The following is a 72,089-nucleotide window of genomic DNA, read 5'->3' as shown; positions in this document are numbered from 1 at the left end:
CTTATGTTTCTTTGTTTCTCTCATATGATATGCCTTTGTTTTGTTCATTTCTTATGCTTTTGAGTCCATGTTCCTTTGTTTATTTGTTTGTTTTTCCTTAACTTGATTAGATTAGGGTTTTCTCTTATGTTTTCTCGCTTAATGCCATGAACATGCATTCACATGTCCATTCATTCATGGCATGGATTCTAAGATGTAGTAAAGTGAGTAAGATAAGTCATGCATTCATATGAACATGCATTTGTTTGTTGAGTGCTTTATCTCCCTTTGTTGAACATGTATATGCAAGTCTATATGCCATGCATTGAATAATAATATGATTTGTTTAATGTCTATGTTTTTGCCTTAGTTTGATATATACATGCTTCTACGTTGGATGTAATGGATGCCATGTATGATAGATGCATGCTAGGGTTGATGTGATTACCATAATAGATGTATGCTAGGGTTGGTTGATGAGTATGATAGATGAATGTTAGGTCTTGGCATAAAGTGTCATGTTGTATGCTTAGATGTATGCTAGCGTGTGTATGTGTTAAGATGCAATGTTGAATGTGCCTTTAATAGGATTAAGATGTAGGACACAATGAGTGGAAGTCGACCCATAGGTTGGGCGGTTTTGGATGCTTAACACCTTCCCAAGACCATACCTAAACTCTGAACCCATACTTTGGTAGTAAGATTAGTCCTTCCTTGTAAAAGCACTATATTCATGGTTCCTAGACCATAAAACTAGGTGGTGACTCCTTGTGTTTTCTCCAACCCGGTCCACTCGGCTGAGACGTACTCTCTAAACCACGCATTGCGCCCACAGTATGTAGTTTAATAAAGATGGATAACTTGCTGAGAAGTTTAGTGGTGATTTTGGCCCATGAGGAAGTCTTTGGTAATGTGTGGTCCACTGAGGAAAATTCTTCTTCATCTTTATGGCTCACTAGGGAACTTGTGTTGATTGTACCCATAATGGGGTATTATCAACTCCATGGGGAAGTTTTCTTCACAACTCACAAGAAGGTTGCCTTTGTGCCTTGGACCCATGAGGAAGTACTTCCATGATACTGTACTTTACTGGGGATTTGGTTGATAATCTGAACTCATGGGGGAATTTCCTTGGCGACTTCTGATCCACTAAAGGATGTTTTTGATGCTTTCAATCCACTAGGATGCTTTGAGGGTCTTTATGTCTTTTACCCAACTGAGGGTATTTCTATCATTTTTTATGTATTCTTGAATTTTCTTTTGCACTTCCTACCATCGAGGAACCAACTAGGGATATTTGAAAAAAAAAAAATTACTAAACTATATGTTGTTTAGTGAGGGCCTAAACTACATGTAGTTTAGCCATCAGATGCATTCCCGCCTCTTCATTTTTCTCCAATGGTTACTAACCGTTTCTTTTTTCTTTTCATTCTCTTCATCTTCCTTATCTCTTCACATTCCCTTTAACTCTACTCACTCATCTGAAATGATCTCCCTTTCCTAAATTCTCTCATTCTCTCCAATGGTACCCAAGTCTAAAACCAAGAAAACCTCCTACGTGCTTTCCAGTGACACATTCAATCTCACCCATTGGAACGAAGCGGTAAGGCTGACTAAGTCTCCTCCACTGACCTACAGGCCACAAGATCATCTCTCAGAGGTTGCAAGGGCTAGATTGTTAAGTTTTTTAAACTTTTCTCATTTTCTCATTTTCCTTTGATTTTCCATTGTAATTTGTTTTTGGACATGTAAATGCTTGGGTTTTGCTGTGGGATGGGTTTAGATGAAAACTTGACACTTTAAGAGGGGCAGGAACATGTTTATGATAAGTTTTGATTGAAATATACTTGAAAATGTCAAAGAACAACTTTCTATCTGTGTTTATGCGTATACAGATTCAAGCCTGCGTACGCAGCTTGTGTTCATTCATACGCAACTAGGCTTCATGTGTACACAAGCATGTTCATATATACGCATATCTGTTCTTGAGTTCATACACATAAGGGTTCCATCCTGCGTGCACATACATAGTGCCTGCATATGCAGACACGAGCCTGCGTGCGCATGTCACCAAACAGAAACCCTATTTTGAATATTTTGAACTCCTTTTTCATCTGTTTCTCACCTAATTGCAAATCTAACATCTTTCTTTATCATTTTTGCATCCAATTGTAAGCCCAACATCATTTTTCATTTAATTGTGAATCTAACATCATCTTTTTCTCTTCTCTTTGCAAATCTCGGCCCCGTTTTTTGGTAAGGAAATACCAACTGAGTGGGTGCATGGTATCAAATTCTTACTAAGGAGACTAGGGGTCACATTCGTGCTACAGGCTTTGAGCCAATCATCCACTTGCTGCCCAAGAGATCTATTAGCACCATTCTGGTGCAAACCTTGGTTGAAAGGTGGTGGGACATTACCTACACCATCCATATTACTAATAAGGAAATGACGGTGACTCCCTATGACTTCCACCGCATGACCGATCTTAGGTACAATGAGGCACTTAAAAATTTAGAGGGTGAGTGGAGCATCCAATTGGGCATAGATTTGCTCAGGAGGAGGTATATTACTGACTTGATCAGCTATCTTGACGTTAAGGTGGATTACACACTTCTCCCACAAGTGAAGGCCAACGACTGCGCCAAGATGTCTAGGACCTTTTCTGTTGTACCTTCTAGGGGCTTATCTCTTTTCCAACGGATAGCAAAGATGTCTTTGAGGTGGCTAGCTCCCTTTCGTGACTTTAGGGGGGCTCGGGAGACCAACTAGAGGTAAGTGTGTCTTGCCTATTTGTACTCTCCTTTAGACACACTCATTTGGGGGATGTTGTGCCAGCTTGTGGGGCCTTGAAAGCTCCTTTGAGGTTAGTCTTTCTTCCTTTTATCTTTTCTAGCTCATGTATTGCAATCATATCCATCCAGTGTCATTTAGGCTAAAATTGTACATCATGCACTTGCAAACTGTATCTATGTCTTTATCTTGCAAATTGTTCACCTATGTATCTTGCAACTACATTTCTTACAAACTAACATCTTGCAAAATGCTATCTTACTTTTTCCTTTTCAGCGTTGAACTGTGCAATACGGTTTCATTGCTCGAGTTGTAGAGGTAAACCTAAAGAGTTTCTCTTCGGTTAGGGCTCATTTCAATGGGCTATCTTCCGATGAGGTGAGTTAGGAATTCAATGTCTTTTATTTTTTCCCTTGCATGTTTCTTAGGGTCTTTCTTCTAACCCTATATGTTGTCACAAGTCATATGGAACCTAAGGGCTGGCCTTCCGCTCGTTGCATACTCGAACTTGGAGACAGTTGCTTTTGTTACCTTTGGGATCACCCAGCCTTTCGAAGGTACTGGCTTGAGGGCAGTCTACTTGGCGAAGAGGGTACGCTGCCAATTGATGGGTGCGGATGCGCCACAAGTCTCAATGATCCTTTGGAGTTCATGCTTGCCCCATTTTCCATGACGGATGTTGAGTATGACTTATGAAGGCAAGGCATCCCCTTTGCTGGGCAGGTCATGGACGAGCTGGACTGCAAGGAGTTCAGTGATACTCGTCTTATGCCCTCCCTTACTGCTGTGGTATGTGTTCTTCCTTTCCTCATTTTTTCCATTCATTTTTGCATTGCTTGATATTCAAATGAAACTCTTACAGATGGTGCTCCTATTGACCTTCCTCGTTTAGCCTTATTGATGGTGCTCCTATTGACCCTCCTCGTTTACCTTGGTCGATCTACACTTACGGTCCTAATGGTTCTGCTCAAGAGCGTGCGGTGGGCCGCAACACAAAAGTCATGGGTTACCCTTTTCCTAAGGGTATACAAGCGGTGAGTTCTCTTCCACTCCTTGCATAGTCCTTCCTTTTCTTTTCTTACATCTCTCAATCACTTGTTTTAACATTATCTTCTTTTCTCAATTTAACCCACTGTACAGGAGCATAAGGAGCTTGTTTAGCTAGCCGAGAACCTCAAGCTGGAGGTGATTAAGTATTCCATGCAAATCTATGGTCCTAAAGGGTTAGCCCCCCAAGTGATGATGATAACGACGACGATGATAATGGTGATGGTGATGGCAATTCAGAGACTACTCCCAGTTATCAGCCAAGGAAGAGGTGTTTCTAGTGATCCTGTAGACAGACAGACATAAACACATCACTTTCTTTTTACTATTTTTTATTTTTTTATTTTAGTATGTATTCCTGCACTTTGGATTTGATTTGAGACATTGGGTTGTATTTAAGAACATCTTTTACATTTCTGCTTGTATTTAGAACATGCACTTAATTTACAACTTGTGGAGATAATTACACAATTTTATGCAATTTTTGCTTTTCTTGGTTTTTGGTACATGAAAATCTAAGCTTGAGTGTGCCTTAAGTAGTCCCTTAGGCTGTGGGAATCATAGGAAAGGTCTTGGGGAAGGAATCATACTTCAAATAGGAAAAGGAACTCGCCTCTGTCTTACTTCAAGCACGCATACGAGTGCCTGCATGCCCATACGCACACCTACGTGCACAAGTTTTGACCCTGTGTATGCATGACGTGGGCCAGCATAATCCTAACCACCTTATTTAAGTATAAAATAGCCGTTGGGGGCCTCCAAATCCTTACCTAACGTATTCTAAGCACTAGTGTGTGTTCAGCAAGTTAAACACCTGCTCAATTTTTTGCGTACTTCTCTTAATTGATTGTTCCCATGGCTAGTAGGTCACGTTCTTATCATCTCAATGCTTTCTGTTTGTGCCTTCTTGTGAGATACTTCTTGGTGCATGAGACAGTTTGCATAGATTAAAGGATGTGCTAGGTGGTTAGCAATCTAAGGAGGGGAAGCCCTGTAGGCATGATCTTGGTTGAAACTCTCAATGGCTTGGATGTAGTCCATAGAAAGGAAGCAAACTTCTTTACAGGGTGCCTTCTCCTTCTTCAAGTATAATTCCTAATTCTTGCCTAGATTCTCAACCTAGTGGGACTTCTCTAATTTTTGCATGGATTGCTTTTCGGTTCAACCCATCAAGGCTTCTTATATTGTCTTTAAATTCTTTTTTTTTCTTTTTTTTTTCTTTACTCATGATTTCTTTTTCTCTTCTTCTCTCTTTTCTTTTTTAGATATGGCTATATAAGAGGCTTCAATTGCTTCATCCTCCCACCGTTCCTTCTAGTCAATACCTCCCCAAGCATTATCGTGACCGCGGGCCTAACCTCACGGAGATGAACCTTGATGAGTTCACCGAATTCATGAAGTGTATTGAAGTTTCAAATATTCAATGATAGTGGACTGGTGGCGTATTTCAGGCATGGTCAACTATAACTTTAAGGATAACTATGTTCCTTTAGTGAGCTCTGTCGTTGCTATTACTACTCTACATGTCGTATTGTAAGGCAATTTGGTGACCGTCAAGGAGCTCCTAGTGATGATGGTTCCTTCCATACTTTGGCATTTACTGAGAGGATCTTAGGCAGAATCCATGAGACTTGGTCGCGAAGGATGGTAACCAAAGGCATCTGCTTTCCTTAATTCCTTCATCCAACTTCAGGGTACAAGAAATGGCTAAAGGCTGACATAAAGTGGGTTTATATAGATGAGAAAGCCTACAAGAAGTCCAACAAAAGAAAGAAGGTTGACTGACCACCTTGATATACCCTAAATTTTACTTTTCTGCACTTTATAATTCTCATGTTTTTTCTTTTTGAATTTAATAAAGGATTAGAATGTTCCAAATCCCCCATGGAAACAGTTTATTATCTTTTAATTTAAGCAATAAGAGAATCATCAATTTCTTATCTTTGTTTATTGTCATTATTTTTTCTTTTTTTTTTTCCATGCCATGTAATATTTTCTCATGACGTGCTTATAGGAATTTTCGCCATGCCCATGGTATTTTCCCTTATGTTTTGCCTAGACCGCCTTTTCGAGTTTTCAATCTAGTGGGATTTTTTTGCCTTAATTTTTGCCTAGGTCGCCCTTTCGGGTTTTCAATCTAGTAGGCTTTTTTTTTTTTTTTCAAATGTTATATCTTCGAAGCCTATCCACGTTGATTGGACGAAGAATCTCTTCTCCATCCAAATCTGAATTTCTTGTAGCACCTTTTGACATGATCTTCTTGATAATAAAAGGTCTAGACCATCTTGGCTGCATCTTCCCTCTTGGATCAAAAGTTTCATCTCTAAGCATTTTTAGGACCATGTCCCCTTCTTTAAGGTTTCTAGGTTTCACTTTTTTGTTAAATACTTTAGCAATCCTTTTTTGGTACCCTTGTGCATGGTATTGTGCCATAACTCTATTCTTATCTATTAAAGTCAATTGCTCATATCTTTCTTTCATCCAATCTTCCTCTAGGACCTTGGTTTCTACTAGCAATCTCAAAGATTGTATCTCCACCTCAACAAGAAGTACTGCTTCGCTTCCGTATACTAAAAAGTAAGGGGTTGCCCCAGTCGATGCACAGATAAAAATTCTATAACCCCATAAGGTAAACGGAAGCTTCCCGGCCCAATCCTTGTATGTCACTGCCATTTTGGCTAGTATATTCTTGATATTCTTATTGGCAGCTTCTACAACTCCAATAGTCTACAGTCAATATAGTGAAGACTTGTGATGCTCAATGTTTTATAACTCCACGATCTTTCGAACCTCCCTCTTAAAATGGGAGCCATTATCAGAGATGATCTTTTACGGTACTTTAAATCGACAAATGATGTTATTCTCTATGAATCGTGCCACATGCTTGGCTTTTAGTATGGAGTAAGAGGTTGCCTTTACCTACTTGGTGAGTAGTTGATTGCCACTAAAATGTACTCGTGTCCATTTAAGGCCTTAGGGGCTATTCTTCCTATCACATCTATGCCCTAGACTAAGAAAGACCATAGAGAGGTCATGCTGTATAGTTCACTAGGTGGCACGTGATTTAGATTCGCATGTATTTGGCAGTTATGGCAACTTTTCACGAAATCCATACAATCAGTCTCCATAGTATTCTAATAGTATCCTATCCTTAGAATCTTCTTGGCTAACATTCTCTCATTCATGTAAGGACCATAAATCCCTTGATGAACTTCTCCCATGACCTTTTCAGGCTCTTCCTTCTTCAAGCAACGGAAGTGTATACCATCATAAGATCTCCTATAAAGTTGTCCTCTACATAGGATATATTTGCATAGCCATCATCCTAATTGAACGACGTTCTCTCTTATCAACACCATCAAGATACACTCCCAATTCCCAGAATTTCATGATGTCATAATGCCAAGGAGTCCCTTTCTTCTTCTATAGTCAAGATTGGAAAATTACCCTTCCCCTTATGTACCAACTCATAACTCTATTCAATCTCTAAGGGCCGTGTCCATACTCCCTCGGGTATTTCAACCATGGAGGCCAAAGTAGCCAAGGCATCTACAAACTAATTTTGTGCTCTAGGGATGATTGTGTACTCAATCTTATCAAAAATTTTGTTCAAATCCCCTAAATATTGTTGATAAGGCTTTAAGTGTTCTTCTTTCACCTTCCATAATCTTTGGGCTTGAGCTATAACCAAGGTTGAATCTCCAAGCATCTCTGCCTCTTTTACCCCCAATTCTCGGAGAGCTTCCATTTTGGCGATACAAGCTTCATATTTAGCCATGTTATTAGTTGCCTTGAAGTTTAACTTGACTACCAAAGGTATGTGAGATCCACCGAGCGTGATCAAGAGTACTTTTATTCCATTCTCATATTGGTTCACAGCTTCATTAAATCACATTTTCCATGCCTCTAATTCAATGTCCAAAATATCCTCGTCTGGAAAATCCTCTCTACCATCTTCTCCCTCTATGGGGTTTTGGGCACAAAAATCTGACACGATGCTTCCTTTGATAGTCTTCCTTGCCACATACTTTAAATCAAATTCTACTAATAGGATTAATCATCTTGATAGTCTTCCACTCCAAGCGGGTTTCTCGAATAAATAATTCAAAGGGTCCAATCTAGCTACAGTCTATATCTAGAAAGGTAAGATGATGTGTCTCAGTTTTTGCACGGCCCATACGTGAGTAAAGCATGATTTTTCTATGGCCGTGTATCTAGTCTCATAATTATGGAATCTTTTTCTTTAGTACACGGCTCTCTCATTCTTATCATTGTCTTCTTATACAAGAATACTCCTGACCACATCTCCTATGATAGAGAGGTATAGGAGTAGTGGCTTTCCATGCTTCAGAGGTATCAAGATAGGTGGATGGAGAACACATTTCTTAATGAGCTCAAAAGTAATCTGACATCCATCATTCCATACATGGGATTCATTCTTCTTTAAGAGCTTAAAGATGGGCTTACAAGTGGAAGTGAGTTTGACAATGAATCGACTAATGCATTATAATTGTCCCAAGAAGCCTTTTATTCCTTTCTCACTCTTGGGTGGAGGCATATCCAATATAGTTTTAATCTTTGACGGGTCAATTTCTATCCCTCTATCACTTACCAAAAAGCCTAGCAATTTTCCCATAGTTACCCCAAAGGTACACTTTTGAGAGTTTAACCTCAATCTATACCCCTTGATTCTTTCAAAAAACTTCCTTAAGTTAATAATGTGACCTTCTCTATCCTTGGACTTCATGATCATGTCATCAACATATACCTCAACCTCATTGTACATCACATAATGTAACAAAGTTATGGCCATTCATTGATAGGTTGCACCATCATTCTTGAGCCAAAATGACATCATGGTGTAGGAATAGATTCCCCATTCTATGGTAAAGGTGGCCTTCATCATCTCTTTAGAAGCCATCTTGATTTGGTTATATCCTGAGAAACCATCCATGAAAGACATCAAGGCACATCGTGATATCCACTAGGACATCTATGTGAGGGAAAGGGAAATCATCTTTAGGGCAAGCTTTGTTCAAATCCCTACTTTCAATTGCTTGGTGACCTCTTCTTTGATATTAAGAAGCCATTTGGTTCTCATATGTCTCAACTTTTGCTTAACAAGTACCATATGAGTATGGGTATCAATGTGGTGTTGAGCTATCTCAAGATCAATACCAGACATATCTTCATAGGACCCTACAAACACTTCTTGAAATTCTATGAAAAGCTCTTTGAGATCTTTTCTTTCTTTTTCATTTAGGGTTGAGCCAATTTTAATTAAACATGAATTCTCATTATTGACTAAATTAAAAGTTTCAAAAGTTAGTTCCATAGGTTCAATTTTCTTTTCCAATTGTTTATTAATTTCATTTTCAAATTCTTTAGAATCATTTAAGTGTAGTATTTCAATATTATGGGACACATCAAAGTAAGTCAAATCAGAAATTATCTTATTGAAAATGTTAAAAAGTACATCGGAGCTTGCATTACAAAATTTCTTTCCCATATTGTTAGAAAACCTAAACCAAGTCCAATTATTGAGCTGCCTCATGATGAATTATGTCCTTCATCTCCTTTAGGATGCATTGCTTTCCTTCATCTCCTTTAGGATGCATTGCTTTCCTTCTCATCCTTCTCTTTGAACAAAGTCTTCAACTCAGCGGACTAGCCCTCATCTTTTAGAGGCCCTACACGCATATAACTTCGGTTATGTCACATAGAAGTTCACCTTCGTTGGGGAAATCTGAACTTGCCTCGTCAAAAAACCAGTCGCCATGATCTTCACTCCAATAGCTAATCACTTCATCATCCTCCTCTTTTTCTCTTTCTTCATCTTGGGCCAAAACAAGGTATTGATTATCATCGGAATGAGGGTCTATGTCACATTCAAGCATGAAACGGGCTGAGGTAACTTGAGTTGCCCTTGCCATTGAGCCCATTTTGGCTTGTCACAATCTTTCCATGATCCTGCATTTCCTGATTCAGAGAAATCATTGATGTGAACCCTCTTAAAGGTCCATGGTTTGGGAGTGCTCCTCAATTGTGGTAAGAATTCAAGTAGAAAAAGGCGAACTTTTCCTTTAGTCATCATTCAATTGATATCTTCTTGAGTCAAGTTTTCAAACATTGTGACACATGGAAAACTGGGAAGTTTTAATGAATTTGGTGAGTACATGTCCCAATTAAAAGGTTCTCTTTATTAGATGTTTTTAGAAAAGTCTTTAAGTCCATTTTAATGAAGGCCTAATTACAAAATCACTCCCTTTCCTCCCATGAACTTAGCCCCTTATTTCAACGGGCTTTAGTGCATTTACAATAAAGCTCTCATCTTCCTCTCGTGAGCTTTCATTAGAATGTACTTAGAGATTTTCAACCCCGTCTAAAATATGGGCTTACAATATATTCATCACTTTTGGGCTCTTCTCCTTTTTTATTCCATTATCATTATTTTTTTTAAGCAGCCCTCTAACTAGAATACATTGTAGCCTTCTCCTTAAAATCCATGAAATTCTCATCATTTTAGACCTAGATATACAACAAAGAGGCCTAAGATTAGGGAATTTCATGTTGATTTATAGGATATTAGATAGTCCAAGCATACTTGTTACCCTAAACCTAAGGTTCTCTTTTTCAAAAGGCCTTTTGATTTGGTCTTATAATAGTAATTAGGCTATGGTCTTATAACTGTTCAAGTTAAGATATACTTTTGGACTTTGGGATAAGCTTTTTATATATGAGAAATTTTCTTTTATCCCAAAAAAGGGTATGCCATAACTTTTGCTAGATTTCTTGTTTTATTTTTGTCTGTTTTGTGCTCTTGGGTTTGTGTTTCTAGGTGTGTATGCATGCACGTGGTTCATGCATGCATACGCATACACATGGGATATGCACGCATTCCTTATGTATGTGTACACACATTCATACCTAGAAACCCAGATTCAGGTTTCTTCACGTTCTTTTGCTTTCGTTCATATGTTTAGGTCCTGTTTGGTTCAGTTTCACATGCTTTAAGTCCTAGTGTCAATAAAATAACATGCTTGTTTCCTTTATTAGATGAACAATTAGGGTCTCATGCTTTATTGAATAACATAAACATGCATTTATACATAGGTACTATGATGCAATAGGGTTTGGGCATGATACGCCATGTTATTTGCTTTAGATGCATGTTAGAATGTGTGTGAATCTATAATAACATATTAGAAGACCCTTTGATGGGACCATGATTTGGAACATAAAGAGTAGAGGTTGACCTACGAGTTGGGTGGGGTTAGGTGCCTAACACCTTCTCATCCCCATACCTAAACTCTGGATACATGCTCTAGTAAAGATTTGTCATTTCACAAGGGCACCATATACTTGGTTCCTAGATCTAATCTAGGTGGGGACTTTATTTACACCCTCCGCCTAGTCCACAGTAGGTCAAGGCATACTTCCCATGAGGAAACCATTCGTCGCGGGTGCTTGTGCCCATAATAAGGTGTTCTTTATCGGATCCAATTCAGTTTATGTACTTGTTTCATCACATCCACTTGTCTGCTTAAAGTCATTACCTTAATGATAGTAAATCATCCTATCGTATAGTAGCACAACAAGTGTAGGTTCTAGTGGTGATATTTAATTAATATCTACAACCTAGAACAATTTAATAATCTATGGAAAAATTATTTCCTATCTTTGGTTCCTTAACCATGAACATGATTTTTCTACAGAAGTGACATTACATACCACATTTAAGCAATAAAAGATACTCATAAGCTATATATAGTATAAAACCGAAGCGTTTGAATATTTGTTGACCTTTTGAGAGTGTGCCACCTCAGCTTTGCAGCCTCCATAATTTTACACCTTATTTTAATTTTTAAAATTATTTAATTTGTTGAATAAAAATAGCAAAGTTCACCTATGAAAACCTGACTACATGTTTTGATATTTTATTTCATAAAAGCCCCACACTGAAAACCCGAGACCTACATGGCCACATGCATTACTTGACCGCCCTTGCAAATTGGACATTACTCACAAGCCATAGTTCCCACCATTCAATCTTCCATGTTTATCAATGGTCTTGGTTCTATTTTTTGAGGTACTCTTGCTTTTCCTCTATCTTTTCTCTAAATTTAAGTTTTTGTTTTTGTCTTTCTTCAACCTTTTCAGTTTGTCTGCTAATTTTCAAGAGGTTTCAATCTTTCTATAGTTTTTTTTTTTTTTTTTCAAAATAAATATTTTTGCAAATTGGGATTGGACTCTCTTCAAAAGCATGCTCTTTTTATTGCTATTACGTTGTCATTTGGGATTCCAACAAACATATGCACCAAGTGTTTGATAAAATGTGCGTAAGTACCATTTCTTGTTGTTAGTCTATGTGGGAAACTTTTTTTCTCTTTTTATTTTATGTTTTTATGTTATAGTTGAATTGCTGATATAGGAGACGCAAGAAGATTTTTATTTAGTATTATTTATATTTACAAGTCAATTGTATTTTTATGTTTTCGATCCTATTAGTTTATTGGGCTATTAGTATTTTAATTTAGAAGCAAGATTATTTTTGTAATAAGGCAATTAGGGTTTCCTAACCAATTAGAACTAAGGTTTAGTAATCCTTTATAAGCAACCTATTGTACTCCTTGAGGAGATAGTTGATATTTTGATGAATAAAAACAATGGCCGTTTGGTCTTTCTTTGGTCTAGTGCTGACTCCAGGTCTACTCTAGGTGCTGACTCCTAGTGGTTTCCTTACTTGGTACTGGCTCCAAGTAAGGCCTAGGTGCTGACTTCTATGTCATATTCTTTATTTTATTGTTGTTTCAATTTTGTTCTAGTTGTCATGCGTCATATTTGGTATCAGATCCAGCACAACCAAAGATATGACAAAACTAAAACAATGGAAAAATAAAAGATATGATCTAAGAGTCAGCACCTAGACCTTACTTGGAGTCAACACCAAGCGGGGAAACTACTAGAAGTCAGCACCTAGGGTAGATCTGGAGTCAGCACCAGACCAAAGAAAGACCAAACGGCCATTTGTTCATTCATCAAAATATCAACTATCTCCTCAAGGAGTATAATAGGTTGCTTATAAAGGAATACTAAACCCTAGTTCTAATTGGCTTGGAAATCCTAATTGCCTTATTACAAAAATAATCTTGCTTCTAAATTAAAATACTAATAGCCCAATAAACTAATAGGACCGAAAACATAAAAATACAATTGACTTGCAAACGTAAATAATACTAAATAAAAATTTTCTTGCGTCTCCTACATCATTCTCCTCTGATTGGAGAAAACTTGACTTCGAGTTTTAAAGCATTGAAGGATTAGGATGCTGACAAATTACACTTGCTTCAAGTCTGAAATCACCTTAGAGAGCACAGGGAAAAGAAAAACCTTAAATTCCACCACATCAAACTCATTTGGAATAACAAAATCAATGTGTGGAATCAGTATAATCTTTTCTTGAACCTTATGAACCATAGGAAGCACTGTGGTTTTAACCTCTTCAACTTCACCAAGATGTAGATCTTCAAGGACTGCGGAGTGTTGATCAGAAGCACATTCAACAACTTCAACTTTTACATCATGTGCACCCTCTAATATAATACTCTCTTTAGGAACCATTTCTTCACCTTGCTGCTCTTCAACAAATTCATTTCCTTGCACGCATGTTAAAGCAACACTTGTTGAAGCATGTACGTCTGTGTCAACATTGGGTTTTGGTGTTGCTGGAGGATTCTCCATGAGCAAGATATCATCATCAATGTTGTCTTCTATTGTGGCAGCAATAAGTTCATTGTGATCAAGTATCCTTGGTTTCCCAATTGAATCGGATTGAGTCTTCTTTTGCTACATTTGAGCAATCATGTCTTGAACATCTTTCATGAGCTTTACTGATAATTCCTTTAATTTCTTGATAGATTGTTCAAAAGTGCACTGAGGACATGAAATGGGATGAGGATGAGGATTCATTGTATTTGCTTCAACTTGAAAAGTACCACACTGAGATTGGGGTAGACACTTAGCTTGATAGTATGGTGACAAATACTCATCACAAAACTTTTCTTTCATATCTTCCCACACACTAATGGTAGGTTCATAATCCATATAGTGGAAATATTCAAGCTTCTCCCAAAACCTTTGTGCTTTACCTCTTAACTTTAACTTGACATACCTAACTTTTTTGTTATTTGCAAAATTTGATTGCTCAAAGAATTGCTCCATCCCATTCATCCAGTTGACAAAATCTCGTGGATAAGTATTATCACCATCAAAATAAGGTGCTTCTAATATTAACATAGCTCACTAGGCAAAAAGATTTTGTTCAACTTGACGAGCTAAGTATGGCCCATTAAAGAAGAAATTGTCATGGCATTAACCAAATAAAGCTTCATCATTTGAAGTTTGAACACCAATAAAAATTTTTTTTTTTTTTTTTTGGTGCATAGAAAGAAACTAAAGAAGAATCTTAAATGAAAGGTTGATTCCACTAAAGGTAGTAAGAGAACCTAACCCTTGTGATGGCGGCTAAGTGTACTGGGCCTTATGCGTTGGTTGTTCATGGACTTGGAACTTCTCTAGTGCACGGGCTAGAGGACTTGAACCCCCCCCCCCCTTTTTTGGTTTTTTCTTTTAGTGACCAAAAAGCCAAATACACCGTGGTGTGGATGGGTAACAACAAAACGAAGCTTCAATCCCAGTAAATGTAGTGGTTTAACAGTGGCGCCAGGCAAGATGGAGAGCTTCTGTACCAGCGGAGCCAGCAGTGGCGCACGAGATGAAGGGCGACTATCTCCTCAAGGAGTATAATAGGTTGTTTATAAAGTATTACCAAACCCTAGTTCTAATTGGCTAGGAAACCCTAGTTGCCTTATTACAAAAATAACCTTACTTCTAAATTAAAATACTAATAGCCCAATAAACTAATAGAACCTAAAACATAAAAATACAATTGACTTGCAAACATAAATAATACTAAATAAAAAATCTTCTTGCATCTCTTGCATCAATTGCAATGGTAAATATGAATTTTGATAGTTTATTTATATAAATAATAATAATAAAAAAATCCACCTTTTGAAAGGAAAGAAAAGAGTGTGGGCAATTTTTTATTTTTATTATTATTATTTTATTTTATGGGTTTTCCAACTCTTTCATATTAGAGTCTATTGCATTGATTTTAGCAATGTTCAAGAATTTTATTGGAGGAGGTTTGTCTATAAGTTTATAACATGACTTAAAAAATTCCTCAATGAAGAAGTGGTACTGGTATACATATATAGATTAAAAATAAATTTTTCCCTTTCTTTTTGGTGGCTAACAAAATGAGAGAATGAAGGAAAGAAAATCTTTTGAATTTATTTTTTTAGTTTATTTGTATTTGAAGATTTCAAATCCTGTTGATAGTCACATTTGCTATGAAATACCAAACATCACCACTAATTTGTTATGAACATATTTGTGGTTTAATGTTTATACTTTATATATTTGGTCAGTTTTCAAAATCGAGATATTAGAGCTATTAATGTTCCACTTAGGGCTTGTGCTGCTATGCAGAGTATTGCCTTCGGATTTCATGGAGCATAGTTATGTGCCATTTCATATGCAGATTCACTTTGGTTTCCTTTATGTCTCTAAAACCAATAAAAACCCTAGAACAATTCCAAAACCAAATTCAACATTTTTTTAAAAACTTTTTCCAATTTGTTTATCGTGTTTTCTTTATTTCTTTATGAAAGGGGAAAATACACGCTAGGATGCCTATTGTGATTGTACGGGCTGGCTACAGTCTGCGGACGTAAGAGGTACGCATTATTTACCCTCTCTAGCACTCTAGAGTTGTGAGAATACTTTCTGACTTGACCTTCGGAGGGTATTTGGCCGGCACCACACCGGTGCCCTTTAATAGGTTTTCTCCTTTGTTTTGTGTAGGTTAACATACGAGCGTGAAGGCATTGTGTGACTTACTGGTAAATTTCTCAGCTTCATCAGTTGGCGCCGTCTGTGGGAACGTGAGAAGAAAGTAGACGAACGTTGCTTCATCCCTGAGACAGAAGGGTTGCATGGTGCTCACTCGTTCGATGGCAACCACCAACGACATCCAAGGAGAGGAACTACCCACGACCGCACTCGAAAGACAGGTTCGGACCCTCACTGCGGCCGTGGAGCGCCTCACCAAGCAAAATCATGACCTAGAAGAACAGCTGCGTCAAAGAAACACAGCACCCCACAACTGGAGGGAGGATCAAGAAGGTACCAGCGCCATGCAAAGAGACCGAGAAGGGCCTGAAGGGAGCAACGCCCCAAGCAGGCCAGAACGACAGAACACAAGCCTCCCATCCCTTATGGATGCGACTCTTCCGCCTATGTTCGCGGAGATGCAGGCGATGAAAGAATAGATGGAGGTCATGATGAACGCCCTAAAGGGACGAGTGTCCAGCGACCTAGACGACCTAGTGAACCGGACTGACTCTCCATTCACCGGCCCCGTCAATTCCTTTCCCCTACCACACAAGTTCCGGATGCCACAAATAGAGAGTTATGATGGGGTCAAGGATCCCCTAGACCACCTGGAGACATTCAAGACCTTGATGCATCTACAAGGGGTATCGGACGAAATCATGTGTAGGGCCTTCCCAACCACACTGAAGGGTCCCGCGAGAATTTGGTTCAGTCGGCTGACGTCGAACTCCATCAGCACTTTCAAAGAATTAAGCGCTCAGTTCACCTCGCACTTTATAGGGGGACACAGGTACAAGAAATCCACGGCATGCTTAATGAGCATCAGGCAGAGAAAGGACGAGACATTAAGATCCTACATAACTCGCTTCAATAAGGAAGCGCTCTCGATCGATGAGGCTGACGACAAAATACTGGTGGCGGCTTTCACGAACGGGTTGCGGAAGGGTAAGTTTTTGTTTTCACTATACAAAAATGACCCCAAAACCATGTCAGAGGTACTCTACAGGGCCACCAAGTACATGAACGCGGAAGACGCGCTACTTGCACGGGAGGAAAAGCCCAGGAAAAGGGAATGCTAGGCGGACGTGCGTCAGGATCAAGGGCCAAAAAGACCAAGGACAGGAGACAGAAGGGACGAAAGGCGCCCTAAGCCCCCGGGAGGAAGGTTCACAAGTTTCACCCTTCTGAACGCCCCGATTGACCAAGTTTTGATGCAAATCAAAGACGAGGAAACATTGACATTCCCGGGAAAACTAAAAAACGACCCAAGCAAACGGCCGCGAGACAAATATTGTTGTTTCCACCGAGATCACGGCCACGACACAGCTGATTGCTACGACCTGAAGCAGCAGATTGAAGCCCTCAGTAGACAAGGGAAGTTGCAGAAGTTCGTTAACAAAGAGAGAGCGGATCCCAATCGCCAAGAGCCGACCCCCCGACGGGATAACGAGCGTCCGAGATCCCCCATCAGAGACATAAGGATGATAGTGGGAGGGACCGCAGCTACTGGTTCTTCCAAAAAAGCTCGAAAAACGTACCTCAGATCGGTCTTGAACGTCCATCTAACAGGCTCTACGCCTAATACCACACGGGTGGAGAGCCCTATCATTGGATTCACTGAAGAAGACGCAAGGAGACTCCATCATCCACATGATGACGCGCTAGTCGTCAACATACGTGTGAGGGACTACAACGTCCACCGAGTACCGATCGACAACGGCAGCTCAGCAGACATTCTATACTATCCAGCATTCCAGCAAATGGGGATAGATAGAGCACGATTGATGCCGGCGAGTGCTCCACTTGTCGGTTTTGGAGGGACGAGGGTATTCCCAATAGGCTCTATCACACTCCCGGTAACGGTGGGCGATTACCCGCAAGAACTTACTAGGAATGTAATGTACCTCGTGGTGGACTGCTCCTCCGCGTACAATGGTATTCTTGGACGACCCACACTTAACTCATGAAAAGCAGCAACATCAACATACCACCTAATGATCAAGTTCCCAACGAACTATGGGATTGGGGAATTGCGAAGGAATCAAGCAACCGCCCGAGAATGCTACATTGCCATGCTAGAAATGGAAGATCATCATCAGACAATGTTCATAGAAGAGCAGCGGACGGTCGCAGAACCGGTCGAAGAGTTGGAGGAGATAACGCTCAACGAATCAAAACCAGAGCGGACGACCAGAATAGGAATATTGGCCTGCCAGCCTGTGCGCCAGGCCCTCACAACATTCCTCAAGAGGAACCAAGACATTTTCGCATGGAACCACGAAGACATACCCGAGATCGATCCCTTTGTCATAGTGCACAAGCTGAACGTGAACCCTTCAACCCCACCCGTCCAGCAGAAAAAGCGAGTGTTCACCCCCCCCTTTTTTGGTTTTTTCTTTTAGTGACCAAAAAGCCAAATACACCGTGGTGTGGATGGGTAACAACAAAACGAAGCTTCAATCCCAGTAAATGTAGTGGTTTAACAGTGGCGCCAGGCAAGATGGAGAGCTTCTGTACCAGCGGAGCCAGCAGTGGCGCACGAGATGAAGGGCGACTATCTCCTCAAGGAGTATAATAGGTTGTTTATAAAGTATTACCAAACCCTAGTTCTAATTGGCTAGGAAACCCTAGTTGCCTTATTACAAAAATAACCTTACTTCTAAATTAAAATACTAATAGCCCAATAAACTAATAGAACCTAAAACATAAAAATACAATTGACTTGCAAACATAAATAATACTAAATAAAAAATCTTCTTGCATCTCTTGCATCAATTGCAATGGTAAATATGAATTTTGATAGTTTATTTATATAAATAATAATAATAAAAAAATCCACCTTTTGAAAGGAAAGAAAAGAGTGTGGGCAATTTTTTATTTTTATTATTATTATTTTATTTTATGGGTTTTCCAACTCTTTCATATTAGAGTCTATTGCATTGATTTTAGCAATGTTCAAGAATTTTATTGGAGGAGGTTTGTCTATAAGTTTATAACATGACTTAAAAAATTCCTCAATGAAGAAGTGGTACTGGTATACATATATAGATTAAAAATAAATTTTTCCCTTTCTTTTTGGTGGCTAACAAAATGAGAGAATGAAGGAAAGAAAATCTTTTGAATTTATTTTTTTAGTTTATTTGTATTTGAAGATTTCAAATCCTGTTGATAGTCACATTTGCTATGAAATACCAAACATCACCACTAATTTGTTATGAACATATTTGTGGTTTAATGTTTATACTTTATATATTTGGTCAGTTTTCAAAATCGAGATATTAGAGCTATTAATGTTCCACTTAGGGCTTGTGCTGCTATGCAGAGTATTGCCTTCGGATTTCATGGAGCATAGTTATGTGCCATTTCATATGCAGATTCACTTTGGTTTCCTTTATGTCTCTAAAACCAATAAAAACCCTAGAACAATTCCAAAACCAAATTCAACATTTTTTTAAAAACTTTTTCCAATTTGTTTATCGTGTTTTCTTTATTTCTTTATGAAAGGGGAAAATACACGCTAGGATGCCTATTGTGATTGTACGGGCTGGCTACAGTCTGCGGACGTAAGAGGTACGCATTATTTACCCTCTCTAGCACTCTAGAGTTGTGAGAATACTTTCTGACTTGACCTTCGGAGGGTATTTGGCCGGCACCACACCGGTGCCCTTTAATAGGTTTTCTCCTTTGTTTTGTGTAGGTTAACATACGAGCGTGAAGGCATTGTGTGACTTACTGGTAAATTTCTCAGCTTCATCAGTTGGCGCCGTCTGTGGGAACGTGAGAAGAAAGTAGACGAACGTTGCTTCATCCCTGAGACAGAAGGGTTGCATGGTGCTCACTCGTTCGATGGCAACCACCAACGACATCCAAGGAGAGGAACTACCCACGACCGCACTCGAAAGACAGGTTCGGACCCTCACTGCGGCCGTGGAGCGCCTCACCAAGCAAAATCATGACCTAGAAGAACAGCTGCGTCAAAGAAACACAGCACCCCACAACTGGAGGGAGGATCAAGAAGGTACCAGCGCCATGCAAAGAGACCGAGAAGGGCCTGAAGGGAGCAACGCCCCAAGCAGGCCAGAACGACAGAACACAAGCCTCCCATCCCTTATGGATGCGACTCTTCCGCCTATGTTCGCGGAGATGCAGGCGATGAAAGAATAGATGGAGGTCATGATGAACGCCCTAAAGGGACGAGTGTCCAGCGACCTAGACGACCTAGTGAACCGGACTGACTCTCCATTCACCGGCCCCGTCAATTCCTTTCCCCTACCACACAAGTTCCGGATGCCACAAATAGAGAGTTATGATGGGGTCAAGGATCCCCTAGACCACCTGGAGACATTCAAGACCTTGATGCATCTACAAGGGGTATCGGACGAAATCATGTGTAGGGCCTTCCCAACCACACTGAAGGGTCCCGCGAGAATTTGGTTCAGTCGGCTGACGTCGAACTCCATCAGCACTTTCAAAGAATTAAGCGCTCAGTTCACCTCGCACTTTATAGGGGGACACAGGTACAAGAAATCCACGGCATGCTTAATGAGCATCAGGCAGAGAAAGGACGAGACATTAAGATCCTACATAACTCGCTTCAATAAGGAAGCGCTCTCGATCGATGAGGCTGACGACAAAATACTGGTGGCGGCTTTCACGAACGGGTTGCGGAAGGGTAAGTTTTTGTTTTCACTATACAAAAATGACCCCAAAACCATGTCAGAGGTACTCTACAGGGCCACCAAGTACATGAACGCGGAAGACGCGCTACTTGCACGGGAGGAAAAGCCCAGGAAAAGGGAATGCTAGGCGGACGTGCGTCAGGATCAAGGGCCAAAAAGACCAAGGACAGGAGACAGAAGGGACGAAAGGCGCCCTAAGCCCCCGGGAGGAAGGTTCACAAGTTTCACCCTTCTGAACGCCCCGATTGACCAAGTTTTGATGCAAATCAAAGACGAGGAAACATTGACATTCCCGGGAAAACTAAAAAACGACCCAAGCAAACGGCCGCGAGACAAATATTGTTGTTTCCACCGAGATCACGGCCACGACACAGCTGATTGCTACGACCTGAAGCAGCAGATTGAAGCCCTCAGTAGACAAGGGAAGTTGCAGAAGTTCGTTAACAAAGAGAGAGCGGATCCCAATCGCCAAGAGCCGACCCCCCGACGGGATAACGAGCGTCCGAGATCCCCCATCAGAGACATAAGGATGATAGTGGGAGGGACCGCAGCTACTGGTTCTTCCAAAAAAGCTCGAAAAACGTACCTCAGATCGGTCTTGAACGTCCATCTAACAGGCTCTACGCCTAATACCACACGGGTGGAGAGCCCTATCATTGGATTCACTGAAGAAGACGCAAGGAGACTCCATCATCCACATGATGACGCGCTAGTCGTCAACATACGTGTGAGGGACTACAACGTCCACCGAGTACCGATCGACAACGGCAGCTCAGCAGACATTCTATACTATCCAGCATTCCAGCAAATGGGGATAGATAGAGCACGATTGATGCCGGCGAGTGCTCCACTTGTCGGTTTTGGAGGGACGAGGGTATTCCCAATAGGCTCTATCACACTCCCGGTAACGGTGGGCGATTACCCGCAAGAACTTACTAGGAATGTAATGTACCTCGTGGTGGACTGCTCCTCCGCGTACAATGGTATTCTTGGACGACCCACACTTAACTCATGAAAAGCAGCAACATCAACATACCACCTAATGATCAAGTTCCCAACGAACTATGGGATTGGGGAATTGCGAGGGAATCAAGCAACCGCCCGAGAATGCTACATTGCCATGCTAGAAATGGAAGATCATCATCAGACAATGTTCATAGAAGAGCAGCGGACGGTCGCAGAACCGGTCGAAGAGTTGGAGGAGATAACGCTCAACGAATCAAAACCAGAGCGGACGACCAGAATAGGAATATTGGCCTGCCAGCCTGTGCGCCAGGCCCTCACAACATTCCTCAAGAGGAACCAAGACATTTTCGCATGGAACCACGAAGACATACCCGAGATCGATCCCTTTGTCATAGTGCACAAGCTGAACGTGAACCCTTCAACCCCACCCGTCCAGCAGAAAAAGCGAGTGTTCGCTTTCAAACGGGACAGAGCAATAGTGCAAGAGGTTAGAAAACTACTCGAGGTAGGTTTCATTAGGGAAGTATATTACCCGGAGTGGTTGGCGAACGTGGTCATGGTCAAGAAGGCTAGTGGAAAGTGGCGAATGTGTGTCGACTTCACGGACCTTAACAAAGCGTGCCTAAAGGACAGCTACCCTCTCCCACGGATAGATACGTTGGTCGACTTCACGGCCAGACACCAACCCCTAAGTTTTATGGATGCCTTCTCAGGCTATAATCAGATCAAGATGGAGGAATCTGATTAGGAGAAAACGTCCTTCGTCACCAGTCAAGGCCTCTTTTGCTATAAGGTGATGCCATTCGGACTCAAGAACACTGGGGCAACGTACCAAAGGTTAATGGACAAAATGTTCGCACACCAGATATGGAGGAACGTACAGGTCTACGTCGACGACATGCTGGTCAAGAGCCCACTCGAAAAAGATCAACTGAGCGACCTCTAGGAGACATTCGATACCCTACAGTCATACAACATGAAACTGAATCCGGGCAAGTGCGTATTCGGAGTAACAGCGGGAAAATTCTTGGGCTTTATGGTGTCCCAAAGAGGAATAGAGGTCAACCCAGAGAAGATACGGGCCATCATGGAGCTGGAACCGCCAAGGACAGTAAAGGACGTACAGAGCTTGAATGGCAAAATTGCTGCTTTCAACAGGTTCGTTTCAAAAGCAATGGACAGGTGTCTACCATTCTTCCGCGTCCTAAGGAAATCATTCGAGTGGACAGATGAGTGCCAGAAAGCATTTGAAGATCTGAAGAAATACCTCGCCTCGCCACCCTTACTCAGCCCGTCCAAGCCAGGAGAAGACCTCTACTTATACCTAGCAGCTTCGCAGGTGGCAGTAAGCGCGGCCCTAGTAAGAGAAGAGGAAGGAACTCAGCGACCCGTCTATTTTATAAGCAGGGAGTTTCGGGGGGCTGAAGAAAGGTACCTTAACATGGAAAAGCTCGCCTTTACACTGGTAATCGCAGCCTGAAAACTGAAACTGTACTTCCAAGCCCACAGCATCATCGTCCTGACAAATCAACCCCTAAAAAGAGCAATGAGCAGCTTTGAAGCAGCCGGACGAATGGCCCTATGGGCGATAGAGCTGAGTGAATTTGACATATATTACCGACCGCGAACCGCAATAAAGGGCCAAGCAGTGGCGGACTTCATCACCGAATACACGCAAACAGAGCAGCAGGAGCCACAAGCCCTCAGACAATGGAGCATCCACATGGATGGATCATCAAACAGGCAAGCTGGAGGCGCCGGGGTAGTAATTTGAACCCCTGATGGAGATAAAATCGAGTGTATGATTCGGCTGGACTTCCCAACAACCAATAATGAGGCCGAATATGAGGCATTGGTGGCAGGATTAGACCTGGCGAAAGCAGCAGGCGCCGAGGCCATGGTTGTACATTGCGATTCGCAGGTAATAGTCAGTCAGATTAGCGGCGCCTATGAGTGTAGGGGGGAAAAGATGAAGAAATACTTGGAAGAGGTCAGGAGACGGATCGACACCCTCCAGGTCACATTCGTCCAAATCCCAAGAGAGGAGAACGAATGTGTAGACCGGCTCGCGAAAGCCGCCTCCGCAGAGGTCATGATGGCCCCCGATCAGGTATTGTCGTTCATCCAGAATTCCCCAATCATTAACAGTAGGGCAGAAGTGCAAGAAGTAAACCCAGAATACAATTGGACTACGCCACTAACGGCCTACCTGAAGGAAGGCATGCTCTCAGACAACAAAGACGCAGCAAGAAAACTGAAAGTCCGAGTTTCGCGATTCCTAATAATCAATGACGTCTTATATAAGAGGGGATTCTCACGACCATACCTAAAGTGTTTGGGCCACGAGGAAGCAGACTACGTAATGAGAGAGGTCCATGAGGGTATCTGCGGAAACCATTCGGGGGCGCGGTCTTTAGTACACAAACTGATCCGGGCAGGATATTATTGGCCTACAATGCAGAAGGATGCACAAGCCTACGTCAAGACTTGTGACAAATGTCAAAGGTTTGGTAACCTAATTAGGCAACCAATCGAAGAACTGACACCCATGACGGCCCCTTGGCCGTTCGCCCAATGGGGGCTAGACATCATGGGCCCTCTCTTGACGGCTCCGCGACAGCTGAAATTTCTGGTGGTAAGGATCGACTACTTCACTAAGTGGGTGGAGGCGGAAGCTTTGGCGACTATCACGGAGAAAAACATCAGGAGTTTCGTATGGAGAAATCTCATATGCAGATTCGGGATACCAAGGGTACTTATCTCTGATAACGGAAAACAGTTTGACAACAAGGCATTCTAAGATTTCTGCTTGGAATAAGGCATTAGAAATCACTACTTATCACACGCACTTCCGCAGGCGAATGGGCAAGTTGAAGTCACGAACCGGTCCCTGCTCAAAATCATTAAGACCCGGCTCGAGGGGGCAAAAGGCATCTGACCCGATGAGTTACCAAGTATCTTGTGGGCATATCGCACAATGGCAAGAACACCCACGGGAGAAACACCATTTAGGCTAGCATACGGGAGCGAGGCTGTCATTCCAGCAGAGATAGGACTTACAAGTTATCGAGTGGAGAGCTACAATGAAGACAAGAACGAAGGGGCTTTGCGGCTACAGCTAGACCTAGTCGGCGAAGTCCGGGCTACAGCAGAACAAAGGTTAGCCCGATACCAGAACCTCATGGCAAAATACTACAACTCCAAAGTTAGACACAGAGACTTTCAGATCGGGGACCTTGTGCTACGGAAGGTAATGGGAGCAGCTAAAGATCCTTCACAAGGAAAACTTGGCCCCAACTGGGAAGGACCTTACAAGATCTCGTCTTGGCAGAGGAAGGGGACCTACCACCTCGAAACCATGGACGGACGGAAGTTGCAACACCTGTGGAACACAGAGCACCTACGGAGATACTACCAATAGAAAGGACATAAAGGGCATCAACCCCCCCCAACTTTTCAGTTTATTTCTAAAAGTTTTCAGTAGTTTTACTTCGAACAGCTATTTCCATTATTTTTCTTTACTTCAAACAAATCTCTCTACCAGTGCTTTTTTAAGCCCAATGGGGCAAGCACCCTTTTTCCTATAAAGATTTCTTTCAAACTTTACTGAATTTTTCCTGCTTTACTTAATTATGTAAACGGACGAATAGAATATTGTCCACACGAGGGACGGATCATCCCAAGAGGATGAAAAACTTAAGTCCTATGACGGACTGTTAATAATATTGTCCACACGAGGGACGGATCATCCCAAGAGGATGAAGATCTTGAGTCCTATGACGAACTATTAAGAATATTGTCCATATAAGGGACATATCATCCCAAGAGGATGAAAACCTTATGTCCTATGACGGACTATTAAAAATATTGTCCACATGATGGACGGATCATCCCTAGAGGATGAAAACCTCATGTCCTATGACGGACTGATAAAAATATTATCCACATGATGGACGGATCATCCCTAGAGGATGAAAACCTTATGTCCTATGACAGATTGTTAAAAATATTGTCCACATGATGGACGGATTATTCCAAGAGGATGAAAACCTTGTCCAGATAATGGACGGCCAGTAATAACATCCACAAGCTGGACGGATCGTCCTGTGGAGATGGTAAGAACTAAGTCCACATAATGAACGGGCCTAAGATAACGTCCACAAGCTGGACGGACCATCAAAAAAAAAAATTGTAATTCTTTTAAGATCTATATAATGGACGAGCCAAAAATAAAGGCCACAAGACGGGCCGATCATTCCCCCAAAGGGTGATAGCACTTAGAATCCAAAGGGAAAACGATCATTCCTCCACGAACTAAACAGACCATTCTAAGACGAATGACCCCCACGGACGAACAAATCATCCTAAGGGTGACGACCCCTGGTTAAACGGTTAATGAACGGGGGAATCGTATAAACAGAACGGAGTTCATTTTAAACGTGAAATATACTTAAAATAAAACACATGCATTCCACAAAGATAAAACAAAGGTCAATAGACCTTGCAGAATGTAAACATACTGAACGGTCAATGTTCATATGAACCCCATAAACATGACGGGTATTAAAAATTGTTCCACACTTGATACAAAAAAAAAAAAGATTAATTAGTAAAACTAAATTATTACAAATCTGCTCTCTCTCTCTCTCTCTTCAGCTGGACGGTCCCCAATGTCCTTAGCCTGGCTGTCCGCAACGTTTTGATCTATAGGAGCTTCGCGGATAGGGACGTTCTCGTCGAAGAGTACATCAGTGTCTTCAGACTGAAAGGGCTGGACAATTGAAGGCTCGGAGGCAGCGACGGTGACGGTGGATAAGTCTATATCCGGGTATAACGCCCTCACCTGACGGAGTGCATCGTCGAACCCGTCGTTATAAACAAGACTTAGCTCCGAAATGAGGGCGTCAGAGTCGCGGTACTCGCGTATCGCATCCTCCTTAACTTGACGGACCTCATCGTCTTTCTCTACCAGGGCTTTCTTTAGACGGTCTGTCAGCTGGATACACTCGTCCCGAGCCGTCTCGGCCATCTTCAGCTTCTTCTCTTGGACGACCTTCCAGGCCTTGAGATCGAGCAGCTCCTCCTCCATCACCTTGGCTTTCTCACGAATCCGGCCAATGGTTGTTTCATGATTGAGACACCGTCCCATCATGCCTTTCATCATGATCATAGCCTGAGGGACAACAAAAATGCATAAGTAAAATATTTAAGGGCAGAAAATGGTGAACGGGTGGACCAAAGACGACGGAGTAATTACCTGAGCAATATTGAAGAGGCCCGTCTCCCTCATCGCCTCCGTTGAGTGATTCCCCAAGTCCTCGTAGTCGTCGGTTGTGGTAATCGACAACAGCCTCTCAAGGGCATACTTGGAGTCCTCACGAAGCAGGATGGGTGGCTTCTTCTGGCTGCCAGACGGACTCGTCATTAGACCCTTGCCCGCACCATGTTTAGCCGGAGTGACCGACTTATTCCCCCCAGCCATCAAGCCGACGACCGGCTCCAAGGGAACCTTGGGCTATTTTGGTGGACGGTCACCCTTCACGGGCAATTTCCTCTTCAGACTCTGTTTGCAAGAGCCCGTCCCTATGGGGTTCGTCCCAGCTTCTTTGTTCTTCGCAGCCTGGAGTCTTATAGCTGCTCGCCTCTTTGCATCCTCCATCTCTGAAAAAGGTAGACGGATTAGGAAATAATAATGATAATGACGGTAAAAACAGGTTATAAGGGTCGACGGACTCACGTAGACGGGTCTGCTTCTCGTACTTTAGTGCCACCGGAGTTGGCTCGGGCTCGTCACAATACCAGTGGATGGTGTTGAGGTTGACGAGCTTTGCCCACGTCGTCTCCTCGGGCTTTGACTTTGAAAAAATTCTTTCAAGGAAACTGAATTCCTCAAGTGTAATTTGGGGACGCCGTCGAACTGCATCAAAGAGGACGGATGTTAGAAACATTATAAAAATTATTAAACTGCACGGAGTCATTTACAACGGGCCATACCGGATGGGTTTAAAATGCCCCAAACTGTGTCGACGGGCATGAAGTCCGTCTCCCCTGGATAACACATCCAATTATCTCCTTCTATGAAAAAGTAGCGGCTCTTCCAGTCTCTATTTGAGTCCGAGGTTTCAAAAATAACTTTCAGGACGGGGCTCCTAGGGACGAAGCTATACATGCCCCTCGACTTGTCTATCTTATCCGGACGGTAGCAGTGGAGGAACTCTTTTATCGTAAGCCTTCTCCCACCATCCGACATGGCTCCGTACAGAACCTCCATCGCGATGAAAACTCTCCAGGCATTAGGAGACACCTGGCTGACGGATATACCTAGGTAGTTTAAGAGTTCGCGGTGTAACGAACTTAACGGAAATCTCAGGCCAGCCTTAAGCACCTGTTCATACACACTTACTCCGTCAACTCCTTCGTAATAAAATTTTTCTGACATGTAGGGTAGACGGAGTGGGATGTGGTCTGGGATTTGGTAACGGGCCCTAAGGGTGTTAAAATGGCCTTCCTTGATAGTAGATGTGAAGGCGTGTACCGTCTACTCTAGGAGCATGATGAACTCCCTAAGTCCATCAGCTCTCACGACGGACCTAACTATTGGCTCTTCGTCGTCAGCTGAACCCTCTTGTATTTCGATCATCTCCAAGCCCTCATTTGTTGAGGACGAGGAGGATGATGACGGACTACTCTCCTCGCCCGGGGCGTCGTGGTCTTTGGGACCTGACGGGTATACCTCTTCATAATCCGCCCCGTCACGGACGACCGACTGATTACTCGACGCACTAGACATGGCCTACAGGTAATGACAAAACCTAAGACTCTGACGGGTTTGGAAAGAACGACGGGCGCATAAAGTGTAAAAAGAGATAAATAAGAGCTAAAATTAAAAGAGGACGAATAGGAAACAACTCACCAGAAGATCGAAGTAAGCAAGATGTGGCAGGCGACGGGTATGTGAGTGAACGGACTGTTCTCTGACAGGTGTGACGGACTTGCTCTGACAATTTCTTCCAGCAACAAGTGGAAAAATGAGGGGCGGAGGGGTCGATATTTATAAAGGATGTGCACGGAAGACGAAGCGACACCTTGTTTCAAAACAATGGCCATTGACAGGATGACACTTGGCACAGCTCATTAATGTGTTAACTCCTGATCCAGCAATGTACGGAGGGAAGTTCACGGATCTAGGTGTCATGAAAACATGATTGAGATTTTAAATCCGTCACCCCATGGGTCCGTTCTCTTATGCATGACGGACCCATTGGGTGAGGGGGCAACTGAAAGGGGAAAATACGCGCTAGGATGCCTATTGTGATTGTACGGGCTGGCTACAGTCTGCGAACGTAAGAATAGACGAGCCCGTCATTTGCACGGAGCCTTATGTGGACGGATACGGACGGAGTGAAGAAAGATGGGCTGGTTGGCCATGGGCCTGTTGGACCCCTTAGTGGGAATATTTTGGCCCATTCTCGTAAGGCCCTAAACAGAGTCCTTGCGCTACTTGGACTCTAGAAATCTCATGTATTTGGTAAAGATCTTCCCTATAAGGAGAAGATCTGTCCACCACGTTTCGGACTCTAAAAAGGAGGACTCCTACAAGGAAAAGACTTAGATGCCAAGTCTAAGAGGAAAAACTTTCGACTACTATAAAAGCCCCAATACTCTCATCAATAGAGGTACGCATTATTTACCCTCTCTAGCACTCTAGAGTTATGAGAATACTTTCTGACTTGACCTTCAGAGGGTATTTGGCCGGCACCACACCGGTGCCTTTTGATAAGTTTTCTCCTTTGTCTTGTATAGGTTAACATACGAGCGTGAAGGCATTGTGTGACTCACTGGTGAATTCCTCAGCTTCATCACTTTACTTATTTCTTTTTTGGTTTTCAAGAAACATAGCTCCCTTCTCATGAAAGTAACTGAGAGTCCTTGCACAGATTTTGATATATATGTACCTCTCTTTTCTTTTTAAAATTTTCATTTTGTATTTTGTTTTCTTAAGTAATCCAATTTATTACTGGTTATTATTCTCAACTGTATTCCCATCATTTACAGTGGTTTTTGGTTTTAAATATTCCGTGTGTTGTGTGACCAGTAACTATTATAAATTATTATGAATGTGAAAATGTAACTTAATATTGTTTTCGAGGGCCTAGTAGATAAATAAAGAGGTGGAAATGGAACAAAAAATTAAAAAAATTATATAAGTAAGTTTTGGGTTTCACGAAAGCCAACGGCAGCAACCCCATTCCCTATTAAAACCGGTTTTCCTCTCTCTCTCTCTCTCTCTCTCTTCCCTTCTTTTTACAGCGAAACCTCCATAACCACACGCTCCAAGTTCCATTTCGGCCTTGGAGGGAGACCCGAGCCTCCGTTTGCCCAACAGAGACCCGATTCGGGTCCCTTGAGGTGAAGGTTTTATTAGCTTACAGAATCAACGGTCCGACCTTAGCTCAGTTGGTAGAGCGGAGGGCTGTAGTCGGGTCAGCCCCCAGCCAATCCATAGGTTGTTCCTATTTCCATTTCCTCTTCAAGATCACAGCTCAAAACCCATAGCCAAGCCAGAAATAGCTTCTAAACGGTATTAGAAGCATTTTACAAAATGGTAAAAGCCCAAATATTTTTGTTGTTAAAAATTTAACATTCCTTTCCGAAAATTTCAATATTATTCCTCTGTTATCTGAGCTTGAATTAAGCTAATTGTTGATAATGTAGGCGAACACGCTGCGGTTGTACTTGACGTGCATAAGGAATACTCTCGAGGCTGCCATGTGTCTCCAGGTTACAGCTAATAATCTTCTAGCGTATCGTTTCAAATTCTGAACTTTGGTCTGTCTTGTGTTATCTACGTATTACATAAATTGTGCGGATTTAATTTGATTGATTATTTTTTAGTGTGTCGAGTCCCACATTGTGTGTTTATTAGGTGGATCTTGGGTTTATAAGTGATTATGAGGAATCTCAATTGCAACTTAACTAGTCCTTTTGGAGAATAAGCGTAGTAGATGTGGTTAGCGTGTTCCTCAGGTTGTTATAGTTGCTTTATTTTATAAGCTTATCGCTAGAAAACATACATTTGTGTTCATTTCCTTCACTTATGTTGAATGCGTGATAGAAAAACATTTCTGCTCTCTTTTATTTTATATTATCCTAGTTTGTTCCTTCCATTTGTGCAGACAAGGTTCTTCAAAAAGTTAGGCTTTCTATAAGTTCCACCAACATTAGAAGAAACCTTTGGTGTTATGGAGTCACAAGGATAAGTGTCTGTGGGGTGTGAGCGGCAAAGTCTAGGGTTCAAGTCTTAAATTAGGCTAGTGATATTATTGTTTTGGAGGTGAAGAAGACTTGTCGACTTACATCTTATGCAACCTGCAATACTTATCATGGAGTGAAACAAGATTTCCCTTGTGACTTGTTTGTAAGTTCTGTGTGTCTATGACACCTCCTTTTCCCCACCCCACATTCCCGCCCTCACCTGCCACCACCTCTTTTTCCCTTCTTACCATCGTCAAATCCTTCTTCTCCTCTTCCTTTTTGTTTTCCACCACAGTTTGGTTTTTTTCCCATATCCTCACTTTTATCCCCCTCCTTCAATTTTGCCTACCCCATCCCCACCACCTCCACCACCTCAGGTGTCTAGGCTTTCTTTGCCTAAAATGCCTAACCATGTACCTGTCCCACACACCACACCAAATATACCCACCATAGAAACCTCACAAAAGATCTCTCCTACATCTCGATCTTCAGGTCAAGGGGGCAGTAATAGGTCTTTTCACATTCATGCAAAATTATTTTCTTTTTCTTTTGATGGGGGGCGGTTTGATTCATATGCCTTGCATGAGACACACTAGAATGTTAAAAGCTCTATTTGAGTTGGTCATAGAGGCATGGAATGGATTCTTAATTGTTTTGCCGATATTCGTGATTGGGAGCCAGGACTTGATGTCCATTGTAAGAGACTCAGGGAGGATGGGAAATTGATAGAGTTTTGTGGTAGATCAAATAAGGCTGGCCTCTTCGTTGCTATATCGGTTTTTTATGGTGGGGTGCGGAGAGGTTGTGTTATGATACCAGCAAGTCTCAATCGCGTTGGCTGGTCTTTGATCCATAAAGAACTAAGGAATTTTTTTATTTGGTGCAAAACTTGCAACTATGTTTGGGGCACTTTCCAAGAATTTTGGTGGTGATGGTTAGGTAGCTGGTGGTTGCCGGAGTGGGAAAAATTTACCTGTTTATGGTAACCAGTAGAAGTCAAGGATTTTTGAAATATGGGAGCCATGTTTGGAAGTAACGTGATTCATGGAGATACTACAGTAAATGTTTCAATTATAAATGGCAGACCCACACGGGTATTTAATTTTAAGTTGAACCTTGCAAATTTGGCTTTAAGAATCTGCAAGCCTGAGGGTGGGAGACGTGTGGTGTCTTGTTTGGATAATAAGGCTCTTAGTTGACCCAATGTTTTAAGTGGTGGGCTTGAATTCTTTAAACCAATAGTTGGGCATGCAAAAGCTCAACCTGTGGCTTCAGCTAGCCCAAAAGGCAAGGGCTAATTAGACCAGCCCAACCCAATACTTCTAAGTGTTGAGAATAGACTTTCTGCGTATACGAAGGTGTTAGGCAAGTGTTTGAGAGGTAGTGGACTACTAGTAGGTGGTGATTTTGAGTCACCGGTGAGCAAGGTAGCGCCGGATCGAGGTAAAAGCTCCTCTACCTTCACCGATGCACTATCTTTCAAGGTGGGCAGGTCTCCTTGACGGAGCGGTGAAAGTGTCGGAGGTTAGCTATTATGGGTTCACCGGTGAGGCAGTGGGTTGTATGGGTATGGGGGCCGATATATCAGATCCGATGATTATGGGCTTGGGTCCAGTGGCGGCGAAGGAGATGTCAATTGAGTCTAAGGCTGTCGATTCTCTTCGTCTGAGTCAGTGGGTTGATTAGAATCAGTTTTTTCCTCTTTCGGATTTGGGTAATGAGATGATCTTTTGTTTTGGAGAAAGGGATGCTTTAACGGAAGTATCAAGTGAAGGCGGAGATCAACAGTCCAATCCCCAAGCTGATTTTGTGTTGCTGAGGTCCTTGAATGAGGCTGAGTTGCTACAAGATGGTTTGAAGCCTCTGCTACTTCAGTGGAAACACAATGGCATCAATTCTACTGGCCTTTTTCATGGGGAGGAAGAGAGCTGTTCCCTAGATTGTCCACCATTAGCTAGGTGGGATCCTAACGAGCAGAGGGAGTTAGTGGCGACCCAAGAAGTTGAAGAGGGTGAGCTTTTGGGGTCAGAGGTGATAAATTCCAAATGGGTGGTGAGCCTGATGAAAAGTTTCTGTAAAATTGTGGGTTTTCCTATTGTAAAACATGAAGCTCAATGTTTGGCTTTGTTTCGTCTTCTGGAACAAGACTGTGTTGATGTGGTTAATTCTAGGTCTTCCAAGGGACCAATAAACTCAAGGCAGAAAGGGCTTAGAGAATTGAGAGGTCTGATTTCTACAGTTAACTATGATGGGATCCCTGCTAAAGGGAGGAACCGAGGTTCTTTAGCTGGTTTAGGGGCAATTGCTAGTTTTAAATGAGTTTACGACTTTTATCCTGGAATGTTAGGGGATTAAATAATCCTCAAAAGTGAGAGGTATGTAAGAATCTTCTTAAGGAGTGGAAGTGTGATGTTGTTTGCTTCTAAGAAACCAAACCATCTTCTTTAAACTCTTTTGTAGTTCGGAGTCTTTGGGGTAGTCAATTCCTTGACTAGGCTGTTTTGGATGCAGTGTTGTAACGGGCCCCCCACCCCCGGGGGGGGGTTCTACTCGTATGGGACAAGAGGGTTTATGAAAAAATTGATGTTTCTAGAGGTCAGTTTTCTGTTAATGTTTTACTAAAGGGGGTTGTGGATGATCTTGTATGGGCATGTACAGGAGTTTATGGTCCAAATGATGATAACCAATGGGGTGCTTTATGGGAGGAGCTTGCAAAGGTGCACTCTAGGTGGAATATGGCATGGTGTTTAATTGGGGATTTTAATATTATTCGATACCTGAGTGAGAGATTTGGTTGCGAGTCTTTTAGCTCGGCTATGTTTGTATTCTCGGATTTCATTGAGGCTAACAATCTTGTTGACTCTTTTACTTGGTTTAGGGATTCTGGGACAGGTTGTATGTTAAGAATTGACAGGACATTGGCTTCGGTGGATTGGGGGGTCATTTTGGGAATGTATCTCAAAGGGTACTTCCTCGGGTAGTTTCGGATCACTGTCCACTCCTTGTGGAAGTTGGTGGAGTCAGTAAAGGTCGTAGTGCCTTTAAGTTTGAGAACACGTGGTTGAAAGATGAGGGATTTGTGGAGAAAGTTTGGCAATGGTGGAATGGGGATTGTTTTTTGGGTTCTCCTAGCTTTATTCTAGCTAGAAAATTGAAAGCTCTCAAGGATGATTAGAAGAAGTGGAATAAGGAGGAGTTTGGTGATTTGGCATCTAGGAAGAAAAGCCTTTTGTCTGAGCTTTTGGGTCTGGATGCTAGAAAAGACTTGTGAGGTCTTTCACATGAGGAACAAACTCATTGTACTCAAATTAAAGGTGATATTGCTCATTTAGCTTCTTTAGAGGAGATTTCTTGGAAACAAAAGTCTCGAGTTTTGTTTGTTAAGGAGGGTGACAATAATACTCGTTTCTTTCACCGGATAGCGAACTCCTATAGAAGAACTAATCACATTAGAGGTATAGAGGTGGATGGTGTCCTTTATGAGAATGAGGTGGATGTGCGTTCTTAAATGGTTCAATTTTATCAGGGTTTGTACATGGAGTTTGATACATGGCGCCCTACTATGGATGGTTTGGAGTTTGCTAGCATTGAAGAAGATGAGCAAATCTCTCTTGAAAGGGATTTTTCTAAGGAGGAGGTGATACAGGTCCTCCAAGAGATGGAGGGTGACAAAGCTCCTGGTCCTGACGGCTTCACTATGGCTTTTTTTCCAAAATGCTGGAGTGTTGTGGAAAATGATGTTATGGCCTTTTTTGATCACTTTCATAGGAGTTAAGAGTTTGAACGGTCTTTGAATGCTTCTTTCCTATCTTTAATTCGTAAGAAAAATAATGCACTGAGTATTAAAGATTTTTGTCCTATCAGTTTAGTGGGTAGTGTCTATAAGCTTTTATCTAAGGTGTTAGCAAATAGATTGAGGAGGGTGTTGGATAAACTCATCTCTGAATTGTAAAATTCTTTTGTTGGTGGAAGAGAGATGTTAGATTCAATGATTATTGCTAACGAATGCTTTGATAGCAGACTGAAGTTTCGTATTCCAGGAGTGGTTTGTAAGTTAGATATTGAAAAAGCTTATGATCATGTGAATTGGGATGTTTTATTCAATCTGTTGGAGAGGATGGGTTTTGGGGTTCAATGGAGGAAAAGGATAAAGGCCTGTGTCTCTATTGCTTGTTTTTTAGTTTTGGTTAATGGATTTCCTACTGGTTTCTTTGGAAGTTTTCAAGGTTTAAGACAAGGTGATCCGTTGTCTCTTCTTCTTTTTCTTTTGATCATGGAGGTTCTTAGTAGGATTTTGAAGAAAACTAAGGAAGGTGGTTTTCTTCGGGGTTTTCATGTGGGACTTGTTAATTCTACTAGTATTGTATTTCACATTTGTTTTTTGCTGATGATACCATTCTATTCTGTGATGCTTCTAGGGAGCAATTGCTTTCAATTAGGTTGGCTTTGACTTGTTTTCAATCCTTTACTGGTTTGAAGTTGAATGTGGGGAAAAGTGAGATTGTCTCTATTGGGGAGGTAAGTAACATTCAATCTTTGGCTAACATTCTTCAATGCAAGGTGGGCAGTTTACCTATGACATATTTGGGTATGCTCCTGGGTACTTCGTATAAGACAGCCTCTATCTGGAACCTTATTTTGGAAAGATGGAGAAGAAGTTGTCGGGCTGGAAGTGTCTTTATTTATCAAAGGGTGGTAGGCTCACCTTGAGTTTGTAGAAGGGCTTATGGGTGTGGGTTATGGTGAAGTATTAGTGAAGGGTGGGAGAGATTTCTAAGCATTTCACTTTTGTGGTGAGAGATGGTTCTCATATTCTTTTTTGGCATAATAAGTGGATTGGGGATAACTCTTTAAAAACTCTTTATCCTCAGTTATTTTTGTGTTTAGCTAATAAGGAAACTTATATTTATGATGTTTTAAGTCCTTAAGTGGGTGGAAATGACAAAGTGTGGAACTTAAGATTTTATAGGGAATTCAACGACTGGGAGTTACCAGCTTCTTATTCCTTTCTTCACTTGATCCAATCTCAAGTTCCTAGGGGTGGTGGAGGTGACAGTCTTTGTTGGAGCCTTAATGGAAGTGGGAAATTTGACACTCGGTCTTTTTATCATAAGATTTGAAATGTTACCCTTCTAGTTTCCCTTGGAAGGGCATTTGGAAAGTAAAGGTTCTTAAAGGGTGGCATTTTTTATGTGGATAGCAGCCCATGGCCAGATTCTCACTTTAGATAATCTTATGTTTCTTGGTCTCCCCTTGGCAAATCGTTGTTGTATGTGCTGTTGTAACGAGGAATCTGTGGATCATCTTCTTATTTTTGTTCGTTAGCTCATTCTATGTGGATGCATATGATTCAGTTGTTTGGGATTGATTGGGTCGTGCCAAGTTCGGTTGTAGACTTACTTTATTGTTGGCACCATTGGCTTGGGAAATATAATTCCGATATTTGGAATTTGGTACTAGGCTGTTTGATGTGGATTATTTGGATTGAACGTAAGTAGCGTTCTTTTGAGGATTTTGAGAAATCAATGGCTCAATTGTTAGATTTGTGCCAGCTGACTCTCTTCGATTGGTCTCGGTGTTGGGGTCTTTCAAATTGTTCTACTATTATTAATTTTCTTTTGTCTCTTAGAATAGGATGTTGATTCCTTTATTTCTTTTTGTCGCTGTGGTTCTTTGTTCACTACCGTGAACTCTTTGTACCTTTTTTTCTCTTCTAGTAATAATATTTCTTTCTTACCTATAAAAAAAACAAAAAAACTAAAACCATTCAAACTAGTTCTTGAAATTCATAAATCATAATGTGATCCTACAATGAAGTAAAAGCGACATAGAACATATTGTCCCATCTCAACACCATGGGGGATTATGTGCTTTTCTCTAAAAAGGCACCCTATATTACCGGGAAAAAAAGGGACCTTGCAGATCATCTCTGGAGCCAAGCCCCATAATAATATATATATTTTTTTCCTTCCGTTTGAAAGTGCAATGAGTCCTAAAGCTATCAAAAATTCAAAAGTTGAAATCACCTTCAAGGTAGATTTAGTTTTATTGATATGTTGGTAAAGCGTCAGCCGTGCTCCTAAGCGCAAAAGCCTCTTGGAGCTTTGGCACAAAGTGCAAGTATGTGTTTGATTGAAGTGAAGCGCACATTTTTTTTTTTAAATGTAATAAATTTGAAATTAATTATTAATTAAAAACATAAATCAATAAAATGATAAATTAATCATATAAAATTGCAAGATAACATTTTATATTATTCTCTTGTCCACCAAAATATACACAAGTATGATATTTTGTAACGACCTAAGGAAAAGCGCTAGTCACATCTGCGTTATACCTCAAAAGGATTAATCACTATTGAGACTCCTTGTAGTTGTTAATAAAGCGCAGATCTGCCTAGGAAATACTTGATGTGGGACTCATCACACACCCACACACATCACACAATCAATCAAATTGGGACATCACAATCTCCCCCACTTAAATCCTTAACGTCCTTGTTAGGGCCTACTTTGTAGAGTAGTGTCTTCGAGCCCACATGGGGTTATCAAACCTGGGTCTGATACCATATGTAACGACCCAGGAAAAATGCTAGTCACCTCAAAAGGATTAGTTACTATTGAAGTTTTTTGTAGTTGTTAATAAAGCCTAGATCTACCTAGTAAATACCTGATGTGGGACTCATTACACACACACTCACATCAGGTATTTAATAGGTAGATTTGGGTTTTATTAACAATTACATGAAGTCTCAATAGTGACTAGTCCTTTTGAGGTATAGCGCAAATGTGACTAGCGTTTTTCCTTGGGTCGTTACATATTTGATAGCCATAATCTAAATGAAGACAGAGTTTTGGTTGGTGGGGTTGTGTATTTGTGGTTTACTTCTAATGGGTGGGTCCAAAGGCTCCTGCTGATGCAGGAGGCAATGAGAAGATAGATTTATTTTATTTTATTTTATTTTAAGTGTCAAGGGCAATTTTGTAATTTCATAATACTTTGGAATGGGCTATGCCAATTGTCCATTAGATCTTCTTTTGGGTGTTATTTAAGTTTGGTTATTTAGTTGGGCTTAGTAGTAAAAGCCTAAGGAGTCCAAGTCCAAGTCTTATTAAGGTTTTAAGAAATCCTAGTTCAATTAGGATTAGGTATTAGTCTTCTATTTAAAGAGTTGTAATACTTTCCTATTGAGTTGATTGTTAATGAATGTTTTCAGAATTTAAGAGCTATGCTTTCTTTTATGGTTTGTGTGATGCAACCTTCTCTGAGGTGTGAAGCCAAGGAACCCTAGGTGTGGTGCTTAGGAAGTCTAGGTGTGATTCCTAGAATTTATGTATTTTCTTTAATTTTACCATTCACGGTTACTATCCACATCACTATTCACAGCAATCCAAATCTTGTTTTTAACATTTGTTTCATTCTGAAACCCTATTAATCCTTGTCCCCTTTGAAACCCTTCTAGTACCTATTATTTTCTAGCCTATTCCCCACCAAAACCGAACCCTAATTCTTCAAAACCCAAGCTATACCAGATCTGCCCCTAGTGTTCTAAATTAGATTTTGTTGTTCCCCCTTGTCCTACGTCACCTGCCTTGGTGAGGTTCCACGTCATTAAAAAAAAAAGATCAAAATGAATACATGAAATACATGATTGAATCACAATATACGCCAAAATGCAAAGGCTAAAAAGCTCTAGACTATTAAGCAATCATTTCTATGCCTTACAAAAGCAATGCATTGCAATCCTAAAAATATATAACCATCATCCTCACTAAGCACAAGGCCATTATCATTGTCATCACAAGATTTGTAACCCTCATCATCTTCCTCATCTACTTCTTTTAAATTAATAGTCTCTCTCATGAAGAGTATGTTGTGAACTAGAACTTTAATTTTTTTGCCCTCCCTAGTGATCTCATTCTTGCTTGATGAGGATGAGCTATATGTGGAGAAGGGTTCTGAGTGAGTTTTCTACTTCCTAGAATTTGTAAAAGGGTGGACAGTTGTACTTAGGTGCCTGATATCATACCATAAAATTGACTTTTGTATAAAAAATCGATGGGGTATATTAACAAGATTAAGATATGAAGGCTACATTTCACATTTGCTTTAATTTTTTTTTTCATTTGAGACCATTTGTACCAAAACTCATGGGCACTAGCATCCCAAATTAGCCATAATTGATGGCTACTCTGATAGTTTGATGTCTTTATTGCTGGTAGTAACAGAACATTTGTTTACACAAGGTATTCTAGGAATATCTTTTGAGGTTTAACCTTGTTTTGTCACTGATTTTGGCTCCTTATATCCTTGCCTCTGTTAAACAGATAGTGATAGTTTTGCTATAGAGTGGTGTTATATGTGTAAAAACTCTGGAGAGTCTGTGGATCACCTTTTGCTTCACTACAGACTTGTGGAATATGGTTTTTATCTTGTTTGGTGTTTAGTGGGTTATGCCTTTAGGAGTATTGGATATGCTAGCTTCTTGGCAAGGTTGGTTTGGGCGCCATTGGAATAGAAGGATTTGGGAAGCAGTTCCTCATTGCTTTGTGTTGCTTATGGTGAGAGTGGAATGCTTGAAGTGATGGAGGAAATTGGTGAAAAGGAAGGTTTAAAAAAAAAAAGCTAAGTTGCTTAGAGAAAAGAAAGAATGTACTAGCTTTACAAGAGACACTTTGGAATAATACCTCACAGGTAGAGATTTCTTGGATTCAAATTCAACTAGTTACAATGAGGGCAGCCTTGCTTATTTATAGTTACATAAGTAAGCTGTTGAGTTGGTTACAAGAACCTACCATGTGGTTGCCATGTGATTGGCCATAGCTTAACAAAATTCTCGAACTAATTGATAAGCTATTGCACTTATCATTAACAATTTTATCAACTAACTTTCAGTTATAAGTAAATGGAAGTACTTATCATACAACATAAGCCCTAGCAAATAGCTAGCTTTAAAAATGAACTGCATCAGGATTGTCCCTCTTTGGAACACACTTGTCCTCAAGTGTGGCTAGTTGTAAGCTGATCTGGTGCATGATAGGGCAGCGCTACCAAGTGATGCACATTGAAACTTTTGGAGATGTGCATATGATCTCGTACTTCCACTGATTTGCATTCTCGTTAGTTGCTGTATCAAGCGATGCAGCCAGAGATTAAGGATTGTTGTTGCTTTGTGTCAAGGCTGCAAGTATAAGCAGCCATGTAGATGTTCTTGCATCCAACCTTCTTCATTTTGACCATTGGTTTGGGGCTAGCTTTCCTCTTCTTTGGTTGCAATGTGTAACAATCTCCTTTCTTGTATAAGTTGAATGTGTTGCTCCTTCCACCTGGAATGGTTTGATATGGACATGATCTTTCACACCCAAGTAAGAGATGGCAAGCATCCATGGTTGTCACATCACAAAGAACATAATCTTGAAAGTGATTAATTAAGAACACTAAGCACTTTTTTGAATCTCTAATTTCACCTCCTTTCTTGAAGTAAAATAGTTTTTGTGGTTGGGGCTGGTCTTGATTCTTCGATTCAAGATTGTTAAAAACTTCTTATGACACCATATCCTCGGAACTACTACTTCTAAGCCACTTGTCATTCTCCATTTCTTTATTTGGAACTTGCAAGACGTTTGTTAATAATGATAAATCCTCTTCTTTCTTTATATGAGCATCTACTTCTTCCATGTACAAGGATTCTAATGTGGCTGTTGTTTAGGCTTAGAATTGATAAGGGAAATGAGAGTTGCTTAGAACAAGGAACAAGGTGTGACAAAACCTTCTTAAGAGAAATCCATCTCTTGAAAATAACACTAAGCTAATCTATGTAATTGCATTCAAAACTAATCACAAAGCAACTACAATCTGGTACTTATACTAGTTGTTTAGCATTGGCAGCCTCTAGATGCTTGACAAGTGTCTAAATCCTATTGGCTAATGCTTAAGCAATCATCTAACTAACTAACTAACTAGTAACAAGAGGATTAGGATGCAACAAGGCATCAAGACTCCTCCCTCTTAAGAGGCACTTGACCTTAAGTGCTCTTGGTTGCCACAAGTTTTGTATGAATTTCTAGCTTTCTAGGATGATGCAATTGCCTTTTATAATGAGGTTGCTGTTGTTGGTAGTGCACCAAAGGCTGCTACTCCTGCACAACGAAGTCCCACTCAATTGAACCAACCTTCATCTTGACCGTTGGCTTGGGGTTTACTTTCCTCTTCTTTGGTAGCAAGTAGTAGGGCTGTACCGTCTTGTAGATAATGTGCGCGCTACACCTTCTACCATGGATGGTTTGCCTATCATGTCGACATGGTCTTCCACTTGCAAGTAAGAGATGACAAACATTCATGGTCTTCTTATCATAAAGAACACAATCTTGAAAGCTATTGATTGGTAAGAACCCTAAGCACCTTCTTGAAACTCTAACTGATCATACACGGACAAGTTCTTGATTGCATTTCGTCTCTTTATTGCTTTCAATTGGCAATATGCTATCACTCACTTCTTCTTCTTCTTCATATTGATCATACATAGGTGCATTCATTAGCATATCTTCCTTGGGTGCTTTCAAGGTATTATCAAAGATCAAAGTTATACCTTCTACTTCAATCCCTTCCATCATCAAGGATTTTCCTTCTGAGTGCATGACTAACTTCCACTTGTTAGGGGCTTCATAGACTTGTTCTCCACAATTGTAACATTTGAAAATTCCATTGCTTGTGCTATGTTTGCATGTAATGGCTGCATTTGATAAACCAGGTACTACATTAACAGAATAACACTCTAATGCATTTCCTTTGTCCTTCTTGGTCTGCCAATAATCATTCTTATTTGGCCAAGATTGCTGCCAAGGACATGCACTTGCTGGTACTTGGTTTCTTGAGGCTTCATATCGCAATGACTTCCTATGCAAGTTTGCATGTAGTTAAAAGGTAGGAATTTCTTTTGTAATTGTCTCTGCATTTTGAACCATTCTTGTATGTTCCCTTTTTCCATTATCACTCTTTGGACCTGCAATTACTTCCACCAAAAAAATGCCTTGCCCTTGAGTTTGTTTGCTACCAATTTCACCTTCTTGTAGTTTGGTACCTCATGGAAATTTTAGATTCTTTCCACTTGGTTAAGCTAGTCCACGAATTCTTCATGATTCAATCTACCATAGAACTCAGGTAAGTTAACTCAACCTTGAAGTTGGATTCCCACTTTTGCTCATGATCCCTTGGCTCTAGAATAGGAATTTGCCTTCCATGTCTTATCCTTGGGTTATAAGCAAAAGGGTCCTCATAGTCAGTGTCTTTTTGAGAAGTGTCTCAGTGCCACTTTTCTATGTTTGATCTCCAAGAAGGTCATTGCAATCAATATTATAGACTTTCGTCCCATAAGTCTAATGGGTAGCCTTTATAAACTTTTGACTAAGGTGTTGGCACATAGACTTCACGGGGTTTTGGATTAGTTGATATCTTTTGGATAAGTTGATATTTGCTTCATAGAATTCTTTTGTTGGAGGGAGACAAATCCTAGATTAGGTTCTAATTGCCAATGAATGCTTGGATAGTAGATTGAAGAGTGGCGTCTTCAATGTTATTGTTAAGCTGGACATTGAGAAGGCTTATGACCATGTGAACTGGAATGCCTTATTTTATCTTATGGAGATGATGGGTTTTGGGGCAAGGTGGAGGAGATGGATTAGGGCTTGTATTTCTACAGTTAGATTCTCAAGTCTTGTGAATGGGTCTCTTGTGGGTTTTTTTGGGTAGTTTTTGTTGTATTTGCCAGAGGATCCCTTGTCTCCATTGTTATTTTTCTTGGTTGTGGAGGTGTTGAGCAATTTGTTGAAGAGATCAGAAGACGGTGGTTTTCTTTGTGGTTTTCGGGCAGGGTCTCATAGACATGGAGGTTTGAAAATTTCTCATCTTCCTTTTGCTGATGACACTATTTTGTTTTGTGATGATTTTAGAGAATAGTTATTATACATACGAATGGTATTGATTTTCTTTGAAGCTATTACGGGCTTAAGAGTCAATGTTGGTAAGAGTGAGATTTTGCCGGTGGGTGAGGTTGGGAATTTGAATGTCTTGGCCCGTGCTTTATGCTGCAAGGTGGGTAACTTGCCCATGACTTATTTAGGCATGTCGCTCGGGGCCTATTATAAGGATTCATCGATATGGAACCCTATCATAGAAAGATGGAGAGGCAGCTCTTTGGTTGGAAACGCCTATATCTTTTGAAATGTGGCAGACTTACTTTATTAAAAAGTACTATCTCTAGTCTTCCCACCTATTTTTTATCCCTGTTTACTATTCCCCAAGTAGTGGCAGCTAGACTAGAAAGGATTCAAAGGAATTTCCTTTGGGGAGACTCTAATGGTTCGTTTGGATTAAGGGAGAGGGAGGGAGAGTAGAGTAGATTTATAGCTTATTTTTAGCTAACTCTATTTTTTTTTTTTTTTGATAGGTAAGAAAACTTATATTCAAAAACTATTGGAAGCAAAATAGCACCAGCACGACGAAATACAAAGAAGGAGGAAAGCGAAAACATAAAAAACAAACATTACAAGGAAAGAGAGCTAAGGAAAAGAGGAAGAGAGTCACTAGATGTGAGTCCCCAAGCCCTAGCCCAATCAAACAGAGAACCAGAAAAGATAGCAAGCATTTGGTCCTCAGATTTATCCAAATCTGCAAAAGTCCTCCGATTGCGCTCCTTCCAAATACACCACATCAAACACAATGGAACTAAGTTTCAAATGTTAGATGAATGTTTTCCCAACCAATTCCACCAAGTAAATAGAAAATCTGACACCGTACAAGAGGAAACCCATGAAACCCCAAAAATCTTAAAGACAAAGCACCACAGTTGATAAGCCTTTCCACAATGTAACAACAAATGATCCATTGTCTCACCACAGCAACGACACATAATACACCAGTCAACAAAATCAAAGCCTTTAAGCCGCAAATTATCACCCCTGAATCCTATTCCATGTGGCTGTCCAAACAAAAGAAAGAAACACGCCGGGGAGCCTTGACGTTCCAAATACCTTTCCATGGAAAAACAACAGAAGAAGAACCATGTAGCTTATGATAATATGAGCGCATAATAAAATCCCCATTTTTAGTCAATTTCCATCTCAACTGATCACCAACATTCCTTGAAGGTAATTTGGTTGCCAAAAATCGATAGAAATCAACCACCACAACTGCCTCCCAATCATTAGGACCTCGATTAAAACGAACATCCCAAGTTCTCCCATCCCCTGCTCTTTGAGTTATCAAAGATGATTCTATGGAAGCCTTTTGTTTGCAGCAAAATTGTACAAGATTGGAAAAGCCGATTGGAGAGAAAGATCTCCACACCACCTGTCTGTCCAAAATTTCACTCTATCCCCCACCCCAACCTTATATTGGATATTTTTGTTGAAAACTTCCCAGCCCTTCCGGATACTTTTCTACAAACCATAACCATGAGCTCCCCTACCCAACTTAGAGGTCCACCCTCCCATTCTTCCTCAAATTTCAAAGCTATCACCCTCCTCCAAAGCCTATTCTCCTCAATCCCAAAATGCCAAAGCCACTTTCCTAGCAAGGCTTTATTGAAAGTAGTCAATTTTCTAATACCCAAGCCACCATTAGTAATAGGCATACACAACTTATCCCATCCCAGTAAATGAGTCTTAGCCTTGGTTTGGATAGCATTGATACCTGCTGCGCGTTTTGTGAGTTGTGTTTTCTCCCTTTTATTTTGTTTGGCCCGAATTTGATGATAGTGGGAGACAATTTTTACTGTGCATGAACAGTGTGACACTGTTCACGCACTGTTCACACATTAAAAATATTAAAAATGGGTCCCACGGTACTATTCATATATTTAAAAATTATTTTGCTATAGTGTTTTCAGCAACAATCAATTTTCAATAACTTTCAGTAACAATAAGTTGTATCCAAACAGACTCTTAGGGTCTCCCCACAGGAAATCCCTTTGGAGTTTCTCAATTTTGTTTGCCACATGAGTAGGGATGGTAAATAGAGATAAAAAATATGTGGGAAGGCTAGAAAGTGTGCTCTTAAGCAATGTCATCCTACCTCCTTTCGACAAATACAACTTCTTCCACCTAGCTAGCTTCCGATCGATTTTTTCCAAAATAGGATTCCAAATAAATGGGGACTTATGGGACGCCCCCAGAGGCATACTAAGGTAAGTCATTGGCAAGGCCCCAACCCTACAATCCAATATCTCAACCAAAGCATGCATATTATTTACCTCCCCTATAGGAACCATTTCGCTTTTAGCAATGTTAACTTTTAAGCCAGTCACAGCCTGAAAACAAAGTAACAGCAATCGAACATGTAGGACTTGCTCCATCTCTGCATCACAAAACAAAATAGTATCATCCGCAAACAGCAAATGTGAAACACTTTCCCTTCTGCCCCTCCTGCCGTCCACCCTAAAACCACTAAGTAAGCCTGCCCCCTCCATTCTCTTCTCCATTCTACTAAACACCTCCATCAAAACTAAAAATAATAAGGGGGACAACGGATCCCCTTGTCTCAAACCTCTAGAGCTACCAAAGAAGTCTGCTGGGGTCCTATTAACCAAAACAGAAAATTGCATTGTAGAGATACAGGTTCGAATCCAGCTACACCATTTCTTCCCAAAACCCATTTTCCTTAACAATTTTAGAAGAGCCTCCCAATTTACATTGTCATAGGCTTTCTCAATATCTAACTTACAAATCACTCTCGAAATCTTACTCTTCATTCTGCTATCAACACACTCATTGGCTATGAGAATTGAATCAAGGATCTACCTACCTCCCACAAAACTATTTTGAGATTCAGATATCAATTGATCTAACATCATTTTCAGTCTATTTGCCAAAACCTTGGCCAAAATTTTATATAGACTCCCCACCAAACTAATAGGTTTGAAATCACGAATGTTGGAGGCATCATTTTTCCTAGGAATCAAAGCTATAAAAGTAGCATTAAGAGATTTCTCAAACTTACAATGCTGGTGGAACTCTTCAAAGACTGCCAAAACGTCTCTTTCAACTACCCTCCAGCAATGATGAAAGAAGGCCAAAGAAAAGCCATCTGGACCTGCGGCTTTATCCCCTTCCATATCTCTGACCACTGATAGAATCTCATCTTTCTCAAACCTCCTCTCCAACCAGCCCCTCTCCAACTCCCCTATTTGATCAAACTCCAATCCTTCCACAAAAGGTCTCCACTCCTCAGACTCTTGATACAAAGTTTTATAGAATTGAACAATCTGAGCAACAACTTCTGCTCCGTCCTCATAAATCACCCCATCCACTTCTAAGAAACTTAGGTGATTAACCCTTCTATGAGAATTAGCCATCTTATGAAAGAACTTAGCATTATTATCTCCCTCCTTAATGCACAACATTCTCGATTTTTGCTCCACTCCTTTCCCCCTTCATCCAAATAGGCCATTAATATGTTTTTAAATGTCCTTTGGTTGCTTGGGAGAAGGTTTGTTTGCCGTTGGAGGATGGTGGTTCAGGGATCCAGAGGGTTAGTTTGTTTAACCAAGCTTTACATGGTAAGTGAATATGGAGTTTTGGGAAGGAAAGTAACAGGTTATGGCATCAAGTTATGGCAAACAAGTATGGTGACGCTAGAGGAGGCTAGTGCACTAGAATTGTAAGAGGTACTCATGGGTGTGGGTTGTGGAAGGGCATTAGAGGAGCAAAGAAGTTCTTTGGACAAATAGTGTATAATGTGGGGAAGGGTCATTGTATTAGTTTTTGGCATGATCCTTGGTGCAGGCTTACTCCTTTAAAGGAGCTTTTTCCTGATCCGTTTGCTTGTTCTTTGTCTAAAGAAGCTTGGATTTCTGACCTCATTGTATCTACTTCAGAAGGGGGAAGTAGGAGCTGAAATTTTCAATTCTGTCGAGCTCCTTAGGATTGGGAGCAGGAAAATGTTTGTTCTTTAATTGAGTCTCTTTATTCCTTTATGCCAAGGGGTGAGGGGGATGATAATTTAACTTGGAAGTTGACTAAGATAGGGGTGTTTGATGTGCGTTCTTACTATTAGTTGTTGTTTGGTCCTCTCATTGAGATTTTTTCTTGGGAGTGTATTTGGTGTGCAAATGTGCTTAAACGAGTGTCTTTCTTTTTTATGGACAATAGTTAGGGATGAGATACTCACCATTGATAATCTAGTTAAGAGAGGTCAATTCTTGGTTAATAGGTGTTGTTTATGTTGTTGTGATGGGGAATCTATCTTCTACTCCACTACACGTTTTTTCATGCATTATGGAGTGCAATTTTCGAGGTATTCAAAATTTAGTGGGTAATGCCGAAGACAGTTATCTCTCTCCTTTTTGCTTGGAGAAACTAGTTTGGAAAGCACCTGTCAACCATATGGAATATGGTCCCAACATGTTTAATGTTGTTGGTTTGGAAGGAATGTAGTACACGCATCTTTGAAGATAATGAGAGACCCTTAGATCTCTTAAAATCTCTTCTCCTCGGTACTTTGCTTCAATGGGCGCATGTTTGGGGTTTTACGAATAGTATTTCCATTTCTGAATTCTTGTACTCTATTAGATTAAGTTTTTGAACTTGTTGCATCTTTTCTTGATCAGAATGTTCACCATTGTGAATGTGATGTTCAATATTTTTGAATTAAAATTTTATTACCTATAAAAAAGAAAAAGAAAATAGGACTTGGCTAATCTATATTCAAAACTAATCACAAAGTAACTACAATATAGTACTTACTCTAGTTGTTAGGGATTGGCAGCCTTCTAGATGCTTGACTAGTGTCCAAATCCTATTGGCTAATGCTTAAGCAATCATCGGACTAACTAGCTAACTAGTTACAAGAGGATTTGGATGCAACAACATGAAATGCCCTGCATCACGAAGTTTTGAAGACCGTGAAAGAACTATCCTAGAACTGAAGATGTCTTTTGTTCCTTGTTTGGTGGCTGCCTTCATTGGGTTTCTTTTCTTTTTCATCTCTTTTAGATTTTATTGATTGTTGTACTCTATAAACATGATTGGTGGTCTCTGGTATACTCCACTCTTTTTCAATAAATTACTGTATTTTTTTTTTTTTTTTTTTTTTTTTTTTCAGATAGTGATAGTTTTCCTTGATTCATGGGAACATGCTTTCTTGAATTTAATGCTTTGGGCCTTTGTAAACCTTTTTCTTTAACTCAATTCTCTTTAACTTGAATTTATGTCTGATTGATCTTAACTTTTTCTAAATGGTGGTTGCAGAACTTCCCTTGTCAAGAAGTTGAAAGGCATAACAAGCCAGAGGTTGAACTAAAGTATGTTCTCTTGTTTCCATTTAATCTTAAATACTCTTTCTTGTTCTGCTCCTTTTAGAATAGGTTATGTTTGTAATAAGGAAATGTTTAGCTATTGGCAAGTTGGTGACATATGAAAAATACATAGAAAGTAAACACCATGTAAACATTGCCTAGATGGTTGCAGATCTTTTTAGCATTCTATTTGCCTTTACAGAACCATGGAAGCATTGCTTACCTTAAGCTAATTATTTGAGTTAACTGGAAAACTTTGAGTTTCTGAAGCAAATTATTTAGGACTTGGGACATATCTCTAGTTCAAATTTGACTCCTTTAACTATTTGCTTCAAAAATTGGTCCTGCCTTGTGAGTTGAAGCCATATTGCTGGTATAATAGAAAATACCTTTTTCAATAGGTTACAGACACACCTTGTGGGTCTTAAACCCATGTCCTCATCCTCCACCTTGCACTTACAAGGAGCAGAGGTGCCATTTCAATTAGAGCTCTTTGGGATATAAAATAAAATACATCACTTCAGAATCTCAAAAGCAAAGCCCCAGGCCCATCCACATTCAAGAGGACTTTCTAGTCTAAGAAAGTGTTCATGGTAACCATTTGGGTCTTTAGTAACTTGATTTTAAGTCTTATTATATTTAGTAGGAATTGTGGTCCATAAATTTCAAAATTTTGAAACTAGTAATGTGCTTACCATAGGACCAACCAGTCACTTTCAAAGAAATTTGGGTGGTGGAAAAATAGATAGAGGGGTCTAAATTGTTACACTTTAAAAATTGGAGTGTATAAAAAATGCAAATTTACTATATATGTGTGTGAGGGCATGCTGTGTGCCTATATATGTATTTGCCCTGCATTGATTGATTTGGTTTGGTTTTGCTCTTCCTGTTTATTATGGTATGTTACATCTAAGGTTTTTAATCTTCTCTATGTTTGCAGGACCAGTCCGGAACTTCTCCTAAATCCTGTAAGAACAATGTTGTTGACATTAAACTTTCTGCGTCTTTTTCCCTTTTTCCTTCTTAATTGTTGTTTTATGTTGAATTGAAGGAATGTTTTAAGTGATTAGCACTGCTGTCAGCAGTCCAAAGATTTTGTTGAAACTGTTACATTGATCTCTATGTAACCCTTCATGTTTGAGGAACTTAAATAAGTTTTAACTTTAACCTCCTTTGCTAGTAAACTTTAAGATGTGGTTTTGTTGTTGTTGGTTCTTGCATTGAAAAGAATTAATGTTGAGGAGAATTATTTTTTTGTGATATTTTCATCTTTTATTCTTTGGCAGTAGGGAAGACAACAGAAGGTGATGATTCTCTAATCATAGATGTCTCTTATCTGAAGTCATTATTTTCTGCTTCATCTCACAGTTGGCTATTCTTGGTTCACCATATAACTTTCCTACCTAATGTCATGTCACATTCATAAAAGTGTAATCTGTTTGGGCTACCTTATTGAAAGGAATTCTCACCATTGATCAATGATCTTAAATAGGTTCACATATGAAAGAAAGTTAGGCACCTTGTCTTGCATAAACTCTATCTTTTGTAAGTTTCTGTTATTGTGGCCTAGCCTTTGTATGTGCTGGGGTCTCAAGTTTAGAAGCCTATAGAGAATCAGCTAGGCGAGAGTGAGTCTTGGGGTCTGACGCCGTTAGTGAGATAGGTAGGTGAGAGTTCAAGTGGCGATGGGAAGTTGCTGATGAGAGCTTTTGGTGCTTTAGAGACCAGAAAAGACTCGGCGTCAAGTTGTATCTTTGCCGCATCTTTGCCGCGGTTAATCTCGATTCTGTCAAGGCTGATTTTTCTGTGGTCACGAGCTCTGATGCTGAGGTAACCCATGGAATAGTTAACCGAAACTCTGGGTTCACTGGAGAGGTGGTGCTTAGCTTGGCAACGGCGGCGATTGAATCTCTGATTCTGAAAGATGTGTTGCCGATCCTTTGTCAGCATCCATGGGTGGTTCAAAATCGATTTTCTCCTCTTTCAGACTTGGGTAATGGGGTGGAAGCTGAGTTTGGGGAAAGGGAAGATCATGAAGAAGCTTTCGGTGTGAGTAGTGAACAGAGGTGTAGCCACCATGATGATACGATGTAGTAGAGGTCAGTGGATTCTGTTGGGGAATTTCAGACAGATTTTGGGTTTCTCCTTCTACCGTGGGAGACTAGTGGGGTTGATGACCGTGGTTGTGGTAGTGTAGAGAAAGATAATTGTGTGTTGGAGTGTGACCCTTTGTCTTGGTGGGAACCCAATGATCTCAGAGAGTTGTTGCTGGTTAAGATATTGTAGAGGGAACTCAGGTGACAGAAATTGGGTGTCCCAATTGATGAAGAATTTTTGTAATATGGTGGGTTTTCCGATTGTGAAACATGAAGCTCAATTTTTGGCTCTATTTCGTCTTCTTAAACTGGAATGTCTCAAGATGACCAATGATGAGGTGGCAAAGTGAACTGTTAACCTAGGGACATGAGGTCTCAGAGAGCTTAAGTGGCTGATTTCTTTTGTTAATTATGATGGTATGTCCTCTAGGAGCAGGAACAGAGTTTCTTCTAATGTTGTGGGGGGTGTTGGTAATTTTAAATGAATTTGCGTCTATCGTCTTGGAATGTAAGGGTGCTCAACAATCCCCGGAGGAGATAGGTTTGTAAGAATCTTCTTAAAGAGTGGAAGTGTGATATTGTTTGTTTCCAGGAAACAAAAGTATCTTCTATTGATGCTTCTTTTGTTTAGAGTTTATGGGGTAGTCCTTTCATTGATTGGGTGGTGTTGGATGTGATCCAGTCTTCAGGAGGGGTCTTGCTGATTTGGGATAAGAGGGTTTTTGATCAAATGGATGTTATGGTTCGACAGTTTTATGTCAATGTCTTTTTGAGAGGGGTGGTGAATGGTTTTGTTTGGGCTTGTATAGGTGTGTATGGCCCTAATGATGATGGTTAGAGGGCTGCTTTGTGGGAGGAGTGTCAAGGGTGCGTGATAGGTGGACCATGGCATGGTGCTTGGTAGGTGACTTCAACATTATTAGATACCTGAGTGAGAGACTTGGTTGTGAGTCTTTTAGCCCAGCTATGTTTGCTTTTTCGGACTTTATAGAGAGCAATTACTTAGTTGATCTACCGTTAGAGGGTGCTTCTTTCACTTGGTTCAGAGATTCTGGAATATCCTCTATGTCGAGAATAGACAGGGCTTTGGTATCTTTAGATTAGGAGGATCACTTTGGGAATGTCTCTCAAAGGGTGCTTCCTCAGAGGTTATTTTGGATCATTGTTTGCTTTTGTTGGAAGCTGGTGGGTTTCGTTGAGGTCGTTGTGCCTTTAAATTTGAGAATATGTGGCTAAAAGCTGAGGGTTTAGTTGAAAGAGTTCAGCAATGGTGGACTAGGTGCTGTTTTGTAGGCTCTCCAAGTTTTGTTTTGGCCCAAAAATTAAACGCTCTAAAAGTTGATCTAAAGAAATGGAATAGGGAGGAGTTTGGGGATTTGGCCTTTGGAAAGAAGAGATTACTGTCTGAATTATTGGGTTTAGATGCTAGAGAAGAGTTACTGGGTCTTTGGAATGAGGATCAAAATCGTCGTATTTAGATCAAATGTGACAGAACATTTGGCTTCAATGTAGGAGACTTTCTAGAGACAAAAGTCTCATGTCTTGTATGTGAAGGAGGGTGACAACAATACTCATTTCTTTCATATGTTAGCAAACTCCCATAGAAGATCTAACCAAATTAAGAGGATTGACGTGGATGGTATTCTATATGAGGACGAGTCTGATGTGCGATCTCAGGTAGTTCATTTCTACCAGAAGTTTTATGAGGAAACCGAAGTGGGGCGCCCTACTATGGATGGGTTAGATTTTGCTTGTATTGAGGAGGAAGAGAGGTTGTCCTTAGAGAGAGAATTCATGAAGGAGGAAGTCATCCAGGTCCTGAGGGAGATGGAGGGGGATAAAGAACTCAGCGAAAAACCTCTCCGTGACCCTTTAAGTCGAAATGATCCATTAGTGAATAAGTTGGAGTACAAGGATACCAAAAAGACTCTCCAAACCTAATATACCCAAAGTACTTGAGCCTTCCAAGCTCTAACTACCAATGGACTTCTCGGAGTCTTGTCTTCACTAGCTTTTCGGATCCCGCAATACTGCTTGATTGCATTTGCCAAGCCTTACCGGCTTATTTTGGCAAATCTCCAATGCTTACCAAGCTCCAAATCACTCTTTACACTCTAAATAGGTGTGAGTTTTGTTTGGGTACAAATCTCCTTTCAAGGTTTAATAATGGGAGAGGGAAAAGAGAAATGACTACAAGGATTTCTCTATTGAGGATGTGTAGCTCTCTCTAACAAGGTGGTTGTGTTGTAGAAACCTTTTTAGGGTTTTCTTCTATATAGCCTCCCTACAATTTTGTGGCAAATAGGGTATATATAATATGTGTGAAGGGTATAAGAGTCACACTTAAATCCCAGCTGTTAGTGCATTTCGTGAGTTGGCCAAGTTTCGAGATGAGTCATGAAACACACCAACTCTTCAGCTTCTGGCACGTGCTCATGTGATCTTCGCGGGTTGCACCACTTGCAAGATTAACTTCTTGAGCAAATCTTCACAACTTAAGTCTAAACCCATTACAATTAAATCCCACAAAATACAAGGAAAAAAATTAATGAAATTACAACTCTTTTTGTCATCGAATAAAGCCAACATAAATGTTATTTGAAAAACCATACTTAATAGGGGGCTAACTATATTTCTTTTGAATGTTTTAGGTAAATTTAAAGGGTAAAAATCTAATATATTGAAAAGTTTGGGGGGGCCAACCATATATTTTTTGAAAAATTTAGGAAAATTTAGGGGTAATTTTATAAAATTGGAAAACTTTGGACCATAGCCCCCCCCCCCCCCCCCCCCCCTTAACCATCTTGAACACACTGTATTTTTCTTTCTTTTCTTTTTAATAATATTACTCTTATTACCTATCAAAAAAGAGATGCACTTCAGGCCCTTTTCAGATTATGTCTGCTTTGGCTGTTTATGAAAGTAGGAATCCTCTGCGCATATTTTAGGTTTATACCTTTCCAAGATCTTTATGTTATCATTTAACATCAAAATTATTTATATTAACTGAATATCATAAACCAATATAGCATTGTGTGCATACAAAAATCAAAGTTGACTCAAATAACACTATAGCAGAATCTAAAAGTTCCACTAGAACTAACTATATATGTAAGAATGGTATTAAAAACTAAACCAGTACCAGGTTTTAAGGTTGGACCGGGGTTCAACCAGAGGTCAAACAGTGATGACATATTAATTATTTTAATAATAATTAATATGAAATTAAAAAATTAAAAGTGAAAATTTTAGCAATTTTAGCTAAAATAGTTTTTATAGAGGTCAAAATATATCTTGATTAAAACTAAGATGATATTTTTCATAATTTATGAAAAATATTTCCTTATTATTTAAAATTTTTTAGTATATTTGTACAACATGATAACGTCTCATAAACTATACTAATGTAATTATACAAAAATAATACATCAAAACTTAAACAGCTGGCAATTCAAGTTTATAAGAAAACAGGGGATAATAAAATAAAGTAAAATAAAAGGTCACGTCATCATGAGCATGACTTTTAAAGATTTTTTTAATAAAAAAATCCATTCACAGTTCCCAATAACAGATCTTGATCCCCCCCCCCCTCTCTTTTTTTACTTCCACTCGTTCACTCTGCCTCTTCTTTCTCACTCCCTGCCTCTTAGTTTTTCTTTCACCAAACACCTCATAACAAATCCCCCAGTCTCTCTTCACTAACAGAAATTAAACAATGAGATCTAGTGATGGTGGAGCTTCAGATGGTGACAAAAAAGATCGACACTGGCTATTTTTTACGAAATTTTATGTGTAGAAAATTTTCATACCTGTGTCTGGTTTAGCAAACTGAACAGTTTGACCACAGTTTGAATGTTCATAGCCAAAAAAGAGATTTCTGGAATTTTGATTTTTAAATACGGGACTGGTGGCCAGTTCCCCCGTTAACCTAGTCTGACCAGGCGGTCTGGTCCAGTTTTAAAAACCATGTATGTAACCTTAATAACAAGTTCTTTTCAGTTACTACAATAGTACTCAACAAAACCTTGTATCCAAATAACTTTTTGCTTATAATTCAATAGTTGGGGAGGGGGGATTTCAACCTTAGACATCTCCGTTTGAAACATTAGGAAGTGCCAATTACGCTACAAGGTTCTTGGCACCTCCATCCAAATAACTTAGGGTTGGATGTACAAATTATCAGTAATCATGTCTTTTCTAAACACAACCATAAGTACAGACATGTGCATCAGGTTACTTTAATTAAAAGTACTCTATCTAACTAATTGACATATTTCCTCTCTTTATTTCCCATTCCTATTGAGGTGGCAAACCTTATTGAACAGCTTCAACAAGATTTCTTATGGAGTAAGTTAGGGGATGAGTCAAAATTTCATTGGTTAATTGGAATCAGGTTTGTGTTCCTCTTTCAGCTGGTGGATTGGCTATCAGAAATTTGAGATGTTCTAATTAAGTTTTGTTAGGAAAATGATTGTGGAGGTTTGGTATTGAGAGGGATGCACTTTAGAGGAGAGTAATAGAGGTGAAGTATACTGGTGCTCCAATCCAGTTCCTAGTCCTTACAGAGTAAGTTTATGGAAGAATATTAGATGGGATTGGCCCACTTTCTCTTGTTGCATTCATTTTGGGGCCGGGGATGGATCTAAGGTGAGGTTTTGGCATGATCAATGGTGTGGAGAGAATGCTGTTGCCATATGTTTTCCAGATTCATTTACAATTAGCCAAGCAAAGGGGGCAAGTGTAGCTGATTTATTGCAAATGTAGCTGATTTATTGAGGTTTATTAATGAAGTTCTCTAATAGGATGTTAGTTTTGTAAGGGCTATGCAAGATTGAGAATTGGAGCCTTTTGCGAACTTCATGATACTACGTATGGTGTTGGGCACCAGCTCAGAGAAAAGGATTCCAAGTTAGTGGTTTCGATCGGGTTTTGGTTCATTCTAATGTCCAATATTTTCCTTGGAAAAGCTCATGATACTATATATGGTGTTGGGCACCAGATTAGGGAAAAGGATTCCAAGTTAGTGGTTTCAATCAGGTTTTGCTTCATTCTAATGTCTAATCTCCTCCTTGGAAAATCATATGGAAACCGAAGGTCCCTTCTAGAGTTACTTTCTTTGTGTGGACTGCAGCCCTAGGGAAAATCTTGAGTAATGACAATTTAAGAAGAAGACGTGTGGACTTTGGATTGGTGCTATATGTGCAAATGCAAATGTAACAGGGAATCAGTAGATCATTTATTACTCCATTGCCCCATTGCTTAAGAGTTATGGTCGGTGGTATTCGGTTTATTTGGAGTTTGTTGGGTGATGCCAAAGTCTGGTTGAATTATTAGCTAGTTGGCAAGGTTGTTTTGGGCATCATAGGACGGGTCTATGTGGATGGCCACACCCCATTGCTTTATGGTTGTCTCTAGAGAGAGAGGAATAACCGATGCTTTGAAGGTATAAAAAAACTATTCCTGATCTACAACTTTCTTTTCTTTAGAACTTTGTTGGATTAAATGTCTATTTTACGTAGTCAACCTCTTTGTTTGATTACTGATTTGATAGATTTAAGTAATTTGCATAATGGATTGTATGGTCCCCAGTCGTATTCTTCTTGTATACTTGGGTGACTCGATTTTTCTGTAATTAATAAAATTTTACTTCTCAAACAAATCATGGGTATTAGGCCTTTTCTCAACATCTCAAAGATGTTTTCTTGAGGGGAGTATCAGACTATAATTGCGAGTATGTTGGAAAATTTTCTTCAATGAACTATGAAGAGCAAGAATTAATCAAAGAACGAGGGCTTAGAGGCACAATTAATCACTTACTTTGGACAATATTTGCCCCCACACNCATACAAAAATCAAAGTTGACTCAAATAACACTATAGCAGAATCTAAAAGTTCCACTAGAACTAACTATATATGTAAGAATGGTATTAAAAACTAAACCAGTACCAGGTTTTAAGGTTGGACCGGGGTTCAACCAGAGGTCAAACAGTGATGACATATTAATTATTTTAATAATAATTAATATGAAATTAAAAAATTAAAAGTGAAAATTTTAGCAATTTTAGCTAAAATAGTTTTTATAGAGGTCAAAATATATCTTGATTAAAACTAAGATGATATTTTTCATAATTTATGAAAAATATTTCCTTATTATTTAAAATTTTTTAGTATATTTGTACAACATGATAACGTCTCATAAACTATACTAATGTAATTATACAAAAATAATACATCAAAACTTAAACAGCTGGCAATTCAAGTTTATAAGAAAACAGGGGATAATAAAATAAAGTAAAATAAAAGGTCACGTCATCATGAGCATGACTTTTAAAGATTTTTTTAATAAAAAAAATCCATTCACAGTTCCCAATAACAGATCTTGATCCCCCCCCCCCTCTCTTTTTTTACTTCCACTCGTTCACTCTGCCTCTTCTTTCTCACTCCCTGCCTCTTAGTTTTTCTTTCACCAAACACCTCATAACAAATCCCCCAGTCTCTCTTCACTAACAGAAATTAAACAATGAGATCTAGTGATGGTGGAGCTTCAGATGGTGACAAAAAAGATCGACACTGGCTATTTTTTACGAAATTTTATGTGTAGAAAATTTTCATACCTGTGTCTGGTTTAGCAAACTGAACAGTTTGACCACAGTTTGAATGTTCATAGCCAAAAAAGAGATTTCTGGAATTTTGATTTTTAAATACGGGACTGGTGGCCAGTTCCCCCGTTAACCTAGTCTGACCAGGCGGTCTGGTCCAGTTTTAAAAACCATGTATGTAACCTTAATAACAAGTTCTTTTCAGTTACTACAATAGTACTCAACAAAACCTTGTATCCAAATAACTTTTTGCTTATAATTCAATAGTTGGGGAGGGGGGATTTCAACCTTAGACATCTCCGTTTGAAACATTAGGAAGTGCCAATTACGCTACAAGGTTCTTGGCACCTCCATCCAAATAACTTAGGGTTGGATGTACAAATTATCAGTAATCATGTCTTTTCTAAACACAACCATAAGTACAGACATGTGCATCAGGTTACTTTAATTAAAAGTACTCTATCTAACTAATTGACATATTTCCTCTCTTTATTTCCCATTCCTATTGAGGTGGCAAACCTTATTGAACAGCTTCAACAAGATTTCTTATGGAGTAAGTTAGGGGATGAGTCAAAATTTCATTGGTTAATTGGAATCAGGTTTGTGTTCCTCTTTCAGCTGGTGGATTGGCTATCAGAAATTTGAGATGTTCTAATTAAGTTTTGTTAGGAAAATGATTGTGGAGGTTTGGTATTGAGAGGGATGCACTTTAGAGGAGAGTAATAGAGGTGAAGTATACTGGTGCTCCAATCCAGTTCCTAGTCCTTACAGAGTAAGTTTATGGAAGAATATTAGATGGGATTGGCCCACTTTCTCTTGTTGCATTCATTTTGGGGCCGGGGATGGATCTAAGGTGAGGTTTTGGCATGATCAATGGTGTGGAGAGAATGCTGTTGCCATATGTTTTCCAGATTCATTTACAATTAGCCAAGCAAAGGGGGCAAGTGTAGCTGATTTATTGCAAATGTAGCTGATTTATTGAGGTTTATTAATGAAGTTCTCTAATAGGATGTTAGTTTTGTAAGGGCTATGCAAGATTGAGAATTGGAGCCTTTTGCGAACTTCATGATACTACGTATGGTGTTGGGCACCAGCTCAGAGAAAAGGATTCCAAGTTAGTGGTTTCGATCGGGTTTTGGTTCATTCTAATGTCCAATATTTTCCTTGGAAAAGCTCATGATACTATATATGGTGTTGGGCACCAGATTAGGGAAAAGGATTCCAAGTTAGTGGTTTCAATCAGGTTTTGCTTCATTCTAATGTCTAATCTCCTCCTTGGAAAATCATATGGAAACCGAAGGTCCCTTCTAGAGTTACTTTCTTTGTGTGGACTGCAGCCCTAGGGAAAATCTTGAGTAATGACAATTTAAGAAGAAGACGTGTGGACTTTGGATTGGTGCTATATGTGCAAATGCAAATGTAACAGGGAATCAGTAGATCATTTATTACTCCATTGCCCCATTGCTTAAGAGTTATGGTCGGTGGTATTCGGTTTATTTGGAGTTTGTTGGGTGATGCCAAAGTCTGGTTGAATTATTAGCTAGTTGGCAAGGTTGTTTTGGGCATCATAGGACGGGTCTATGTGGATGGCCACACCCCATTGCTTTATGGTTGTCTCTAGAGAGAGAGGAATAACCGATGCTTTGAAGGTATAAAAAAACTATTCCTGATCTACAACTTTCTTTTCTTTAGAACTTTGTTGGATTAAATGTCTATTTTACGTAGTCAACCTCTTTGTTTGATTACTGATTTGATAGATTTAAGTAATTTGCATAATGGATTGTATGGTCCCCAGTCGTATTCTTCTTGTATACTTGGGTGACTCGATTTTTCTGTAATTAATAAAATTTTACTTCTCAAACAAATCATGGGTATTAGGCCTTTTCTCAACATCTCAAAGATGTTTTCTTGAGGGGAGTATCAGACTATAATTGCGAGTATGTTGGAAAATTTTCTTCAATGAACTATGAAGAGCAAGAATTAATCAAAGAACGAGGGCTTAGAGGCACAATTAATCACTTTCTTTGGACAATATTTGCCCCCACACTAATATTGCTAAGGATTTATTGCAAACTTGTCCCTAAGATAACTAAATCAAGAATTCTACATGTAGCAATCTTAGAGAATTCTAGTGAATTTCAATGAAAATGGAGAAAAGGCACCCATAAAATGAAATGGATCACTATTTACAGCCCGGGGGTTATCTCCCTTCAAAAGGCACCATTGGAAAGTCACTTGGATTGATTTTAATTTTCACAAAGCATACTAGACACTCAACACCATTATCTAAAATTTTTGCCAAAGACTGTTTTTCCCAAGAAATCAATCGATCAAAATTTACACTCCAACAGATCAAACTTTAAAACTCAATTAATCGATCTGCTTTGATTGATCACCAGAAATCGAGCCATTACTCAATCAATCGAAATACTTTAAAATTATCTCTTTAACAGCCTCTTCAACAGCACTGGAAATTCTCACCACTTTTAACTTAATATATATTAAAATCTATCTTGTATATACCTATATATACAACGGAGTTTATTTAAGTGCAATGCTTTTGTAAAACTATAAATTTTAAGAGATAATGGTATGTCGGAAATGGTCTTTTTGATAATATATTATTCCTTGATCCTTAAATTTTATCTCCAGAATGATTATCTAAAGACTTCCGATTAAGCACCCTAGGGTATTGATTGAACCAAGTGAAAGTTGAATATTCAAACACTTCATAGAAACAACAAATCCCTACAGCCAACAGAAGGAAAAATAATTTAAATAGAAATCTACACATAAAAGACCACTATCAAAAGTTAAGTTTATCCTAGAAAATGTAGATCACCACCATGGGAGGAAAGATATACTTTCATAATTTTGTGTATTTGTTCTATTTAAGCATAAGAAAGCAACAGATGATGTCAAGCCACCATTTCATTCTGTAAGCACAAGAAAACATCAAAAGTATAACTTGGATTCACCTTGAGGCTTATCCGCAGTGAATTGATAGATGTTTCTATCAAGCATTTCTCAGCCTCATTTCGACATATCAAAACCTGCAATAGCAATCACACATAAAATATAATCCTTGGGCAGAAATCAAAAAAGTGAAGCAATAACAAATAAAAAAAGTTCAACACTATGGATTAGTAAAGGCATAGAAAAACTATAAAGGTCATTTGTGACTGATGTGGTAACTGCAAAGAAAATTTTATTTTAATTTAGGAAGTCAATTGGATTTTATTCAAGTCCAAATCTCTCCTCCTGTTTAAAATTGCCAGTAAGTTTTGGAAAATTCTCCTCAAAACATAAATCCCTTCCTGATTTCTTGTCATGCATATTATTATTTTGCCAAATTTTAGGCCCCTAAGCACCGGTGGAGTTAATACTTGCACTGCCACCTACCACCGCCTCTTTCCCTAGCCTAGATGCAAATTTTCCCAAAAAATAATCACATAGTTTCAGTTCAAGGAGAGCCCAGCCAACTTTTTAACTCCCTCAAGAACACACAAGCAACCCCTTCCTGCCCCATTATGGTATTCAGAAATTTCCACAAACGCCCCATTATTTGATCTGCTGGTTATCTCTAAACATTTAAAGGTCTCCCGAAAACGTTTGTAAAAATGTTGTTTCCTAAAACCCCAACGGCTTAATTCAGATAAGCAAGCAATGATCCAGTTCAAACCCAATCGACACACTCGAATAGAGCCATGAAACTTACCCCCGGCATTCAGTAATGGAAAAAGAGTCCATCCTGCCACCTTCAAAAACCAAAGAAAAGGCTTTTGAATCTATTTGGGAAAAAAAAAAAAACCTGATTTCCCCTCCACCACCTCCAGTTTAAGAACAAGCTTGGTTTGCAGTATAGGTTGTGGTAAAGAAGAGGGGGTGGAGAAATTTTGGAAGGCTTTGTAGAGGGAGAGGGATAAAAAATTGGTAGGTAGGTTGTGTAGAGATGTTTTTGGCTGGTGGGGAAAAAGTGTGGTTGCTGGAAGAACTGGCCAAGCTGATTAGGAAAGAAGAAAGATTGGGGGAATAAAAAAGGGGCATCAGAAGGAAAAAGAGGTTACTAGGCTGGAAAAGATGAAGGTATGAAGGTATGTGAAAAGGAGGATACAGGTTGTAAAAGTGGCAGTGGTAAATAAGGCTGTGGTGGGGGGGGGGGGGGGGTGGTGGAGGACATGGATTTAATCATTTCTTCTGGAAATTTTTAACATCTTCCTTATACACTTGGGAAGATACTAAATAAACAAAATAGTTTTTTTTTTTGGTAATCCATTGAACCATCATTGCTAAGTCACTATGAATCAACCCATTAAAAATCCCAGCAACCATTGTATTCTTACCAGCCACTAGAAACCCAGTTTTCTAAGCCAAAACCATCACCTGCTGGAAATCCACCACAACTGATCCATTTTGCGGCTGTGAACCGCCCACAAAGCCATCCTGCCACTGTCACCAAACATCCCAAGACCCCAGATAACAACCTCATCACTGCTGAGTACTCCACCCCATCGAATAGCCGCTGCCCTCAATAAGCCACCAATAGTCAACTGAATCTCAACCACCCCACTTCAATTATATTGCATTGTCCACTAAGGCCATAATAGCATCCACCTTGCCCAAGCTTAATCACCATCTCCTCCTTATCAACACTACATTGGCACTCTCTTGTCCCATGACACATCACCACTCATCAAAGAGCCTCAATCTTGAAAGCCGTCAGCCTCACTAAACCCATCAACCCAAGCTCTATAAATACCCAACCCAACCAATTTTTGGGCAAATAGCCTTTACCCGCCTCGACCCAAAACCTTATTACCCAACCCAGATAGACCTAGGCTGACCCAATCCAAACAACTCTTCCAACCCAATTTAGTTTTAAACCCGAGCCTTCAACCAAAACCAAAAAAAAAAAGTCCACTTATCAACCCATAGCACATAGGAAAATTGCCTTAACTAGAAGTTGTACACTCGCTATATATCCAGCAAGGCCTACAATATGATCAATCTAAATTTAAGGACCAGTCAGCAATCCAAGTATTTGTTCCAATTATTTGTTGAGACTTATAATTCCAGTTAGCCATAGTAAAACTCGAGCCAACTATTTTTTTATTGTTGTCAAAAGCTAGACCCATGGAATTTCACCAATTGGGTATTTGAGATGGACCGACACTTTGAACTTTTGGGTTTATCAAATGAACTTGAGAAAGTCAGTCTTTCTAGAAAGCTTGTTATCAGTAAAGCTTTAGAGCATTTTAATGATTGTCGGGTCTTTTACTTCAAATGATATAGTCGTGTAATACTTGAGAAAAAATAAAGCCGATCTTATGAAAATATACGCATCACAATGTGAGCAATAGAATTATCCATCCCAATCTCATAATGTTGATTTTCAAGATCGAACTTTGATGAAATGAAATTTGGAATTGGCTGTTGATTCCAACCAAACCCCTAAGTGCTAATTCTTAGGGTTTATCATTTTCCTTTTGTTCAATTTCCTCTTTATTCCAAATTTGGTATGGTCCGGCATCAATTATTTTTGACAACTAGCTACAAAACTAGCAGGTAATCACTTCCACCAGGGGTGGACCCACTAAGAAAAAAAAAAAAAAAAAAAACAAACAAACAAACAAACAAAGAAATCACGATTCTACTCTAAGAGAAAAAGTAAACTCCATGATAGAAGAACAATCCAAGAGCCCCAACACTTAGACCAATAGAAAAGAGTCTGTTGGCACAAATCTTGCAACTGAATCAATGATTTCTAAGTATTCTCGAAAGAATGACAATTCCATTACATCCAAATGATCCACATCAAACATCCTGCGACCAAATTCTAGATATATGAATTATGCTTCCCAACCCATTGCCACCAACAAAATAATAAATTAGCTACAGAACCTGTTATGACCCAATGAATCCCAAAAATTTGAAGCATATGCACCCACAAAGAATGAGCTATAGGACAAAGAAGAAGGAGATGGTCCACAGTTTCCTCATTGCAACAACACATACAACACCAATTTGCTAAAGAGAGACCCCAAAGCATAAGATTGTCCACAGTAAGAATCCGAGCATGAGTTGTTGTCCACATAAAGAAAGCCACCCATTTAGGTACCTTGACTTTCCAAATGCCCTTCCAAGGAAATAAGGATGTAGGACCATCCTGAATCTCTTGATAAAAATATGAGTATCAAACTTCCCACTTCCATTAAGGTACCAACGTACCAACGTAGACTGTCACTCCTAACATCCCTAGGAATATGCGATTGAATAAAATCAAGAAAAGAGAAAGCAACGTCTAACTATCAATCATGAAAATCCCTATAAAATCTCAAGTTCCAAGAACTTTCAGTCCCATTTACCTGATGACACAAAACCTCAGAAAATAAAAGCTTATTTTCAGAATACTCAAATAACTCAGGATAGAGGATATTAAGTGGATTATCTCCAACCCACCTATCATGCCAAAACAGAATGCAAGTACCATCACCCACCATGAAAGCCATATGCTTAGAAAAACTCTCCCACCCTTCACTAATACTTTGCCATAGACCACAACTATGATCTCTTGAATACTTTAGTACTCCACCCTCCTTTGCCCTCTCCATATTTAGTGGCAATAAACCTCCACCACAGATGAGTACCTTCATTACCAAACCTCCATAACTATTTCCCTAATAATGCTTGATTAAAAGACACCAACTTCCTAATCCTCAACCCGCCCAACTCATAAGGTAAGAAGGCCTTTTCCCAAGCCACCAAAGAGTACTTGAAACTCTCCTATGATGACGTCTATAAAATATTTCTTTGAATCCTTTTTATTCTAGCTACCACAGCTTTTGAAATGGTAAACAACGAAAGATAGTATGTTGGAAGACTTGGAAGGGTACTCTTCAACAAAGTAAGTCTTCCGCCCTTTGATAAATAGAGTCGTTTCCAACCTGATGCTTTCTTCTCCATCCTTTCCATAATAGGATTCCAAATAGAGGTTGTCTTATATGGAGTACCCAAAGGCATTCCCAAATATTTCATATGCAAACTGCCCACCCTACAACAAAGGATGTTGGTCAAAGCATCTAGATTACTTACCTCCCCAAAAGGAACAATCTCACTTTTCCCCGCATTAACTTTCAAGCTTGTAAAAGCTTGAAAACAAGACAAAGCCAATCTAATAGACGACAATTGCTCCCTAGAAGCATCACAAAATAAAATGGTGTCATCAACAAGCAGAAGATGAGAAATACAAACACCAAAAAAGTTGGCTGGTCCTACATTAAAGCCATGAATAAGACCGGTGTCTTCAGTTTTTTTTTTAAAATTTTTAAAATTTAAAATTTTTTATTTTTCAAATCCTGTTTAAGACCTCTTTAATCAAAAGGAAAAGAAGGGGGGACAGTGGATCACCTTATCTCAAACCTCAAGAGCTTCCAAAAAAACCACCTACAAATCCATTAACTAAAATAGAGAAGCGAACCGCAGTAATACACGCCTTAATCCACCACCTCCATCTCACCCCAAAACCCATCCTATATAAAAGATAGAACAATGCATCCCAATTCACATGATTGTACAATTTTTCTATGTCTAGATTACAAACCACACTTGGTGTATGACTCTTGAATCTACTATCAAGGCATTCATTAGCAATAAGCACTGAATCCAAAATTTGTCTACCACCAACAAAAGAATTTTGAGATTCAGAAATGAGTTTGTCTAACACCACCCCTCAATCTAGTAGCCAACACCTTAGACAACAATGAAACATAGTATACGAGGAGTTAATTCGACAAAACATAAAGAAACATGTAATTATGCCCAAAGTAAATCTTTGTTCTGGTTGATGTATTTGATTTGTGCTTGCCTCAGTAATGGAAGCATCAGGTCATCAGGTGTATACCTCATGATCTTTACACTTCGATGCAATTTTTGTGAGATTTAAACTTGCAAAGAACATTGGATGTATTTTCCACTTGTCTGTAGAAAAGACTCTTGAACTTCATATAACATTTGCGTGTGCAGTAGTTAACATAACTCAGAAGTAAGTTTGCTTACAGTTTCTTCCAAACCAAGAGCAACTTATATTTGTTTGAATTTGCTCAGAGTTTCCTCATGTCATATAATTCAACTTACACTTGGCTCATGAAAAGCATCATTGACTGCCCCAGGAATAGCATAATTGTTGTCTTGTTCCTTTCATTTCTGGGATAGGTTACGAGTTTTTTTTTTCTGAATTTGGACATGTGTATAGGATCATAAATGTATAGTTTGCAATCTTTGGTCTTTCTCTCATTTTCTGAATTTTCGTCTTTTCCTGTTTATAGGTAAAGCAGGCAGATGAACTCGAAAACATACTAACTAAAAAATTTCTTAGATTTTTATCAATGAGGGCAGAAGCATTTCAAGTATTGAGGAGAAAGCCAGTACAGGTATGTATGCACCCCTCTCATTGACTCAACGTTACACTGTACTTTGCACATACTGTTTCTTGACTAGATAAAGGAATTTTCTTAATGGGTCTTTGTATTGGATTATACTGTCATAATGACAGCACGCCTGTCTTCTGGGGTGATGTAGGTCAGATGCTTTAGAGGGCTCTGATATCAATTTGATTGATCATATAAAAACCTTTATAGGATTTTCCTAGAAAGACTAGGGCTCATAAATGACAGAATAATATTTAAGGACTTCTAAACCAAGGAGGAAACTACTAATGCAAAATAGAAAAAGTACTCAAAACATAAAATAATATTCATGGAATTAATGCAGGACAATCAAGAGAAAAATAAATGAACAAGGAAATTAAAAGATAAACCCTAAGAATCAGCACCTAGGGGTTGCCTGGAAACAACACCAAACGAGAAACTTAGGCATCAACACCTAAGGTGTTAGGAATCAACACCCGACGTATAAGAAAATCTATAATTTGAAATTTGATTAATCATTCATCGCTTCTCCAAAATATAACCATCTAGAACCCTTACCTAGAGCTTTTAGGAATAAAAGATAATCATTTCTAAAACTGAAAATAATACTGAAACTAATCCCTATCTAAACTCAAATCTAATCCCTATCCATATTCAAAAATAAAAAGTCTGCAATTATCAAATTTCCTATGAGATAAAGACAAAAATCTGAAAATATAAATTCTAAAATAATTTTGGTTTTGCTCCTGCATCAATGGGCCTCTGTTGCAGACCATTTTAGCCCAATCTAGAAAATCTGGAAACTACCCAGCTATGCCTACACTGGACTAGCAACTATTTAACTTTAAAAAACTTAATTCTAAGACTCAACAAATATTAAAGTAGCCTAGGAAGGTGCTAATAATTCCTCACATCAAAACTAGAGCACGATTGTTGTATATTTTGGTGTTTGATGTTGCTTTTCCTCAAACTCTTTGTTTGCTGTATCCTATGGGCATGGGAATGTGTTTGCTCAGATCTAAATTATTTCTTTGTGTATGTTAAGCTGGTTCAAATCTGTGTTCCAGAATAGCCTACTTTTCCTTATTGAATAATTTTTGCTATTTTTTTTTTTTCTTCTATTGGTTCATTATGCTGGGTCCAATGAAACCTTTTTCTAACCTTGGAAATGGAGAATTTCAGCATTACTGGGCTTTGAAATATCTTAAAATTCTTGTTTCCATACTTTGCTGAAGATTCACGGTCCTCTTTATATTCAGGCAGTGAACGTTGGACATAATTGTGTTATCATGTTGATTGTCTTGCTTATTTAGTCCCTGTGCTAGTCCATAGTCTATATTTGCTTATTTTCAGCATATGAATAATGTCCATATACTTCATGAAGAAACACCAGTTACTCTTGGTCATTGTTTATCCTATTTTAATGCTTATGTATATAAAGGTGTAGACACTGGTTGTAGCCAATGAGCTCTTGCTCAACTGGTATCTCCTCCCCATATGAGGTCTAGGTGGGGGGTGAGACTGTGAATTCCAGACCTATTGGATGTGTCACTTACCAATTTAAAAGCATAGACACTGGCTGTAGGTTTTTTTGTAGAATGAAGTATTCAAACTCAAATTAGATGTAATTTGTAACCCCCTGAAAAAATCTGCATGTATTGAATTTTAATTAATGCTCCTTTTATCAATTCTACTGTTTGGATAGAACTCTGAGATATAGTTAGAATTCAGAACCCTACGTCTCAGTTTGCATGTGCAACAGAATTTTTATATTGAAACTGCATTAATTTACTGTCAATAATATCTTTTAGAAATAAGTGGAGGTCTCGTTGGAAGAAGGCAAGTTTTGTAACCTTTTTCATGAAGAAAATGTGATGCTTGGTGGAGACTTTGAGCATGTTCTATATTGCACCTAAAGGAGATCAACTTAAATCCTTTAAAATTGATTTACAGCTGAAAAATATGAAACCAACTATAGAAACGTTAATTTATAATCTTCTGCAAAAGTAATAAACTACTTGTTGCTGGCCCCTTCAGTCAACCAGCATAATCACTGCTTCATACATTTGAGATTGTGGGAGCAAGTTAGGTTTGAAGCTGTTCCGTGAGAGGATGGTGTAATAACCTATAGGTAATGTTTATGTTTTTTTTAGTGTGCGCGTACACAGTTGAGCTTCACTTCACCTTGAATGGATGCAGTATATTTGCAATAGATACATTTGTTTATGGCCCAATAAATTGCAATCTCCTTGAGGCTCTTGGGAATGTGAAATTCTCAACAAACTGAGGTTGCTCTGTGGAAAATTTGATGTTGTAGATGTGTTTCTGCAAATGATGTATCAGTTTACATCACTTATTGCTGAATCAAAGAGCATTTGAACAAAAATTGGCTTTGGTTTGCTATGTGTGCACTCGCCTAAAGGTCTTAATAGCTATACTTCAAATGACTAAATGCGAAATTATCGGTCTCAAATATTATTTTCTCTGTTGTTTTTACAAATTAATAGTATTCCAAAGAACTATTTTTGCAAGATGTTTTTCAGATGACATTCAAATTATTTATTTTTCTTAATTATATGTGTTGATGCTTCGATTTACAGGGTTATGACATTAGTTTTCTGATAACAAACTACCATTGTGAGGAGATGCAGAAACACAAACTCATAGACTTTATCGTGCAATTCATGGAGGCAAGAATTTGTTTTACCCTATAACTTGCCTTTTCAATTTTCACTTGATTTCCTTCTAGGAGATGGCTGTTGAATGTATTCCTCCGAATTATTTCTTGTTAATTTACTAAGCGCATAGCACTTGAACTCTCCAAGTTTATCATAATGATTTAATAAAGTTCTTTGTTTAGGATTTGCAGCCATATAACTTGTGTTTAATTCAAATTCAATAGTTTGTTTTTCTATATTCTTCATATGTACTTGTATGAAAATAGAAAACTATTCCAGACATGTTCTGATTGGTTAATAAATTCTTTTTCCGTTTTGACTGTTGTTTAAATGGATTGAGTCACCTGCCAAGAAACCTATACTTAATGGAATTCAATGGATTGGCCAGATGATTCTACAGTCTGCCAATAAATATGCTGAACTCCATCTAACAAAGACTTGATTTGTAACTACTTTCTGCTGTGCATATGAAGCCATTCAGCTCTTTTGACTGACATATATTGATTAATAGCTTTAATATGAATTAACTCTACTGTTCTCATTGTTTAAACAAGGGTTTTAATATGGTACATTGTTGTTAGCCTTGGGTTGCTGGCCTCAACAAGAAAACAACGAAAAACCTAAAGTTCAAAGCCAAGCAATTTTTTTCCCATACTCGAGTTACTCTCTGAGCTTTGGTTCTTTAATGTAATTCCAGCCATTCCTTTGAGTATACATATTGTACAAACTACTAACTATTAAATTACACCATATTTGAGCCTTTGATACTACCTCCTATTAAGAGGAAGCTACAGGTGTTCTTTATTGTTTCTTGAAAACATCTGTATTGCGGCAGTAGTGTTTGTTGTTATTGTCAAAGCACTTCTTACCGTAGTTTTAAAACCTGCACCAGACCGCCCAGTCAGACAGAGTTAAAAAGGAAACGGCTCAAGGGCTGGTTTTTTAATCATAGAAAACTGGATATCATACATCTATTGCTTAGACCAATTTGAACCTGAGAAGAGCTCATTAATATGTCCAGCTAGACAACCCCTGGACTATGCACTTTATGATGAACTAGAATGGAAACTAATAAATTTGTTTTTGATAAGTAGAATGGAAACTAATAAATTTAAAGTGAATAAGAATGAATTACATACATTAAAAACTCAAATGACATGTAACAATAAAATAAATAAAATTTTCATATTATTTTTTATTTTAATTAATATATTTATTATATTCCATCATGTTATTTCATTGTAATTAGGCCTCTTTAGAAAGAAAATGTATAATTAAACTCATAAATGTTGATTTTGATTTAATGTACTTAAAATTATTGTGTGACACCAAAATTATTTGTTTGTTCACATAACTATACTTTTATAATTAGTGGATTAATTGTAAATATAAATTTTTTTTTTATGCTTTAAGATTTTCTATTCTCTAATATAATAGTTGTGAAAATATACTTGAAAATTATTTATATTCTCTAGATTTTTTAATCAAGATTTTTCATTTTTTAATTTGTCCTATTTTTTTATTATTTAATTACTAAATTATTTATGACGTTATCACAATCTGAGCTTCTGTTGAACCTCAGTTGTTCATCCTCAAAACCTTGAACCTTTTTATTTTCTGGTTCTTTTAATGGTTCGGTTTTTAAAACCATGCTTCTTACCTATAGAAATGTGCAACTATATGAGGAGGTTTGCAAGGCCCAATCTTGGACTTACATTATCTAAGTTATTAGATAGCCTGAGATTTCTGTTTTGGTTTGTTGGTTGTGCCAGTGGGTGCTTTTGGTTTTTTTTTTTTTGTTTGGGGGGGGGGGGGGGGGGGTGTGCCAGCCCTGCCGGGGTTGTTACAAAAGACAATCGCTTGCCTGTGTTGCAATTTACTCAATATGTTATTGTGTTGGAGGATGGTTTGCAATCTATCCTCAGTAATTGTACCTGAAGCTTTGTGCTTAAGACATTAGACCTCAGCATCATACTTAAAGTCCAATCATGTCTGATACATGGTGCAAAACTTTTCATAATTAGCTGATTTGGGCTACCTGCTATGGACCAATTATAATATCTGATAATCGCTTATCTTGTCGCCATTAGGAGTGTCGAGCGTATACTGGTGTCTAAATACATCTTTCAAGATGTGATACTTAAAAGTACTGTTTCCAGGGTGTTGGTTGTTTTGCTCATACAACAATGTATTGGACCCGAATATTCCAGGCCCTTAGGAGTTCTTCAAGCTCTAGCAGATGGGACAAAATTACTTTTCAAAGAAAATCTTCTTCCATCTAAAGGAGATACTGGGTTATTCAGTATCGGACCATCCATAGCAGTTATAGCAATTCTAAAGTTATTCAGTAATTCCTTTTGACTATCACCCTGTATTAGCCGATCTCAATATCGGGGTTTTATTGTGAATTGTGGTTTCAAGTATTGCTCCCATTGGACTGCTTATCTCAGGATATGGGTCAAACAATAAATATTCTTTTTTGTTCTGTTTTTGTTATTTTCTTTGATGCTGTTTTACTTTTGTTATACAACTCACACATGCATACGTGTAATATGTTTTCTTGTTATATTTAGGTTGATAGCTTTCCAAATTCTTTTTTCTCCACAGGATATTGATAAGGAGATAAGCGAACTTAAAATGTCAGTGAACACAAGGGGGAGGCTGGTGGCTACAGAGTTTCTGAAGCAATTCCTATGATACTTTCAGGAGTGCACCCATATTTCTTAGAGTCCTCTTGATATAATGACAACTATGAAACAATTCATCTGATATTTTCAGTAATGCACCCACCTTTCTTAGAGTCCTTATGACATAATAACAAGCTATGCATGTGTTGAGAGAAATGCGATCCTATATTTCATGTTTGTTATTGTACCTAAAAGATGTATAATTTCTTAAATTTTTATTATTATTATTATTATTTTTTTTGGGACTTTGATTGGAAGAGTATATTGACTGGGGATGAAAGTTTGTCGTGAGGTTTCTTATGAAAGTCCATATATATGCCGAACCAACTTGAAAAGGGGGAAAAAAAGATGACTTGTGCTTTAACCTCTTTAAATATTGTCTCAATTTTATCCCTCCTTTCCCTAAATTATAAAATCTACCAATGTACTTGGGAATATACAAATTATCTCTTGCTATTAATAAATAAACAAAGTTTAGCTACAAAATTGATTGTATTCGAAGGTTACAACTATATAATTTTTTTTTATTTTTTTTATTTGAGATGCATTTGGATTATATCTTCCATACTTGCAAAATTTTTTAAAAATTAAAGATCAATGATTATATCATCAATAGATTGTTTAAATTGCAAATTTTTGTTGGTTAAAATTATGCATAATATATAAGTTTATAGATTATATACTAAAAAATATCCGATTGATATAAAATTTGGCATGTATATTAAGAGCGTAAAGAACATGCAATTTAACAGTTAAATTTTCAAAATATACAATAATATTTATTTTGTTAAGTAATGTTGTAGCCTTAGGTTGCAACTATTTTTGTAGCTAAATTTTGTCCTTAATAAATTTTATTAAATTAAAATGTTTTAGTGGAAAATTTAAAATTTAAAATTTGTGTCCTATTTACACTGAGAACATGTAATTCAAACAGTTAAATTTTCAAAATATGCAGTAATATTTATTTTATTGAGTATATTATAGTTTTAGACTACAATTAGTTTTGTAGTTAAATTTTGTCCTTAATAAATTTCATTAAATTAAAATTTTTTAATGGAAAATGTAAAATTTTAAATTGTGTCCTATCCACGCTGAAATTTCTATTATGCCCTTAACAACACGTTTTTTGTTTTTTGTTTTTTTGTTTTTTTTTATATATATTAATTTTTTTGAAGAAAAAGAGAATAAAAGAAAACACTTCAGAAAAAATTATTAAGATAATGGTGGAAGATATCTTTTAACGTAAGGACTTGTCTAGTTTCTATTGAGGTTAATTGTGTCAAGTCAAGCAATATGTTTCATAAAGGGTGGGAGAAGATGCATAGAAAAACAATGGGATATATCAGGATGCATCGACTTTAGCGTGTTTTGTTATCTATCTTAGGAGACGGGTTCAAATTCGGGTAGTCCCACATTGCCTAAGAGTGAGTTCAAATTCGGGTATGAAGCCTTCTTATACCTTACAAGAGTTATCGGCTTTTGTAAGGGGTAAGTTGTGTGATATTATGCCTTTGTCCCCATTCCCTGTGTGTGTGTGTGGTGTTGTCTTAAGCTAATTTTGCAAATATATTAGTTGTGTCCAAAAATAAAATATATTAGTTACCTGGCAACTCTTGGAACTTGGGTTTCGTAGAG

General features: G+C 39.0%; 1 long non-coding RNA gene and 1 other non-coding gene across 2 annotated transcripts; both read left to right on the top strand.

The window, feature by feature from the left end:
• Positions 1-29,633: 29,633 nt before the first annotated feature.
• LOC112028423 (uncharacterized) lies at positions 29,634-48,997 on the top strand. The gene is made up of 4 exons (XR_010632323.1): positions 29,634-30,028; positions 30,139-30,204; positions 47,922-47,974; positions 48,909-48,997. It is a non-coding gene; the product is annotated as an uncharacterized LOC112028423 (transcript).
• A 15,966-nt stretch (positions 48,998-64,963) lies between these two features.
• Positions 64,964-70,703, top strand: LOC136071021 (uncharacterized). Its single transcript, XR_010632324.1, has 3 exons — positions 64,964-65,092; positions 67,690-67,779; positions 70,375-70,703. It is a non-coding gene; the product is annotated as an uncharacterized LOC136071021 (long non-coding RNA).
• Positions 70,704-72,089: the final 1,386 nt, after the last annotated feature.

This window comes from Quercus suber, unplaced genomic scaffold (assembly GCF_002906115.3).
Source record: "Quercus suber isolate HL8 unplaced genomic scaffold, Cork oak 2.0 scaffold_279, whole genome shotgun sequence".
In the NCBI taxonomy this organism is placed as follows: Eukaryota; Viridiplantae; Streptophyta; class Magnoliopsida; order Fagales; family Fagaceae; genus Quercus; species Quercus suber.
The sequence above is the reverse complement of the archived record's forward strand: the minus strand, read 5'-3'. Positions and strand labels throughout refer to the sequence as shown.